Source organism: Pygocentrus nattereri, chromosome 4 (genome assembly GCF_015220715.1).
Source record: "Pygocentrus nattereri isolate fPygNat1 chromosome 4, fPygNat1.pri, whole genome shotgun sequence".
NCBI lineage: Eukaryota > Metazoa > Chordata > Actinopteri > Characiformes > Serrasalmidae > Pygocentrus > Pygocentrus nattereri.
The window spans coordinates 30,768,909-30,840,569 of NC_051214.1; the positions used below are offsets into that span (position 1 = coordinate 30,768,909).

The window sequence follows — 71,661 nt, forward strand, 5'->3', positions numbered from 1 at the left end:
GAGACGAGGTATCAGACCAAACGGCCTCAGAAAAAACTGTGAAAATGTTACATTGGCATTTATATCAAGATACACCAAGTTTTCTAAGTCATACAAACCAGTCTATGCTCGACCAGGCTTGTGTTTGGTCTGATACCTTTTCTCTGAGGCCGTTTGGTCTGATGTTCAGTTTTGCCAAATCTGAGTCATGGTGGTGTTTTTCCTGGACACTTGAAGTCTTTTATCTTGAGGAATGATGGCGATTCTGACGCGGACGGCTGAGGCTGTCCTAAAATGTACCCCGTAGCCCCGCCTAGTGCTAATTAACATATATTTGCATGTTGGTTAGTTAGAAAAAGAAAACTGGAAAAAACGGAAAAAAATAGGTACCTCCCAAGCCTACATACAAGCACACCATGCTACACCAGTAAGAGTCCTTGGGCATCTGTAACATAATTAAATTGTAAGTTTCTCTGGAGGAGAGTATATGTATATGTTACATTTGTATGTAATATACTATGAACATTTTCAGTTGCATGCTACTTACTCTACCTCTGAATTTGAGTTATGGTGGGGGCCCTATGGTGGGCCCCCTGTCCCATTAGTTGCTTGAGTTCTTTTTCCCTGAAAGATGTGGGTTTGGTTTCTGCGCTCATCCATGGTGAGAGAGAAGCATTATCTACATCAGTTTAGCTACCTAGATGTTCTATATCTCCTTTGCTTTTGGACTTAAAGTCATAAATGCCATGTTTATTTTTTTTCCCCAACACTACAATATTTCACAAGACACCGTACACCCCTAACAGCTGGGAGTTATGGGAGTAAGGGGAGTTATGGCTACTGCATGTGTTAGGCAGGAGAACGGAGAGCTTTTTGCATTGTTATCGTGCTAAAGAGATGGGATCATGCATCAAGTCTTTAACACAAGAAAAAGAGGTTACACTCACAAGAGATGCATTTTTTTTATTAAAAAGCCTAAAAGATACAGAAAAATCACATTATGATTTAGTATATGGCTAAAATACATTTGCATAAACAAATGTGTAAAACCTAAAATAATGTATCATTGGTACCAAATCACATGAGTCTGAGGACAGACACAAAGGCCAGGATGAAAATGAGGGCAAGGTGTGGACCCACAGCACTGGCACCTAAAACACATTCATATGTGAGTGTATATAGGTACAGGTAAGGTTTGTGTATAGTTGACAGAGACGGTTGACTAATGGACAACAACTCTGTCCAACAAGTAATTCCACCCATCATATTCTGAAGCAGCTGTCTCACCTGTGCCAGATCGGATGGTGTAGGTGGTCTCCATGCCAGCTTCGATGTGATCAGATACATGACAGTGGAGCAGCCATGTGCCCTCAGTTTCTGGCACTATCTGTAGCGTCTGAAACACGCCCGGAAACAGGTCAAGCACATCAGCCCGGTGGGACAGGTCAGTCTGCTCCAAGAAGAAAAAAAAAAAAACTAGAGGAAAGGCAACACTCATTGTTCCAGTTCTACTCCCTAATTAAAAAGGAATTCCTTGGGATTATGCACCAGATTTACTGAAAGAGGTGCTAATTACTGACAGTCTATTAAGCCAGTGCCAGTTTAGCAGGTTGTCTACTAAGAAGATCCATGAAAATGAACATATTATTGCTAATACGTAATTAACATGGCCAGTGCAGTATTGATCTCTGTTTGGCTCATGTGCAAGCCTGTTTCCACGAGGTAGGCAAAGACAACTAAAAAATTGGTAAACAATGACAAAGTGAAAAAAGTTGATACTCTTCAAGGAAGAATTATTTCAGCATAAGTAATTGTTTTGATATTGTTTTGCTTAGAAATTGTTTGAAAATATGACATTTAATTATTAGGCATTGTAAGCGATCTGGGCATCTTGACCACCAAACTATATATATATATATATATATATATATATATATATATATTGGGGGGTTTTGCCCTTCCAACTATAGGTTATTAAATGGTATTTTAAAAGAATCAGAGATATAATCATTACAGAAATTACAGTGTGTTCTTGTGTGCCTAGAGTTTATCTGTGATGGTCAAGGTCGTTGGGCTCGAGGGAGCTATCAGAATCAGGCTCTACTCCAACTCACACACACACACACATCCACACAGACATACACACACACAGGAACTCATTGTCTTGGGAGATGGGATAAAGAGTGAACCCGAGTCCACACTCAGGTTTACTGGGGTGATGGGTGCCCTAAAGGCTCTCAAGCCTATTTTTTCCATTTTATTTCATTTTTCTTAAATTTTTCATATTTAGCATGATTTTTCTGTCTTGATTTCTATTTTTTATATTTCCTTCATTATCATAAAAACTGTTTTGTCCAGCGGTTTCATCCAATAAACTGGCAAAATTCCTTTTGGACTGGTTGGGTTTTTTTTTACACCACAAGACAATTTTTCAATTTTCACAATCTTACAGCTTTAATTGGAGACATGAAAGACTATCATTTCTGCTACAGTGTAAATCAGTAATGAGTAGCTTAATACAGGGATTTCACATCTGCAAGAGTTCCAATATGTGCTTTCAACTAACGTTAACTGCCAAATCATTTAGACCAAACTTGCTCTCTGAGTGTAAAATATACATAATGAATACTCCTATTTATTAGGTATATACTCCTATGAATGCATATGCAATGAGTCAAAGGTGCTAAAGAGCAGCAACCCTCTTATTGTGGGCACTAAAGGACCATTTGCTTTGTGGCAAAATAGGGTTTGCGACAGCACAAAACGTTAGTAAATCTGCCCCATGTGTTTTATGAACATCCATCCATCCATCCATTTTCTAAGCCGCTTCTCCATCAGGGTCGCAGGGGGGGTGCTGGAGCCTATCCCAGCAGTCCTCGGGCAGAAGGCATGATACACCCTGGACAGGTCGCCAGTCCATCGCAGGGCAGACAGACAGACACAGACAGTCACTCACACACTCACACCCAGGGGTAATTTAGCACGTCCAATTGGCCTGACTGCATGTCTTTGGACTGTGGGAGGAAACCGGAGAACCCGGAGGAAACCCACGCAGACACGGGGAGAACATGCAAACTCCACACAGAGAGGACCCCGGTGTTTTATGAACATGTGAAAGAATATAATATGTTACAATACATGCTGTGCTGTCACCTTATAGATGAAGGTCTGGCTGTGAAGGTGGACAGTGTGCATATCCACTTCACTTCCCATCCCCAGCACATACCAGTTTACCTTCAACCCTTTCATCAACTCCAGTCCATGAAGGTTGCCATACAGCTTGCCATTGATAGCTGCCAGAAGAACATGAAGGATTTCTGATAAGTCACATATCAAAGACCTACAGTACAGTCTTATTCTACTTCTGATCCTGCCCAGCTCTGGCTATGCTCCCTAATGAAAGATGGACTGATAAGATCTGATTCAGAGATGCATTACTGATCTTTTAGACTTGAAGAGTATGTTTAACCTTGTAAAATCTCACCATGCATTTTGTTGCTCTCCTGGAAGTCGTCGTTTCTTAGCAGAGGGACTGAGCTGTTGTAATAGGTTTGAATATTTTCCTCCAGGTACCATGACTTATTTTCATCGAAGATAAAGAAGAGAAGAGCAAATTCCTGATTCACATCCAGCCTCTGTCTGTTTTGGCTCAGCATCCCTTTCCTGCAGACCACCAGTGGTCCAATTAGCCCGCTGACAGTGTCCTATAAGAGTACATCATCCAGCAACAACCTCCTGTCACTTGTGGCCCGCAATGGTATAAACAAGCTTAACTTTACTTGTCTGAGTGTAAAAAATATATCAGTAGTAGTTATGCATCAGTGTGGTATAGTAAGGCGAGGCATGTCGTCTTCCTGTTCTATATATTGTTCAGCTTAATCAGCTTAATAATATCTCCCACACCTATATTGTTCCATTGACAACCACAGACAATATGATTGATATATTTCCCCATACTTTGAAAAGAACAAAAAATCTATCAACTCGGAAAAATGTTTCATTCCATTTGGGCAGTCACTGAATTCTGATGGCTATCATTTTGAAGTTTAGGCACAAATAAGTGCACAACCTCTACAGAGAACATTTTACTACACCCTTACTGTTTATTTGCTGAATTTAACATATTGGGAAGAAATAAAGCATAAAATGTGCCACTTTATATGTTTTGCTTTGTTCCCCAGTATGTTTAAATTCAGCTAATGAATAGAAATCATGCACTAAAATTTGCCGAAAATTAAGACTGTCACCAAGAGGATGTGTGTACCACTCACCCAACCCACGGGCAGGGTGGGAAGGCAGTGCCCTAGCCTTGCATGCTGATGAAGGCCATGAGTGATGGGACAAGGACGTCAACTATGAGGGCAGGACAATGATGATAGACACAAGAAGCATGAAGACGGCAAACAAGTCCCGAACTCCATCTCAGGGCTTTGCTTCCTGTTTCTCAGTGAGGCTGCTAAACTGTGCCTCACATTCTATCCCTGCAGCCAAGCTGTGGAGCTGGGATGGTGACAGGGAGGTGGAGCTATGAGCTTTTTTCCCCTGTTTGCTAAGGAGCATGAGTGCCTTTAAAAAGAATTTCCAATGGTTTCTACTGTGTGTTTGTGTCAGCAGGTTTTCTATTCCTCTCCAAGTAGTGGGAAACGTGTCAAAATCATTGTCCATTTTAACTGACCATACGCTACAGGTGCAGCAGATAGATTTAAAATGAAGAAACAATGGTGTTTTCCTTTAAAGGCAATGCAATGAGTATGTCTGACACTTTATGAGAGATCACCTTTATGAAGTCAACAGCAGAGTAGTAGGCAAATGTGATGCAGTTTGGATCAGAGGTGCCTGGGCCAGATCTCTCAGGAACACTCCACAAGTAACTACTCACGTTTCCTACAGACAAAGGGTACATGTTATTTTTAACAAACATAACTAAACCTAAACCGCTAAAATATTTTCATTTAAAATTCTTTACCCACTCTTAGTTGCTTATATATTTAAAGGCACAATATTAACCTGATCTGTTTTGGCAGCATACGAAGACAAACACTGCCATCAACGAATATCATTTCCATAAAAGGGTGGTCTTCAACAATGTTTAGGTGGCACTTGTCAAACTTATATCCATATGACTGCCCAGAACCTGGGTTACCCAGCAGAACATTGCTCGAAGCTTCACACGTCCTCCACCGGCTCCATATAGGATATTCTTTGTTGTATTACTGGGCCTTTTGCAGTGAACACCCTGTTGTTGGTCCATAATCTGTCCCTCCTCTGGCTACTGTTGGTAGATACTCCCAGTTGTCTGCTCCCATCCAGTTGTCTGACCATAAAGATTTTGACCCTTGTCAAAGTCACTTGCGTACCCATTTTTGCCCATTTCTCCTGCATCCAACTACGAGAACTGACTGTTTGCTTATTAGTTAATATATCCCAAATCTTAACATGCACTTTTGTTAACAGATAATTGAAATTTTTTCACTTCATCTGCTCATAATGTTTTGGTTCATCGGTGAAAATATTCAACAGTATATTCAACAGTATCAGGCTATTTTTAAGGCCTGCCATAGGCAAACAGATTTTCACTTTTGTTACAGTGACTGTAAAGGACTGGTGGTGATGCTCCTCACCAGGCAACACTGGAAGTATTGTAGAGGTCTTCAGTCCATGAGGCTGTATGGAGTATGGTCGACTGGCATTATTCCAGAATGTGATTTGAAGAACCTCTCCAACCTCTGCTCTGATTATTGGGCCTAACAAAACACATACATTCAGTAGCTGATTAGTTTTAAAATGATATTCATATTGTATCGATAACTAAAACTTAAACCCCTACCCAGTATTTCCAAATGTTTCTCTGCAGTCTGTCGTTGTTTCCTGATCTTAAAGGTGGCATCAGTGTACTCCCTGTAAACTACTTTTTTGTACTTGGAGCCGAGCCTGTTCTCACCTGTCCCCACGAATATACTGCCTGGACTGAGAAGAAGAGTATCACTTAAAACTTCAGAGAGAGAGTTCAACAATAACAAAAACATCAACATAAAGTCATTGACTCAACTGTTAAATTCCAAATCTACACTTACATTTAATATGTATTTTGACATTGCAGTGTTCTGTGTAGACCACAACTGATAAATCGATACCGATGACTCGCAGTTTTATCACAGATAATATGCTGACAGTGAGGCCTTCTTGTTTTTTGGCCATGACATGACCTTCAGACAATATGAAAAGCATTTGTTGTGTATCCAATGTAAGTCACCCTGTGTTTAACTATATCACAACAGTAAAGGCAGAACTGATGAGTCTGAACACAAAATAATGTCGTGATTAACCACTTTTTAAAGTAGCCATAAAATAAAATTTCTGTTATAGTGGAGGTTTTTCTGTTGAACTGTACTTTTGTTGAGATATTTTGATAGAATGTGTATGATTTACAAAACCAGAGGTGAATCGGATTTTCTTTTTCACAGGTGAACAAACATTTATAAAACCTTTATAAAAGTGTTAATATTCTGGTTAAATGTTTTTTTATTGAGGCACACATTTCTGATATAAAGAAAGCTGCAGTTTGTTGCTGTCCATTTTGTCTCGGCACAGCCATCTTTGTACAGAGATATGACTTGTTTGCACAACAGGTGGTTCTCACACCTTTCCTTTCATCTTGCATTGCTCACTAGCAGCTCCACAGTCACAATAACTCGCACACAGACAGCCAACAGAGTCTTAATTAATCTGATTAATTCATTAATACTTAGGGAAAATATTTTATCTAAACCTAAACTTATATGTAAACTATATGAGGAGAACTAAAAACAAATAAGAGGTCATTTATGGGAAACAACTTACGAGTGCCCCATCCCTAGTGCCTTATTTAAGTGCGTTCTTGCTGTTTATTTGAGACTAAAATGTAACAGTTGAGAATTGACCATCATATCAGTCAATAAAGCAGCATAACACCTATAAATATATATATATATATATATATATATATATATATATATTTATAGGTGTTATGCTGCTTTATTGACTGATATGATGGTCAATTCTCAACTGTTTACATTTTTATATATACCCTCCCCAAAGCAACTAGTCTTTCAAAATTTACTCCAAGCTTTAAGATTCATTCATGGGAAATCACTACAGGCTACTGCAACACTTCTGTAGGAGTCAAACAGACGTAGTTATGGCTAAGTTTCTTTATTTTGGCCAAAGTCTTGCTTTATATACTGTTTGCTCTGTAATGTGCTCTATCTGCCTATTTGAGCTTTGCTCTGCGTGTATATTTACCTTTCATCCTCTGTGGTGTTGAAGTTCTGAAGCTCCCAGGTGCGTGTGGGTGAGTAATCCCACTCCACCTCCTCTGCTGAGATGAAGTAGTACACTGTGGGCACAGCAGGAGTAGCAGTCGAGCTCTCATTGCACTTCCTCACTCTATACTGTAGCTTCATCCCTCCCATGTAATGTTCACTCACTCGGCAACTCACCTCAAACAGGCCTGCACACATGCAACACATTGACCATGGCCTTGAGTTCTCATGGCAGTGATTTAATAGATGGGTGATTCGATAATTGGGGTGCCATTTTTGTCCAACTGATATTACATTTAAAGTATATATATATATATATGTAAGTACACACAGGCAATAAGTAGAGGTAGAAAGAGAAGTATGCATGTTTCAGATAAATAATGTAAAACCTTAATAAAGCCTATCTACAACACTTCAACAGTCTTTTGTCTTTCTCAGCCAACTACAGTTATAGTCTAAATTGAAAAAATAATCATTAAAACATTAAAATCCTTTTTTTTTTTATATTTGTGCATTAATGCGTTGATTGCTTTAACCTCTCATGCCTCAAACATCCTTGTTCATGAGTCAGTCAGCTCAGATTATGGAAATACATTTTAGTTTAGTGTCCCACAGCGTTTCCTCAACTCACTTTTCACCCCCATGAAATATCTGGGATATATTAACGATACTGTGATTTTGACTAGCAAGATTGTTTTGACAGTACAGCTATGTTGCTCAAATTATAACATGAAAGTAAATAATTCATATTAAAAACTAATTTTGTGTAAATCATGAGTGTCCATAACATCCTCATGTTATTTGCTAATTCTATTATAAAAACTTAACCCTGTAACTTTTAAGCCTGCACACATTTAAGCCATTGTCTGTAAAGAAACCTTGAAATCCATAAAATTACTTTTTTAATGGACAAATGCCTTTTTTAGATTAAATGTTGAAAAATAATGAAGAAATGAAAAAAAAAATTACTAGATCTAAATACTACATCACGGAGATCATGAGCATCGATTAGACTATGTATCCATTGTTCAAGTAGTCAGTCTCAGTGTCACGATTGGCTCCTCCCTCTCCTCCATGTGCTTTTTGTTTACTTTTTATTGTCCACTTGCTTCTTTGTTTTGGTTTTCACAGTCCTGCCCCCTTGTTTTCTTAACTCCGCCCCTGATTTGTTCCATCTGTTTTCCGCCTGTCCCTCGTTATTCTTGTTTTGTATTTAAGCCCTGTGTTTGCTGGACTTTGTTGTATGTGCTGATTGTTTGTATGTCTGCTTATTTGACGTATTGTCTCTGTTGTATGTTCTTGGAGTTATGGCTGCCCATCGATCGCTACGTGTTGGCTATATGAACCTGGACTGTTCCGGCTACGACCCTGGATTTGCACAAAATAAATCTCGCTTTACTCAGCACGTGTCCGCCTCCTCGCTCCACGTTACACTCAAGTTTAGTAAATCCATGACAAGTAAATATGAACAAAGAATAAATGAGATCATTAATTTAAATACTTTTAAAGAAAAATATCAAAAAATTACAGAGTAATTTATTTATTGTCAATTCAGTGTAGACAAAAGTATTGTCTTTTCAATAGTTTTGGAGTATTGCAGGATTTTAGACCATGTGCCATAAACTACGTGAAGATCCACACATGCAGTTTTGAGTCACATTCCAACTCGCGTTTTAGATTTCCACAGGAAAGCTTTATTTCTTCAAAAATTAAAGACAAGAAATCTGAACAAAACGATTAAAAATGCTTATAAACTGAAAACTAGGTATTTATATTCATGTTTCTATTTCCTAAATCCTAAAACTGCGGTCAGAAAAGGTGAGGCTCCGTCACCTCGAACTGCATGTCTTGTCTCCTGAACGTGCCTATTGACATAATCCTCAAACAAAACAGTAATTAACCAAATCTCAATCGCTACTGCCACCTACAGGCGCCTAGAGGTAACACACATTTCAAATACCATTAAAATTGGCACTTACATATCCGGCCCCTAATTGTCTTGTAAATAAACAAACAATTACCATAAACACTAAACTATATAATTCCTAAAGACATGATAGCAGTAAACAACCTCTTAAACAGCTCAAAACAACCAAATATTGTACAATTGTCCGATATGTTTTCATAAACTGAAACATGGAGTCAGAGGTTCAAGCACATGACTCACCGCTGGAGATCAGTCTTTACCACTGTCTCATACAGCAAGCAATATGCTACATATCCGCTTCAAGTAAGAGACACAACTTAGTGACCGGTCTCAGGAGAAGATTCGTGCTGGTCTTCAGTCGGACCTGGCGAACTCTCCCCTTACTATCCTGGATGGTCTCAATGACTCGACCCATGATCCAGGAGCTTCTGGGAGCAGAATCATCAATCAGCAGCACAATGTCACCAACTGCAACATTACGCCTCGGGTGCAGCCACTTTTGCCTTAGCTGCAGGTCTGGCAAATACTCCTTAGTCCAGCGTTTCCAAAATAACTGCCATGTACTGAACCTGGCGCCATCTGCGTCTTGAGTAGATATCCTTGGCATTGAAAATACCTGGAGGTATTACAGGTTTAGCCTTCATCAAGAGAAGATGGTTCGGGGTAATTGCCTCCAAGTCGTTAGGATCATCCGACACTTTCGTGAGAGGGCGACTATTGATGACGGCCTCAACCTCGCACACAAGTGTTTGCAGACCCTCCTCATCCAAAGTCTGCTGCTTCATGACAGAATTCAGAATCTTCCGCACTGATCTTATCTGGCGTTCCCACACCCCGCCATGGTGGGATGCTGTTGGGGGGTTAAAGATCCACTTAATGTTCCTTTGTGCCATTTCAGCTTCAATCTGTTCCTTATTTAACTCCTGTACTGCCTGTCGCAGCTCACGTTCTGCACCGATGAAGTTTGTGCCGTTGTCCGATCTGATCACTTTGACTTGACCCCTTCTAGCAACAAATCTTCGTAGGGCATGAATACAGGAGTCCGTATCAAGCGAACTTGCAACCTCGAGATGAACTGCTCTTACTGCAAGACACGTAAAAAGCACTCCATATCTCTTCAAAATGGTACGGCCTCTCTTGATTTCAAATGGGCCAAAATAATCGACACCGACATTAGTAAACGGCGGCTCATCGGGTAAGACTCCGTCTTTTGGAAGGTCAGCCATAATCTGACTGCTTGCAGTTCCGTGCTGGCGTCTACAGATGACGCACTGAGACAGCATGTTCCTAATGACAGCATGAGGCCTAGGTAACCAATACCTTTCCCTCAGTTTCGACAGCACGTAATTGTGACCACTGTGTCCAACGTCTTTATGGACTGCTCTTAGGATAAGCGATGTAATGTGCATACCCCTTGACAAGATAGCCGGGTACTTTGACTCTTCAGGCATACTGGCTCTATTCAGTCTGCCACCCACTCTCACAATGTTGTCCTGCAGGACAGGTGACAACCTGTAGAGGGGGCTGCTTTTTGAGACCATTTTCCTTTTTTTCAATGTAGCTATCTCTTTAGAGAATGCACGTCGTTGGCTAATTCGTACAATCTCTGACTCAGCATCTACGATGTCATCCAAGGACGGACAACCAACACACAAAGAAGCCGTCAATTCAGCCATCCTTCTTTGCACATTCTTCTTATCCTTTCCCAGACCATCACTTGATGCAAATTCCTTTCGTTTTTGACTTAGAAGCTTCATGGTATTCTTAAGCTTGATCATCCACGCAACCGCTCGCTTCAGACGATGCCAATCTGAATAATGCTCAATGAACTTTAGGACTACATCCTCTGCATTCTCAGTGACCACAGTGAATAACGCAGCTTCCTTCACTTCAGGATCTTTCACCAGAGACTGATTGAAACTGTCTGGAGAGATAGGCCATGCATCCTCAGGCCGCAGCAGGAATTCCGGCCCCGATAACCAGATATTGGCCTTCAGGAATGCTTCCACTGTGCAACCCCTGGAAGCGTGGTCCGCTGGATTGTTGAAGGATTCCACATATCTCCATTGGCTTACCTTGGACTGTTCTCTGATTGATGTAATCCGGTTGGCAACAAACGTACGAAACCTTGCTGATTCATTCTGGATGTACCTAAGAACTGTGGTACTATCAGTCCAGAATACCGATTCCTCCAAGTCAATATCTAGCTCGGCCCGTATCATGTTGTCCATCTTTGCAGCTACTGTCGCTGCAGTGAGCTCCAGCCTAGGTATCGTGACTGGTTTTAGAGGCGCAACTCTTGCCTTTCCCATTATGAAAGAACACTGTTCTTCATACTTCTCATTTTTCAAGACCAGGTAAGTACAAGTGCCATAACCTCGCTCACTAGCATCGGTGAAATGATGCAGTCTTGCTTCTGTGACTGCTCCAAAGTCATGCGTCTTAACGCATCGCCTCACTTCCAGTTCTGACAACTTGTGCAGGTGAGTTATCCATTGTTCCCACTGCTTCACTAGGGGTTCTGGCATATCATCATCCCATCCATGTTTTCTCATACTCAATTCCTGCAGTATACCTTTCACTGGGAGGATTATGGGAGAGAGAATCCCCAGAGGGTCGTAGATGGAACTAACCATGGACAACAAACCTCGTCTTGTGAGCACTTTCCGCTTAATGGTAACTTTGAACTTCAAGGCATCTGATTCAATGCAACATTGGACTCCTAGAGCCCTTTCTAGAGGAAGTAAGTCTTTGTCCAAATCCAAATTTCGGACCCCTGAGGCCCTCTCCTCTTCTGGAACTGATGCCAGGACTTTGCGACTATTAGAGGTCCACTTGGTCACTCTAAATCCGCCCAAAGCACACAGAGCTCTTACTTCCTGTATCAGTGCCACTGCTTCATCCTCGGATCCAACTGACCGGAGGCAGTCATCGACATAGAAGTGTCGCATCACTGTTTTGGATGCCTCTGCACTGAACTGATCTTGGAAGTGCTCAGCGCACTGCTTGAGTGCATAGTTAGCACAACTTGGGGATGAGGTAGCCCCAAATAAATGCACAACCATCCTATGTTCCTCTAATTCTTGTCTGTGGTCCCCCTGTGGCCACCACAGAAATCTCAAAAGGTTCACATCTTTGGCAGGGACCCCTACCTGATGGAACATGCCTTCTATATCTGACATGAAGGCTACTGGTTCTTGCCTGAACCTCAATAAGACACCAATCAAGGAGTTGGTTAGGTCTGGCCCTTGAAGTAGCTGTGAGTTCAGGGAAATTCCTTGGAACTTGGCTGCACAGTCGAAGACTACCCTGATCTTATGCTTGGTAGGGTGGTAGACCCCGTGATGTGGGATGTACCACGTCCTTGTTTCATCTTCGTCGTTGTGGACCTCATCTTCGGGAATTTTCTCTGCATAGCCCTTCTCAAGCATGTCACTCATGAACTTGACATAATCCTGACAGAACTGCTCATTTCTCATGAATTTCCTTCGCAGGTGTTCTGCCCTTTGCACAGCTATCACACGGTTGTTCGGAAACTTGGCATCCACTGCTTTCAGGGGAAGACCAATGCTAAAGTGTCCATCGATCAACTGTACTGACTTAGACACAGAATCCATGAATCGTTTGTCTTCTACAGACATTTCCATTTTCTCTGCTTGCTGAGCTTCAGGAAAGTCAAGCTTCATTTGATGATGTATGAGATCATCAAGACACGCCACGGAAATTCTGTTCACTGATACTTCTGGCCATTCCTCGTCCTTCTTCTGCAGAGGACCATTCACAACCCACCCAAGGACAGTTCTGATAGCATAAGGCCCATTACCTGCACTATTCACAACTTTCCATGGCTCCAAAGCCTTCGGCACATTGGTTCCTATTAATAATCCTATGCCAGCCTCAATCTTCCTGACATGAATTTCCTTCAGGTGTGGCCATTTATCCACATCTTCTTGTCTAGGAATGCAGTCGTCCTTGACAGGAATCTCCTTTTGTGAATACACCTGAGGAAGTGGCACATAGGAATCACCTTCCAACCCACAAATCTCCAGTCCTGTGACAGCATGCGTGCTAACAGGTCTTTCTTGTCCCATAGTGCGAAGTAAGATGTTGGTCTTTCTTCCAGTCACATTGAGATCACGCATCAGGTCTTCAGAACAGAAACAAGCTGAACTACCTGAATCTAAAAATGCGTAGGTCTGCACAACATGTGTTCCTTTCTCAGACTTAACTTTCACTGGGACCACAGCAAGGGCGCATTTTGCATCTCCGGCCCCGGTGCAACCACATGTTTCCTTATCCAATGATGGTGGACTGCTGTCAGTCACTGTCTTGTTATTCTCGGCTTGGCCAGTAAGCTTGCTGGCTATGTGCAGAATAGTAGGATGTTTCAATGAGCACTTCTTACATGTTATTTTCTGCTCACAAGCTTTGCTCATATGCCCAGGTAACAGGCAACCAAAGCATAAGCCTTTGGACTTCAGAAATTGCAGCCTCTCTTTGTGAGGTTTCTGCACAATGGACTTACAAGATGCCAACTTGTGTTCTTTTTGACAGAAATGACATTTATCACTGGAGGAACTCAAGTCCTTTGCCTTGCTTATTGACTGTTTAGTGTCAGTCACGAGTTCAGCAATTGTGGCAAATGTGCTTTTCTTTTCTTTGAACCTTTGTGGGTGGCCAGGTTTAGCTATACCTTTGTCTTTTGAACTCACAGGCTCTTGGATGTTGCCAAATAATGGATCAGTAGCTATTCTTGCCTGTCTCTCCACAAAGTACACCAAATTTTCAAACCTGGCTCTGACACCAGTCCTTTCCTGCATGTCACACGCGAATCCCCTCCATCTTTCTCTCAGCCTGAAAGGGAGTTTTGCTATTATTGCACGTATGTTAGTTGGACTGTCCATTTCTTCTTTAAACTCCATTCCTTCCACTGTATTCAGGCAGCTTGTAAGAAAAACAGCCAATTCAGTCAAAGATGCTCCGTCTTCTGATTTTAAGACAGGCCACTTTAATGCCTTCTCCACATATGCCACAGCAATGGTGTATTCGTTACCATAATGCTGGTGCAATAGCTTTTAAGCCTCTTTGTACCCTAAGTCAGGATGTATGTGCTGACAACTTCGTACCAGCACTTTGGGTTGACCGCTTGTGTACTGCTCCAGAAAGAATAAACGATCTTTACTACTGGAGGTTCTGTCTTCAATTCCATGCTCAAAAGCTTTAGTAAAAAATCTGTATTCAGTTGGGTCTCCACTAAAAACAGGAATGTCCACTGATGGTAAGGATGACAACCTTTGCTGTTTCACAAGCAGTTCAGTGATATCATTCTGATGTTTCATAACACCAAGCAGGTCCCTAATCTGTATATCACGTAGTCTTCCACCAACATGAGAACCACTGTCAGCATGTGAGCGTGGGGGAGATACAACATTACTGTGTGCGTTTTGCCTTCTAGTCACACCGCAATGTGACCTTGGCTGAGGAGAATGCCTTGTTGGTCGCTGTAGAAGAAAAGCCACATCATCTTCCTCACCCTTCTCATAATCATCAGAGAATGCCGCTTCAGCATGCAAATTCCTCACCACACGAGGCCTCCCCTGTTCTTGCTCTTGCACATCAGACTCATGTAAACCAAGCACCTCAATTTTAGCATTTGCTGCATCAATAGCTGTTTGCAATTCTAGCTCCTCTTTCTTTGCTTGCAACTGGGCCACTTCTCTGTCAATTTCTTGTTTTCGTTTCAATGCAGTAGCCTGTGCAATCAAAGCTGCTCTTTCAGCCTCGTACTTAAGCTTTGTGGATGAGGCAATTGAAGACACAACTGAAGCTGCTCTGCTTTGAGGAGATTTACCCAACTTGTGTGATAAACTGACCATTGAAGCACTATCTGCAGGGCTTACTTCAGAATCATACTGTCTTGCTTCTTTAGCTTGCTCAGCAGCTCTTTTTAACCATCTCTCAACATCCTTCACAAACCCATTAAGATGTTTGGTCATAGATTCATACCAGGTTTTCTGGTCTTTAATCATATCCTCTTCAGACATATATTCTTTTACCGTTTCATTCAGACTGCAAAATTCCATGTTCACTTCTGTAAACTCTGTTGACAATTTCCGGGAAACTGTTTGAGCATTATTTTCATCTTCCATTAGGACATCAATATCCTTCATTATTCGACAGAGGTGTGCAAACTTGGATTTTCTATTTGCCAATGTCATGCTAAGCTTTTGTTCAATGCCTTTAGCAGTTAGCTTTAACGTCCTCTTAGGACGAACAACAGCATCACTTTGTTCATACATATTAAATCCTCAGATATTCCTCTTTTCCACAAACACAATCCCAATAATCGTCATATGTAGTCATTTTCCATAAGGGAAGTTTCCATATTCCTCAGAACTAGCATTAGCAGACAGCAGTATTGACAATTTAGCTGAGTCATTGGCTAACTCCATTAGCAAAGCCAGACACATTTCTTACTTGTTCCTTCGACAAAAATCCAAACTTGTGGTCAATACTTGCACATAGATGACTGAATCCACTCTTCAGGACATCCACGGGGTTTCTTCATCCATTAGGAGCTCTTTTCTGACTTTTTGAAGATCCACACATGCAGTTTTGAGTCACATTCCAACTCGCGTTTTAGATTTCCACAGGAAAGCTTTATTTCTTCAAAAATTAAAGACAAGAAATCTGAACAAAACGATTAAAAATGCTTATAAACTGAAAACTAGGTATTTATATTCATGTTTCTAATTCCTAAATCCTAAAACTGCGGTCAGAAAAGGTGAGGCTCCGTCACCTCGAACTGCATGTCTTGTCTCCTGAACGTGCCTATTGACATAATCCTCAAACAAAACAGTAATTAACCAAATCTCAATCGCTACTGCCACCTACAGGCGCCTAGAGGTAACACACATTTCAAATACCATTAAAATTGGCACTTACACTACGGACATGGTTTAAAATCACCATCACATTTTTCAGTCAGGTAAAGTAACTAACTTAATAAGATGTTTGTTCTTCTAGCTAATGACTGTAGTTAGCTTAGCTACTTTCCTTGATAACTAGCTGTCACTTCTACCATGATATTGATGTCTTAGGGAACAGTACAGCTAGCTTAGTTCATGTTAAAGTTGTTTAAACAGTGACTTTTCATGGTTGGCCTGCCCATAATTATGACCAAAGGCAAAAGCTCATTGGCTGTGTTAAGAAACAATGTGACTGACCGACTGTATCTGGCTGCATGAGAACGCTCAGACTGGTGTGCGGGAAGAGTGTGACCGTGTCACGGGTGGTGCCTTCTTTGAGAAAAGTGTTTCCTTGGAAGTGAACGCCATGCACATCCACCTCCGTGCCAAGCCCCAGAAGATGCCATCTGACCCGGGAGCTCTCACACACATCCAGACCTGGCAGGTTTCCATACATGTAGCCGTTCACAGCTACAGGTGCGCACACATGCACAAACATACATTGGTGTTGCATGGTGTATTACATGATTTTTATGCAGCAGACAAAGCATTTTATTGTAGTTACTTAAAAAGTATAGTAAACCTAATAAGAACAAGGGAACATCTTACCATGCATCTTATTGCTCTCCACAAAGGCATCATCCTGTGGGTTTGATTCATTTGTCCCATATATCTGGATATTCTTATCCAGATACCAGCTCAAGTTTTCATCCAAAATAGAGAAGAGTAGGAAGAACTCGTTGTCTACATCAATCTAAGAAAATAAAACAATAATTAAGAATTAAAGGTTAAAATCCATCAGCTAGCTATTTGAGGTAAATAACTTCTCATGAAGCAAAAAAATCATGCTATGTAAGTGTACAAAATGCACACAGCAGTTTACAGCAGTTATTATTATGTACACAAATACACACCAGTTAGAAATAATACCTCTGTGTTATTGGAGCTCAGCGCACCTCTCTTACACACCAGCAGAGGGCCGATGAGGCCTGAGTTAGTGTCTCTGACGGGGTCGCTGGAGGAAAAGTACAGATAGGAGATGCAAGGCGGGTCACTGTCAGAAGGCCCCTCTCTCACCTGCCACCTGTAGGTGAAAGTGTCTCTTGGCTGCACATGAGATCCATTTTTCACTGTGCCTGAGACCCAAAATAATTAATAAGATATTTAACTCAATGAAGGAAAGGCAACTATGGGTAGGTGGGTAGGAAGTTTTACACAATGTGTCATGGTTTTTCATGACAAGTGAAAACAGACAAATTGGAGACACATCTTAAAAATACTGTCAAAAACTATCAATCCAAATACTTGCAGTCAACATTTCACAGACTGTGCTGCAGTAAATCGAATTAAATAGGACTATTTATGTTCTCTTTTTAAACAAATATGCAGTTGGGAAGTGATTCTTTTCAAGTACAGATGATATCTACAATATTGTGACATATTCTTGCGTAATTTATCATGATGATAAATATTGTCATATTGCCCAACTCTAGTGAATACAGTGGTTAAGCTTTATACATGAATTTAGATCAGATTCTTTCTATAGTAAGTGTGTGCACTTCTGTTCTATTAGCCTGGCTAGTTTACAGTTACACTATTTTTTCATTATTTCAGTATTCACACGCATATGAACTTGAGTGACATCCCATTCTTAATCCATAGGATTTAATATGATGTCAGCCCACCCTTTGCAATTACAACAGCTTGAACTCTTCTGTGAAGGCTTTCCACAAGGTTTAGGAGTGTGTTTTTGACCATTCTTCCAGAAGCACATTTGTGAGGTCAGAAACTGACAGTGGACGAGAAGGCCTGGCTTGCAGTCTCCACTCTAATTCATACCAAAGGTGATCTATCGGGTTGAGGTCAGGACTCTGTGCAGGCCAGTCAAGTTCTTCCACACCAAACTCACACATCCATGTCTTTATGGACCTTGCTTTGTGCAGTGGTGCATAGTCATGCTGAAACTGGAGGGGGCCGTACCCAAACTGTTCCCACAAAGTTGGGAGCATGAAATTGTCCAGAATCCCTTGGTCTGCTTAGTTACTTTCACTGGAACTAAGGGGCCAATCCCAACTCCTGAGAAACAACCCCATACCATAATCCCCTCTCCACCAAACTTTACACTTGGCACAATGCAGTCAGATAAGTACCGTTCTCCTGGCAACCACCAAACCCAGACTCGTCCATCGGATTGCCAGGTGCAGACGCATGATTTGTCACTCCAGAGAACACGTCTCCACTACTCTAGAGTCCAGTGGCAGCACTTTACACCACTGTATTCGACACTTTCCATTGCACTTGGTGACATAAGGCTTGGACGCAGCTGCTCGGCTATGAAAACCCATTCCATGAAGCTCTCTATGCTGTTCTTGAGCTAATCTGAGGAAATTTCACAACTGGACTTGTTGCACATGTGACAGTGTATCATGAGCGACCCATTCTTTCACAAATGTTTGTAAAAGCAGTCTGCAAACCTAGGGGCTTGGTGTTATACACCTGTGGCCATGGAAGTGATTGGAACACCTGAATTCAATGATTTGGATGAGTGAGTGAATACTGTTGGCATTGAAGTGTATATAAGTCAGCGCTTCCTAACCCTGAGTGTCTCTGTCCTGTGCATTTTAGGGTTTGTCTATCGGGGTGGGCAAAGTACAATACTTCTGGATTTCAGTAAGTAGAGGCCTTCTTGTTAAAATATCCTATCTACATTTCTACTTGAAAAAGTACAGGTATCTATATTCTACTTTTAGTGAAAGTGCTTGCTTGTGAATGTACTTAAGTATCAAAAGTAAAATTATTGAGAGTTATTATAGATGTTCAACAATATTATTTTTATAACATTACTTACTAATATAGTTGTCTGAACCAAGGCATCCTTAATCATCAAAATAATATAAAATAGGATCTACAATAACTTAAAGTACCTTTACTTTTTTACACTTTTTCCATTTAACAAAAGTGATTCTACTTCTACAGATTTATAGATGGCTGGTTAAATAGCTGATTCTCTGAATCATATGCATGCAGGGCAGGAGTACTCCAGGACCAGAGCTGGGAAACACTGATATAAGCAAGTTAATAATCGAATTACCACCCTGAAATGTAACTGGGTGGTGGAATTAGCCGTTCCTGTCTATGTTGGTTTTGAATCATTGCCCTCTCACCATCTTCATACTGGGCTCCCTCAGATGTTTTCATGTATTGGAGGCCGTGGGGCTGGATACTGTAATTTCTGTCAGCCTTGTTCAGAAACGTGACCTGCAAAACATCCCCAACCTCTGCACGTAGAACAGGACCTAAAGGAGAACAAAACCAAACAGGTGCGTCTTACTTGTGTTTTTTTAATCTACAGGACACTTTGTAAAAAGTATGTTAAGACATACAGCATTCTTCAAAAGTCAGAGACAACCATTCATTTACTTAATTTCCAATCACAAGAAGTATTAAGGACAGTGAAAAAAAGTTAGTTTTTTTTAACTCTAGTTTTAGAAACTCCTTTTTTGAGTTTTTTACACTTATTTTCTTTTGACTTTACCTTTCCTTAAGCAAGAGGATTGTCTTATATCTAATCCTTAGAAAAGAAACATCCTAAAAAATTGTACTAATGGCTGACTCGACTGTAAATTAAATGAGAGGTGGTCTCTATCTTTTGCACAGTACTGTATGTATTGGTAAAACATTTTAGGTTTTACTTAGAAATGCACATCACTGTTCTTAATAGCAATAACAAAAAATATTTATGAATAACTAGTTAACAGTTTATCAGTATCTCTGGTTACTGATAAACTCTGAACTGAACCCCAGATGCCATCAGCCTATAGCAGCAATGAGTTTATGAATTTCTTTAGTGATAAAATCGAAAAAATTAGACAGAAAATTCTGAACACACAGTTAAACTCCACAAACCTGCTGGCTTATAATTCCAGTCTAGACCCTGAGAATATTAGAGTCACTCCAGATAGGCTGGAATCGTTTACATTACTCCAAGAAAATGAACTAGTCAAAATAGTCTCTTCTGCAAAACCATCGACCTGTATTCTGGACCCAATTCCTACAGGTCTACTCAAGGAAATCTTACCAGAAATAACTAAGCCTATTCTGTCAATAATAAACCCCTCTCTTAGCCTTGGATATATCCCAAAAACTTTTAAACTTGCAGTAATTAGACCGCTGATTAAGAAAGCTAACCTCGATCCCTGTGAACTATCAAATTATAGACCTATCTCAAATCTCCCCTTTATATCTAAGATCCTGGAAAAAGTGGTAGCAAAACAATTAAGCCCTTATTTACATAGGAATAATCTACATGAAAAATTTCAGTCTGGTTTTAGGCCACATCATAGTACAGAAACAGCATTAGTAAAAATTATAAATGATCTTCTATTATTCACGGACCAAGGAAATGTGTCGTTGTTAGTCCTCCTTGACCTTAGTGCAGCATTTGACACAATAGACCACTCTATCCTACTAGATAGACTAGAAAACCTTGTAGGGGTAACAGGAACAGCTCTTTCCTGGTTCAGGTCCTACCTCACCGATCGATATCAGTTTGTTAATGTAAAGGGTGAATCATCTGTTCATGCAAAAGTAATGTATGGTGTTCCACAAGGCTCTGTTTTAGGACCTATATTATTTACAATATATATGCTACCACTAGGCACCATTATCAGTAAACACGGCATAAATTTCCACTGTTATGCCGATGACACCCAGTTATATATATCAAGCAAACCGGATGATAAAATTAAACTTGGCAAGATTGAGGACTGTATAAAAGACATAAAAGATTGGATGTCAAATAATTTTCTACTACTTAACTCAGATAAAACAGAGGTCCTGCTTCTTGGTTCAAAATTAGCCAGAAACAGACTGTCTAACTCAACACTAACACTTAACAATCTCTCAGTTTCATCAAGCTTATCTGTTAAAAATCTTGGTGTCATGATAGACGCTGATCTGTCCTTCGACACACATATAACTAATATCACTAGAACAGCCTTCCTGAATCTCCACAATATTGCTAAATTAAGAAATGCATTATCTCTACAGGATGCAGAAAAGCTAGTTCATGCATTTATCACTTCAAGGCTAGATTATTGTAATGCCCTGCTGTCTGGATGTCCCAGCAAAAGCCTTAACAAGCTTCAGCTAGTCCAGAATGCTGCAGCCAGAGTCCTCACAAGAACTAGGAAGTTTGGCCATATTAGTCCAGTTTTATCAACCCTGCACTGGTTACCAGTTAAATTTCGCATTGATTATAAAACTATATTACTGACATATAAAGCTCTAAACGGGCTCACCCCTCAGTACCTGAGTGAGCTCCTCTCCCACTATGAACCATCACGCCTACTTAGATCACAAGGTGCTGGCTTACTACTGGTACCTAGAATTAATAAAGTTACATCATACAAAGCCCCCCGGCTCTGGAATAATCTTCCTGCTAATGTTCGGGAATCAGACACAGCCTCAATCTTTAAGTCTAGGCTAAAAACTTATTTGTACAGTCAAGCATTTGGTGACTAGTCTTCCCTGTCAGGTCTAGACCTGCTGGAGTCTACACTGCTCTGTTTTACTGTAATCTGTGGTCAGCCACTCTTTACAGTACTAACTCTGTTTTTTTCTTTCCTTTCTCTGCCGAGCTGATCAGCTGCCCATCCTGTGCGTCTGATGCTGTTGCCTCTACTGCCTTGATTGGTGCCGCTGCTCACCAGCCTTCTGGACCGGTTTGACCACCACTGAGCTTCTTGCTGTACAGCGCTGTGCAGTCCTCACTTTACTATAATACTTCATACTAATAATGTTTGCTATCCGGTGTCGACCATAGGAGGATGGGTTCCCCTTCTGAGTCTTGGTTCCTCTCAAGGTTTCTTCCTCTTTTAGGGAGTTTTTCCTTGCCACCGTCGCCGCTGGCTTGCTCATGGGGGCTCGGACCCGGATTTTCTTTCTTCTTTTCTCTTCTCTCTGTAATACTGATTGTTCTGTAAAGCTGCTTTGTGACAACACCTGTTGTAAAAAGCGCGATATAAATAAATTTTGCTTGCTTGCTTGCTTGCTTTCCCCTCATATGAACATTGTTGTTCAGAGGTGGAAAATTCAAGTCCAGAAAGTAAAAATCCTTCCCAGGATTTTGTACCAACTGCCTGAACAGCTCTGCTAGTGGTTTGATCTCCTGTTACTAACATACGTATTGAATAAATTCAGTAATCAAATTAAGAAAGTGAAGAAATTGGTATCTACCTAGAATGCCGAGGTGGGTGTCTGTGCTGGTTTGCTCCGTCTTGTTAGTAAAAGTGTGATCAGTGTAAGCTCTGAATATCACCTTCACATATTCCTCACCAAGACGACCACCATCCTTCCCAAAATACACCTCTGAGGGGCTAAAGATTAGAGTGCAGAGTACAAGACATTTTAAAGACAAAACTATTTTTAAAGCCCTTGTCAAAATGGTTTTAAATGCTTTATTTTTTAATGGTAAAGATAAGCTGTGGAAAATACATTTATTAGGGCTTTGTTCAAGAAATACATGTAAATTAACAAAATAGCAGATAAAGGCTTAAAAAATTTCAAGCTGCTGCCAGTTCATAACTGTGTGGGTGTGTCAGAATGCAAAATGATTGACAGTTGTTCTTTACAGGCAACACAAACAATCGGCTCCAGTAGACCAGGGCTGGTTTAAAGAGAGCCCAGCCACTTCCTGTTTTTCCATTTCATCAAAAACATGACTGTAAAATGCCAGAGCTGATTAGAGGATTGGCAGAATGAAGCAGTTCGTGCTTACTGACGTCATGAACGTACATGAGGCGTGTTTAAAAAGTTAAAAAGCTCTCAAAAATAAGTGTTAAAAAGCATGCTCCGGAAATAAAGGCATTCTTCAATATATAAAATGTTTAAGCATTTACAAACAATGATTTTGCTCAACTGCTCCATATTAACTGTCAGGACCGGACCAAAAAGAGAAGCAAACGTGAAAATAATATGCTCAAGGAACGCTGAGTAATGCTAATGGGCTATTCTAAACTTGGCAAAGAATTAAACATCAGGGTGAGAAAATATAGGCAAAGACACAGGTGAAAACACTCAATAATCAGCAGGTTCAGAGTGGGGTAAGTGACTCTGGTCTGGAGTCATGATAGAGATTGTAGCATTATGAGAAATTAAGTCTTCTTCAGCTTGGGAGCCGGAGGGAAGCGCGACATTAACCCATTCATTCTGGACTTACTTGATAGCGCCCTCTAGTGTTTGATAAACCTGAAAAATACTACTGAGTGGCAATTATCCTCACTACATGTTCTCCACACAACTGCTCTCTAAATGCTGAAATGGACAACATGATGTCTAATGGCCATTTTAGAGATCTCATTTAACAGAAAATGTTGGAGAATCCAAGCTTTTATCTTATTTTTATATGTTAGGTGAAAAGCCAACTGAATAGCATTTTATTTCTACATGTAACTGTCTATTGCAATTTCATAAATAAAGTTAATTGCTTATAGTAGAATCCTGCAACAAGTGGCTAACACAAGCAGGCCACTTGCTATGCTACAAATAACCATGTAATTAACCTTCCATAATATCAGCATTAACAAATTCAGAAAGACTTGATTAATCTACTTGCTGGGAGTTTGGCCTGTGACTCAAAGCAGTGTGGGAGGAATGTGAGTAGGTGACGTATACATATTGCTGACTCTGATTAGTACTTTGGCAGATTTATCATCTGCACCCAACTTAAATCGAACAGAAGAAAATAGCAGAATAACTATTTTCAAAAATCTCTCAGAGGAGAAGACCAACAGCATCTTTTTCTGACAGTTCATAGTAAAAACACCACAAAAACTGTAGTTAATAGTTAGAAGAAAATCATGAAAGTGAGTAGACAGGGACTATCTGCAATGACAAAAAGATTATCACAATAGCATAATAATGTAGCATAATCATGAGCCTCAGTACCTTTGGCTTTCAGTCAGTGAAACATTTGTCAGAGTGTCTTTTCCTGACGGGGCATAATTCCACTGAACCAGTTCAGCAGCAATGAAGTACTTCCTCTCTGTCCCACTCAGGGAAGCCAAGGTGTCTTCCTGCATTCCACAGGTTGAAACGTGGAACAGTGCCTGCATACCATCTGCATACCATTATTATGAAAGTAGAACAAATCAAAATCATTTAGGGGAAATGCATGCTCTTCCTGTCTGATCAGATTCTTTAATTTCTCAGATTATATCAAACAATGTTTAAACACGTTTTTCTGCTATCAAATGTTCTGAAATCTACCTTGTATGTGAGCGTTGACCTGGCAGTTGAGCAGCCATATTCCTGTGGTCAAGGGAGTCATTTCTGCAGTGAGGAAGGTTGCCGGAAATAGGCTTACGGCATCTACACGGTGTCCACGCATCAGTAGTGTGTGCCCGTGGAAATACGCGGAATGGATGTCCACCTCATTGCCCATGCCGAAGAGATGCCAAGACACTGTTCGGTTTTGGCACAACTCAATCCCAGGGAGGTTGCCATACATATACCCATTAATAGCTTTAAGACAACATGAAGGAAAATATTAGATATTAGGGCATTCCAATCAGACTTTATCTGTGGTGGGTGTTTACATTACTCTGACTAACAACAAGAATTTTTTTGCGTTCTTGAGAGATTGAAAATGTCCACTGAAGATGTTTAGAAAAACATCTCGGATGCAGGGGAACACCTACTGTTCTTCTTGTTAGAAAGCTGGAAGTCTGGATCGTTGATGTCCACACCGGCAGGATCAGAACAGAAGGTCTGGATATTCTCCTGTAGGTACCAGCTGAGGTTCTCATCCACCACACTAAACATAAGGAGGATGTCCTGGTCCACATCTGTCCTCTGCACCTGTGTGTAGTTGCTCCCTGGTCCAGTTACATTCCGCAGAGTTCCTATGGGAAACAGATTATGGGATTCAGAGTGGAGGGCCAGACAACACAGAGGATGCTACAGTTATTGATGTTAGTGATTTACACAATTTTTCTATTACTCCAGATATATTTGATCAGCTAAGGTATGTGTGGTGTTCATTATCTCCATTTTTGTCGTTTTTGAAAGTGCCTGTTTCCCTTTACATTGTGGGTAAATTTCATGATGGGCCTAAATTACTTGGAAAAAAGTCTGGTTTTATTGGCCTACATTAACTGTAAAATATGTTTTTCCTTCTCCTGGAACGTTAGCATTTTGGTGATACGAGTTTTTTACGAGTATTCTTGAAGTGTTTTTAAAGTAATAATTCTTCTAAAAATCTTACTCTTTCACCTTACCTGATATACAGTCGTTCACCCAAGACATGCTTGTTGACCAAAGCTTTTTATTGTCACCCTGGAGCCATAGGGGCAAATACAGCTAACAAATAACAGAAGCTTATACCACTTTAGTGTGTAATTGCACATCTAAATTGTCACCCACTTTTATCTATTATCTATAAAAATGGACAAAGGTACAAGGTACATTTAGTCTTGAAGATGGCTGCTATAACAGTATAACAGTATGCTATAAAGAACATGAAGTACATCAGTACTGCAAGTCACTGTCTATTGTTGGCTGTCTGTCATACCTTTCTTGCAAGTCAGCAGAGCTCCTATGAGTCCAGCAGAGATGTCTCTGGAGGCAACCACATGTGAGTGGTAAGCCCAAGTTAAGCAGTTGGCATCCCCCTGAGTGGGTGCGTATTCTGGCTTCACCATCCAATTAAAGGTATGTGTTTCACCTGGTGGAATACCATCATCCTGCTTCTGCTCTCCAGAGGTTCCATCTGGATATAACGCCCCTAATACACGGAACAGAAGATCAAACCCAGCGCATGTTCACAATACATATGAATGCAGTCAATAATATTAAACAGGTCAACACTGATTGACTGAGTCTTTATTACTGTTACAACGTTTAGTGGGGTGATCAAAAAGGCTTGTTTACCAGTCTATACAGGGTATGTGTGAAAACTAGGCAGCAATGTTAAATGGTTGAAACATGGTGATGAAAAATTCTGAAAAATTAAATCAATCTGGTATTGTATTTATTAACAAATTTAACACCTACAGATGTTGTCATTGTAGTTTAATTGTTATTCATACATACTCTTGCTGTTGTAAAAGACCTTGTATCTCTATTTTTGTTATTTTTTTATTTTAATTTACATTGTGTTAAAATTTCATGATTTTTTTAAAATTTTGCTCTTCAGAAATATTTTTAAAATTACCTTGAAAAAAATTACATTGTTCTATAAACTTGCATTCAAAGTTTCTTCTAAGATACAAGGTTTTGTTTTGCAGTGACGTCACAGTATCATTTTAATGCAAACAGTATTTTAAAATGATAATACTAATCCTGCAGCCTGTAAAACACTGCTACTGTGTTTTGTTGGTTGGTTTTGGCATTCACTAAATGACACCTAAAGCACTCTAATGTGAGCCTGTTGGGTTTCTTACAGTAAGTGTCCAGTGCTGATTGTAATGCCAGCCTTCATCTGCCTCTGATACTTAGTCTAACACCACTAATCAACTTAACAAAGCTGGAATTCTTTTAATTCACACTAACGCATGCTAATAGTTTTAGTTGCTGTGGTTTCAGAGATCTGCTTGGTCCCAAAGTTATTATTTGCACATTCAGATATCCCAGAATTCAGAAATCACAGAATGTCCTTGGCTTTCATGCTCTAAACAACAAACAACAGTCTTAGAGAAACCACCACAGTGCCTACATATGATAAAATACAAAGTAATTTTATGTTCTTCTTGTTTTTAATTAAACTGCTTTACAAAACCCCAAGACAAGAGTAGCCAGTTTGGAACGTGGACATTTTATCAGTCTGGCATCACTGCAGTGTCCCACTGTCAAAATGACTAACAGACACTAACAGGACCCTGCTGTACAGAAAGAGATCATACTCTATTTAAGGGTCAAACAACATTGTTGACTAGGAGAGTAAAAGGCTAACCAAGAGTCTAAACAAACTGAGGTATCATGTTGTTGAAGAATCAGGCCTCATGACAAAAGCTTGTCTTTCATTTTCCTTTGAACATTTGTACACATAAATACCTGTACACTGCTACCCACTAATTCCTCATCTATGGACATTATACCAGATAAATTCTGTTTATTCTCATGATCTTAGACACAGGTATGTCAAAAACTACTGAGTGGATGTTTAGTAATACTCATGAATTAAAAGGTCACACACCAATATAAACAATACCTTTTCTGTATTTTGAGCTGAGAGAATTCAATGTAAGGTTTACCCTCTGAGTTTTTGTCATAGAAGACTCCATGTGGGTGCATTGAATATCTTCTAGATGCAAAGTTTTTCAGGTGGATCACTATGACATCTCCAACCTCAGCCCTTATCAGAGGCCCAAGGTAGGCTAGCCAGGCAGGTTTTGGGATCTCCTGGGTGTAAGACTTGTCAGTGTACTGCCTGTACATGGCTTTCTTATACACATGGCCAATCCGATGGGGGCCTTGTTGCAGGAAGACAGATGCATGCCTAGAATATCAAAACAACACGCATTTCTAATGCTACTTATTACGATGGCGAGTGTTGGTGAAAAACATAATACAACTCACTTTTTATTACACAATGGTTTGGATTAAATCATTTGGACTATATATACTTATTTATGACATGAAATAAAATTTTTTTATATAATTCTTTGGATTAAATTAACATAGGAACTCTAATTAACACATCTATATGATCCATCTGTGATAGGTTCTCTTCTTATATGTTGATGATATTATTCTTCTTATATTAGGTGAAGTCAAGTGTCTTGGAATAAGAGCACTATTCTTATACTGAGCTGCCCTATCCATAAAACTGTTGGTTGTGGGGCAAAATATGATTCTAAAGAGACCTGATCTTGGACCTTATCTCATACTTTTAGATGTCACACTGTGCTCGGAACTACTGTAACTTATCCACTGAAAATATCTGGACAATGTACTGCTAGCTGATATTCATGCTTCATTGCACACAAACTGGGAGGCAGGTTTGGCCAGTCCAAACAAAATCTGTTCTTTAGTTGTCCTGACTGCATACGTTGAAAGTGTTTGTGCTGATGAACAAACTTCAGATACTGTCTGTGTGCCAAAGGTGCAAAATTACTTCTAACCTGTTCCACAGTACTTGAGTACGCAGGCTTGGATTGTCTGAAAGGTTATTTCCTATATGTCTGAAATTTTTGACGTCATTGACATATGCTTACAATCAGGGGTGCAACTACATACTTTCTGAGGTGGATGCAAACATATTATCGGCGCCCCCCAACCCCCCCCCCCCTGTCAAAACCACGCTTCTTAACTTAAAGTGACAGAAAAAACAATGAAATTAAAACCAAATATTTAAGCAGGCAAGCTAAAATAAGGAACTTTATAAACAGAATACAAATTAAATGGTAAGAGCAAAAAACAAGCAATGAGGATTTAATTAAGAAGAAATAAAATAATTCAGAATAAACTGATAAGTGGACAGGCTAAAATGTAACGCAATAAAATAGAGATTAATAATTAGAATAATAAAATATAAGCACAAAGAAAGAGGGTTAAAACACCAAGTTTATATAAAAAAGTAAATTATGGAAATAAAATAAACAGTAAAACAGAAGACAGAATAAATAAAAGGAAGAAATAAATGAAATAAAAAGGTAAAAGGCGAAAAGTATGGAATAAAATAAATAAAAAGGTAAAACAGAAAATTAAATAAATAAAAGGACAAAATAAATAAAAATGTAAAGGAAAACTCAACTAAAACTGTTACAGGCTGAATGTGTTTAAGATGATTTAGTGACACCAGCGAGCTGAGCTTTAGACCAGGCTACCACGGTTAGGATATTAACTAGAATGTTGACTAGCTAGGTTAGCTAGCTAAACAGGCTACTATAAAGAGCTATGGCTTGACTAATGTCACTCGTTTTGAAGTTAAACCGAGAAAATAACCAGTTCAGGGTTAATCAGGTCGTAGCTGGAGAACCAAGTTTAGCTTTACCGTTAGCTTGCTGCCTCACTGCTATCATTCATCTGGCTGGCTGGGTAATATTAATATGGCTAGCCTTAGCTAGCACAGTGACATACATCTTAAACTGAAAAGGCGATCTCTTCTGATTGTGTGAATCTATTCACGGTGAAGTACGGGATCTTTGGGGAAACTATGGAAGGTTTGACCTCTATTAGATTCCTTTATTTTTGAATAAGTGCATTTGGGAACACAGCAGTGAGGCAACTTTGCTAGAACCCAGTGGTCCAACGCTACTTTCGTACCCTACAGTCTCGTTTTGGTAGACAGAGGTGACGTAGGTGAATAAAGCGTATAAACTGACCAACCTGCTGTCTTTCAACCACTTTGAGAAGCTTTTCTTCATCCCTACAACATCTTTTTCTCTCTCCCTCTTCCGTTTTCTGTTTTGTGCCCCTGAGAGCTTTTTTTTCTGCCCCTCCATCCTGAACACCCTGCAGGAGCTTGCGCCTTGACGCGCCTTGACGCGTTCCCTATGGGGCGCGTTCTCAAGCGCCTGTGTTTGGGAGCAAATGACAGGAGGGTAGGGGACGGAGTGGATGGGCGCCTGATTAGTGCTGTGCTGTTTTTTGATGTGTATTATCATACTTGAACAAACAGCTCTTACAGAAAATGCAGACTAGAAATAATTTTCCGGCATCGTTTTGGCGCCCCTCTAGTGCAGCGCCCATATGCGCCGCATACGCTGCATACCCCCTTTTTGCGCCACTGCTTACAATCATCTTCTGTCCATGAATGCTCATAGATCCACCACTCTAGCTTTTAAATTTTCTGTATGAAAGCTTTTCTGCTGTTGACAAGAACCTTCGTTTATGATTAAACGATTTACAAATGATTTATGTAGTAAGTCTGTTGAGTGATATTTAAGTAAGTCTGTTGAATATGGCTGATTGGTCCTGCACGTTGGAGGTGATCAGTGACATCAGTGAGAGCGATTTAAGTGTTTTTCTTCACCTCTGTTTATTGTTCTACCTTCTGCTGTGGTTATTTCCTTCAGTAAGCTTGCTTTTTGCAATTGTTAAGTACACAAGAGTCATTTTGCTTTTCGCTATCCAAGTTGTTCATTCTGAAATGACCAGCTTGCTGCTAAAGATCTGATGTTAATGATTTGCACTCAAGCCTTCACACAGTCTGGGAAGGCTTTATACTAGGTGTTGGACTGCATTCAGTCACAAGAGCATCGATGAGGTCAGGTGCTGATGTTGGATGTTTAGTTTTGGATCACTCTACTCTTTTTGTCGGTGTGCCATCACTCCAAACAGCCTAATGCTGGGGGACTTTATACCCTTCTAGCCGACACTTGGGGGCTACAGTGGGCTTAGGCTCATGTATGCCGAATAAACCAGTTTAATTCACTAATTAGAAGGGGTGTCAACACTCCTTTGGATATATAGTGTAAATAAGCAATGGAGACAAGCTTTTCTTACATTCTAAGTGTGCCATTCTTCTTCCTCTTCTTCTTCTTCTTATTATTATTATTATTATTATTATTGTTGTTGTTGTTGTTGTTGTTGTTGTTTTAGTAGTAGTCAGTAATCAGTAACAGTTTAACAGTTTAAGTAGTCAGTTTTAAAAATTAGATTACATTAAATTCCAAATATTCTGTACAATTGGTTTTTTTTTGCTTAATTGTTTTGTTCAGAGAATCTACTCTGATATAATCACTCTCATGACCTCCTATCGGATAAAGTGTTATATAATCTGTCCCTGCATTCCAGCTGTGTTTTAACCGTTCTTCACAAACAGCCTTTTGTTAAAAGATCTGTATTAGTGTCATTCCTGCTCTGAGATTTCTACTACGATAAAACTAACCTGCTTAAAAAATTTGAGCTGTTAGGATTATTGGATTATTTACTATTAGAAACCACTAGAGATCCTGTAGGACACCATTAGATCCCATTAGGAAACCATCAAATTTATCTGGAATTAGTCACAGAGCACCTGTTAAACCATTAGAATCCTTTACACTGTGACATCAGCACATCATAAAAACACAAAATACTATTAGTGACTACCGGACAGCATCAGAAATCTACAGACGTCCAGAGAGGCCATGAGGTGGTCATACTTTTCTAGATTGATCTCTTGGTATCACAATTGAACAACTTTGTAATCTCAATATCACATAATAGTACGAAGCCCTGATGACATACCGTGCAAATAATAATAATTACTGGCCATGACTTAGCACAGGAACGAGATAATTAAGTTATGGCCGTGACTTAGTAAAGCATGAGAATGAGATCCCAGTGCATGGCCTCGACTTAGTAAGGCATGGGAAAGAGATAATTAAGCCTTGGTCAAATGTTCCCACTTACTAAGTCATGGCCACGACTAAATTATCTCATCCTCACACCGTACTAAGTTGTGGGATCTTGTTTCCATGTGTTAATATGGGGTGGCCACGCATTATTTTTATTCATACAGAATGTTAAAATAGTTACCTTCAGATCATGACTGAATTATCTTCTTATCTTGAGATCACAACTTCACTGTGTTGTAATCACAAGATACAAACTTCTGTTATCACAACCCAGTTAAGTCGTGATCTCAATAGAACAATCTAGAAAATCTGAGCCGCCGCTCACGGCCTCTCCGGAGTTCTGTCGAAACTCAGAGAAACTTTGATTGCTTTCTGTGGTTTTGTCAGCAGGGCGGTTTAACTCACTCATCCTCTACAGCAGTTTTGCCGTTGACACGGTTCAAACCTCCCGGACAGTAATCCCAGATCTCCTCTCGGATGCCGATGTAGAAAGTTCTGTTGACGCCCGTATTTTGTCCAGTAGCACAGCAAAAGCTCAGCAGACACAAAAGCCACCAGCCGTTCACACGAACCTCCATCGTGGAAGCTGCAGTGCCTCCCTAAGCCAAACAGAGCAGCGCTGAAAAGGGCTGAAAGCTATAAAACATACACACCCTACAGTTTATACCGTTTTTACAGCTGATGTTAAAGCTGCTAGTATTATAATTATAAATGTGCTTTATAACCGAAGCGCTCAGTCTGGCTCTGCTCTGACAGCGTCAGCACGAGTTGGACCTTTTCTCAGGTAGTTACCACTAAAGCTGCTGCTACTGTATGCGACTGAAAAGCGACCAATAGGATCGCAGCACGGCTGGCATTTCTCCGCCAGCTGAAAGAAGACGTGTCAGTGGTGAAGGTAAAAGTGAAACGACGTGTGATAATGGATCTTGTGGAATGTCTGGGGAATTAAGCTTTCGGTTCAGCTTGGTCTAGAGATGTCTAGAGATGTCTAGAGTCATTATCACTTGTCTATCTGTCACTTCATGGTCATGTTATTGGCCTGCTTACCTTAAGCTCTCATTAGAAAGTGCTCCATTTGGTATTGCTATCCTTTACCAGCCAAGAAAAGCTCCAAATGATCCTTTTGTCTTTTTTAAAATCTTAGCTTGGCGTGCGAAACAGATCAATGCACCAAGTTCATGATCACAATATAATTGTTGAGACTCAACTGTTTGAAATCATGTCAATCTCAGTTACAGCCCAGAATAAAAATATAAATAAATAACATAAAATATAGGAACTGAAGCAAACAGAGCTACTGGAGACAAGCCCTATTCCAGTTGGTCCACTTTTGGTCTTGTTGTCCTCGACTGCATATTCACGTGAGACTGTAGTGCAGTGGTCACCATCCTGGAGATCTACTGTCCTGCAGAGTTCAGTTCTAACCTGCATCTAACCTGCATCCCTCTCTAACGCTAATACTCTAATGCTCCAGCCAGAGACCTCTGAAGAAGTTTATTAGCTGAAGCAGGTGTGTGGCATCATGGTTGGAACTAGACGCTGCAGGACCAGGGTGATGACCCCTGCTGTAGGGGGTCTTATTAGTCCTGAGCGTCCCCAACAGCCTTGTTTCGTTTTTAAAGAAATATACTTCTTGAAGATGGATTTTATTTTCTCTGAATAAATTTACTTAAATGAAAGATTTTTACTCTTTTGTCAGTGTGACGTTAAGCTAATTCACCAAAAGGTAAATTTCTTATAACCCGTTTTACTCATCTTTACCAGAGGCACCAATAGTTGTGGAGAGGTTTGTAAATAATGACGTCAGCAAAGAAGAAACCGCAGGAAACATAACACTTTATGCAAATGCTCTTTTATTGAAGCTGTTACAGCTGGTAAGCAGGCAAGTCACCAACCCCTGTTTTCTTACCTCGATGGGTTTGGCAGTCGCCACAGTGTGTCGGTCAGAACACAAAAGAGCACATCTTATGGTTGTTTACCCTATGCTTAGTTAAAAATATAGTACAAAGACAACATATCAAATGTTGAAACTGAAAGTGCAACAATTCAAGAATAATGTTTCTCAATATAAAACAGCAAATCATTTGTTTCTCATCGTCTATGGTACATAATAACATTAAAAGTTTAATAAAAGGAGAAATCTCTGTATGCAAGGGACAAAGCCAAAAACCAGTATTTGCTAGCCATGACCTTTTGGGCCTCAGGCAGCTCTGCATTGAAAACGGACATGATTGTGTAGTGGAAATCATTGCATGGGCTCAGAAACACTTCTGAAAACCATTGTCTGGGAACCAGTTCATTGCTGCTTTCACAAGTGCAAGGTAAAACTGCAAAATGCAGAGAAGAAACTGTACATGAACAAGATTGAGAAATGCTGCCGCCTTCTTTCAGCCCAAGCTCAATTAAAATGGACTGGTAAGTGGAAAAGTGTCCTGTGGTCTGACAAATCAACGTTGGAAATCATGGACATGGTGTCCTCCTGGTTAAATCATCATCATCAGGCATCAGCACACAGTTCAAAAGCCAGTATTCATGATGGTAAAGGGTGACATGTCATGAGTGACATGCACATCTGTGAAGGCATCATTAATGTTGAACGATAAATACATGTTTTGGCAACATACGCTGCCATTTATACAATATCTTCTCCAGCAAAGGCCCTTATTTCAGCAAGACAATGCCAAAACACATTCTACATATATTACAACAGCATTGCTCCTTAGTAAAAGAGTCCGGGCACTAAACTGACCTGCCTGCAGTCCAGACCTGACACCACTGATAACATGTGATGCATTATTAAATGAAAAATACAACAAAGGAGATGCTGAACTGTTGAGCAGCTGAAATCTTACATCAAGTAAGAGTGGTAAAACATTTTACTTTCAAAACTACAGAGGTCGATCTCCTCAGTTCCCGCTTGTTTACAATGTTGTTAGAAGAAGAGGTGATGAAACACGGTAGTAAACATGGCCCTGTCCCAACTTTTTTGAAACGGGTTGCTGGCATCAAATTCAAAATGAGCATATATTAAAAAAAAACAATAAAATTTTAAAAGTTATGTTGTCTTTGTAGTATTTTCCTTTAAAAATATGCAAATCATTATTGCATGTCATTGCATTCTATTTTTATTTACATTCTGCACAGTATCCCAAATTTTTTTGAAAATGGGGTTGTACCACATGTATGTGTAAATGCAACAATCTACTTCAAATTGTTTGCCGGCAGTTACATGAATGCCATAAATTCAGAAACTCAGGAAAGCTTCACTGCCATCTATGGGCCTCTTATTGTCAGGTCAAGTTTCACTCCTTATCATAGTCAAGTACACGAAGTAAACAGGACCTGTCCCACATCTGTCTGTCATCACTTCCAGGATAACTGTTGAATGAAAGACCATCTATAATTTCGCCCCTGCAGCCCATGCAACGAGGCCCCCATGTTTAAGTGAATGAACATTTGAAACAACACCTCTGCTGCTCAGAGTGGATGGATGAAATCAGTTTGATTGTAGTCTAGATGGTCATCTGAAACCTACTGTATTTTTCACCGTTTTTCTGTGGCTGGTTAGAGAGTAAAGTAATTTCACTCAGAATGACACAAGCTGAACAGATCAAGAACTCACATACTTTATTTTGCCCTATGTGGTTCCATGGGCTACATCAAACACATTCACTGTCCATTACCCTACATCAAACAGATTCACTGTCCTTTACACTATATCAAATACATTCACTGTCCATAACCCTACATCAAACACATTCACCTGTGTTGAGAGATTTAACAAATAATCATAACAACCTTTTTCTAAACCTAAAACATCTGGTTATTCATTTTACATATATATATATATATATATAACCTCTCATCAGAGCAGTTTCTGAATCCAGAAATTAAAGGATTTGTTATGAGTAAAGTATATGTATGCCACATCTTGCTGCAGGGTTATGGAAGGTTAAATCAATCTAAGACCCCATTCTGGTTCATTTTAAATCTACATCTTTATCTGCTACCTTTTGTATCTTATACACCTGTCTTCTTCAGGAAGGACACGGAGCATCAAGGATGTGAAGCACCCTCCTATGAAACATGAAAAGCTGATTACGTGTTAATAGTGCCACCTTGTGGAAAATCAGTTTGCCATGGTTCATATACTCTATTTTTCCAAAAGTATTCGCTCATCTGCCTTCACATGCATATGAAATTGAGTGACATCCCATTATTAATCCATAGGGTTTAATACGATGTCGACTCACCCTTTGCAGCTACAACAGCTTCAACTTTTCTGGGAAGGCTTTCCACAAGGCTTAAGAGTGTGTTTATGGGAATTTTGACCATTCTTCCAGAAGCGCATTTGTGAAGTCAGACATTGATTTTGAATGAGAAGGTCTGGTTCGCAGTCTCCGCTCTAATGTCTCCACTCACAAAGGTGTCATATTAGATTGAGGTCAGGACTCTGTTCAGGCCAGTCAAGTTCTTCCACACCAAACTTGCTCATCCATGTCTTTATGGACCTTGCTTTGTGCACTGGTGCGCAGTCATGTTGGAACAGGATGGGGCCGTCCCCAAACTGTTCCCACAAAGTTGGGAGCATGAAATTGTCCAAAATGTCTTGGTATGCTGAAGCATTAAGAGTTCCTTTCACTGGAACTAAGGGGCTAAACCCAACTCCTGAAAAACAACCGCACACCACTCCCCCTCCACCAAACTTTACACTTGACACAATGCAGTCGGACAAGTACCGTTCTCCTAGGAACCGCCAAATCCAGACTGGTCCATCGGATTGCCAGACGGAGAATTCATTCTTTCACAAATGTTTGTAGAAGCAGTTTGCATGGCTAGGTACGTGGCTTTATACACCTGTGGCCATGGAAGTGATTGGAACACCTGAATTATTTGGATGTGTGAGTAAATACTTTTGGAATATAGTGTATTTTCTAAGGAGTGGAATTCTATGATTCTCCATGCCACACATATATCATAGTGCTGGGAGATATATTATCTATACTGATATACTATGATATCGACATACCATGTGATCCTGATTATAAGTTGACCAAGTTAGTCACAACTGCATATCACACGGTCAAAATAAAAAGACCTTTCACTGACAACCCACATGAGATGGACCTTCAAATTAAAAATGGACTGGAAATGGTAGCCAGTATTGTACCGACATGGCTTGCAGAAGGCAAGGTAATATTTGCTAAATTTATGATAAGATTATTGGTAACATTAATATGAATGTATTTATAATATAATAGAAATACAAATCAGGGGTAGGAATTTCAGCAGTACAGTTTTGTGACAAGGGCAGCACACAGCAGGAAGGGCCTGGGTTTGATTCTCTGGCCGGGCGAACAGGGTCCTTTCTGTATGGAGTTTGCATGTTCTCCTCGTGTCTGTGTGGGTTTCCTTGGTGGTATCTGATGGCCCCCACACTTAGAACGAGTTCTGGGTGCCCTGTTAAAAGACAGTGGTTGTCATCCAAATGCAAAATACTATTGAAACATGGAAAAGCTTGCAGCGGCATTAATATTAATTGCTTAAAACCAATAATACTACAGCTACAATTAATTTATTAACAGTAATGATTTGCTGTATTTAGATCTGCAAGCGCTATTATGATTGCCCAACCAAAACACACTAACAAAGTCCTGACTGACTACAAGCAACTCTTGTTTATTGTTTTTATTCAGGATGTTCTCTCCATTTTGAATGGTTTTGTGTTTTAATGAGTCAAAAATTATCCAAACTACAGATAGTGTTCAGAAATAAAACGATCTGTTTATTTGATTATAGTCTAAGCTTGAAGTTACAGGAGGAAGGTGTTACATTGCTCAAGGCGTTACAAGCTTTTGAGACTGCGCTCCTCATGATGACAAGTTTATTTACCAGCCCTGGGAGAACGTGGAGAAGTTCATTGAAAATACAAAGGAGGAAAGTTCCTTGACAGTTGAGCTCAGAAATCTGGGCCAGGTGTTCAGGGATTAGTTTCACGTGTGTGTGTGTGTGTGTGTGTGTGTGTGTGTGTGTGTGTGTGTGTGTGTGTGTGTGTGTGTGTGTGTGTGTGTGTGTGTGTGTTTGTTTGTTTGTCATGGATTTTCTTCTGATTAATTGTGTACCTTTTTTACAGTATGATCACTACCGGAAGTTGTGGTCAGCAGTCTCAAAAAAAGATTCAAGAATGTGGAAACCCATTATTTGAGCTCCATGAGGAGAATCAAGTTAGGCTAGAAAAGTAACTTGTCCCCTGAAATGCTTACTAAGTTAATGTTCATAAGCCTAGAGGGGCCTGCTGTTTAATAGTTTGATGCAGCCAAGGTTGTAGATACTAGGCTCACTATGGGACAGAGGTCAAGAAGGCTGTAAACTGTCTCACTCTCTGGACATAAAACTCTCCACTTTACACAAAAGCAACAGTTCATTAATTAATGTTACCAAATGTTCACTATAGTTAATTGATTAATGTTACCCAACATTTGATTTATAATGTAAAGTCATTTAAGGTGAATTTTGTGTCCTTTAAAAACCTTTGCTTATTACCAGCAAAAAGAATGAAAAATTAATTATTTTCAAAGAAAATGAAAAGTTCACCTATTTTAAAAACAAATAACCGTACCTAAATATATCAGTTTATGTTTGTTTATTTATAATAGATTTGTATGGGACAGCAGCAATTTGGCTCGTCACAGTAAACTTTGTTGGTTGGAAGAAAAGTCATCATTGAACCTTGCTAATCTTTTCTCATCTAACGAAAAAAAAATGTTACTTGAATTAATAAAATGGATTCTATACTACTGAATACTTAATGTCCTTACATTGTAAATAGGGTCCACATAGACACATTAAAAAACATTTGAAGTTGATCAAATGAGGAAAGTTTATATTGAAGAAATTACAAAAAGGTGTGTGGCTAATCAGGGAAAGGGAAGAGAATAGTTTCTAAGGGATGGAGGTCAGTTGACTTGTTAAACAGCCTCAAATATCTCCAGAGCTTCCCGGATGTGAAAGTCCACACAGTTCCACACTGCAGCAGCCAGACATTTAGGTGCTGCATAAACATCTTTTTCTCCAGCAAAGAGAACTTCCAGAAGGAGCAGTACCTGAATCTAAGAGTAAAAAGGGGGACTGAGAATGAAACCGTTAAAATCTAAGAAAATTCTAACTCTTCTCAGAAAGGTTAGAATAAATTTCTGGTGTGAGTTCTGTTCATGTGCATTTCACCTGGGGCAGGAAAAAGCAGTGCTCAGACCAGGAATTTCTGAACTTGGTGGGGGTGAAGGTGAAGAGCATGGCCATTAAGCAGCCAAGAAACCCTCCTGGATTCTGGAACAGCAAGTGAGAAAATACATCCTAATTAAAATGAAAGTGTAACTTTTCAGAGTAGGAGTGTTTCCAGGATCTGGCATTTGTGGAAATGGAAGGACAGAGAATCTAAGTAAATCTAAGTATGTGGAATTAGGGAGCTGATACTACATCAATACTCTGAGATACTTCATACTGTGTGAGTCTCTAACATACAACACAAATCTACACTTTATTTTAAAACAGAGTCTCTTACCGGAAAAATGGGAGGCCTTGCTCCTCCTCGAACGCCCAGCACAACCACCTCAAAAACAACATTGATGACGTTGAAGTAATTAATCGGGAAACATGAGAAACATTAGTGTCCTGGCTCATTTTGGTAAAAGGGTTGCCAAGCTATTGTGACCAAGATATTGTGAACTCCAATCTGCATCAGCTCAGCAGAAATGACTCAACGAAGTGACGAGTTCTCAGTGAATGCCAGAAGTTGGTCGTAGGCCTTCGGGAACAGGGTCTGATCCTAGAAGAGAAAGGACATATGTTCTTTACTAATTCACAACACAATTCAGACTGGAGCACTTAGTGATCATTCATATCTATAAAACATACTACATATATTTTACACCAGGGTTCTTCAAATTCCAGTACTGGAGGGCAGAAAAGTTTGGTGATTTCCCTGCTTAAGCATTCTTAATAAATGAAATTAATGAGTTGAACAGATAAGTTGAACCAGGTGAATGGACAACCTAACACTGGCCCTCCACAACTAGAACTGAAAACCATGTCAATATGTGTTAGCCCAGCATTCAAATGGTCCAGTTCACCAAGAATTCTTCTGCTTTACATTTACATTTATTTTTATGGCATTTGGCAGATGCTCTTATTCAGAGCGACTTTCAGTTTGATCATTTCAGCTTACCTCACTGATATAACTGCAGCACTGATAGTCACTGAGGATGATCTATAAAACAGAAAAAAGGGTGTCATCTACAAAGGGAAATACACTAGTGGCACTACTGTATGGAAAGAGAGTCGCTGAGAAATAAAAAAACAAATTTTAGCTTACAGCAAAAGCCTGCTGCAGGGCATTCAATTTAAGAGGAGTGCTACAAATCCTCTTGATGGTGCAGTAGTTACTGTGACAACAGAACAAATTTAACTTATGAGAACACATTGGATAAATGTCTTTAAATATCATATTTAAATACACTAGAAACATTCAAAGCAATAAATGTTAAAAAATACAGTACTTACTATAAGGCTGGCACCTGCCAAGCCTCAGGAGGTATAGTATATTCAGCTGCCTGTAAAAAATGTGAACTTCTTATTACTTCCATATAAACGCATTGCAGTTATAGCCAACCACCATAACAGATGTTTTCAGTTGTACCTCAGTAGTGCTGCGGCTAGTTGGAGTTGGGTTCGGCTGAGGCTCGGGCACTGAATAAAGCCTTGGAAGCTCAGGACGAGCCTGAAGAGGTGATATGGGTGATGGCCGAGGAGGAGGTATTAGTGGAGCCTGAGGAGTGAAAGACTGGGGGGGGGTGTTGGTGGAGCCTGAGGAGTGAAAGACTGGGGGGAGGTGTTGGTGGAGCCTGACAAAGATAAGTCTGAGGAGGAGGCACCAGTGGAGCCTGAGGAGAAAACTGTAGAAAAGCAGTTAGTGGAACCTGAGGAGAAGAAGCCTGCAAGAGAGGTGTTGGTGAAGTATGTGGAGGAGAAGGCTAAGGAGAAAGTGTTAGTGGAGTGTGAGGTGAAGGATGTAAAGGATGTGTGGGTGAATCCTCAGGAGAAGAAGGCTGTGGAGTGTGAGATGTAGGATGTAAAGGAGGTGCAGGTAAATCCTCAGGACAAAAAAGCTGTGGAGAAGGTGGTAGTGGAGTGTGAGATGAAAGATATGGAGAAGGTATGGGTGAATCCTCAGGAGAAAAAGACTGTGGAGGAGGTGGTAGCACAGTGTGAAATGTGGGATGTGGAGAAGGTGCAGGTGGATCCTCAGGAGAAGAAGGCTGTTGAGAAAATGTTAGTGGAGTGTGAGATGATGTACATGGAGGAGGTGCACGTGGATCCTCCGGAGAAGAAGGCTAATGGAGAAGGTATTAGTGGAGTGTGAGATAAAGGACGTGGAGCAGGTGCACGTGGATCCTCATGTGAAGAAGGCTGTGGAGAAGGTGTTAGTGGAGTGTGAGATGATGTACGTGGAGGAGGTGCACATGGATCCTCAGGAGAAGAAGGCTATGGAGAAGGTGTTAGTGGAGTGTGAGATGAAGGATGTGGAGGGGGTGTGGGTGCGGGTGAATCCTCAGGAGAAGAAGGCTGTGGAGAAGGTGTTAGTGGAGTCTGAGATGAAGGAGGGGGTGCGGGTGAATCCTCAGGAGAAGAAGGCTGTGAAGAAGGTGTTAGTGGAGTGTGAGGTAAAGGATATACAGGAGATGATGTACGTGGAGGGGGATGCAGGTGAATCCTCAGGAAAAGAAGGATATGGAGAAGGTGTTAGTGGAGTATGAGATGAAGGATGTGGAGGGGGTGCGGGTGAATCCTCAGGAGAAGAAGGCTGTGGAGAAGATGTTAGTGGAGTGTGAGGTAAAGGATATACAGGAGATGAAGGATTTGGGGGGGTGCAGGTGAATCCTCAGGAAAAGAAGGCAGTGGAGAAGGTGTTAGTGGAGTGTGAGATGAAGGATGTGGAGGGGGTGCGGGTGAATCCTCAGGAGATAAAGGCTGTGGAGACGGTGCTAGTGAAGCCTGAGGTCAACACTGTGGAACACTTACTATTTTCAAATTTTCTGCTAGAGTAACCTTGCTCTGTATACTTTAGTGATAAAATGCACCATGTTTGGTTCATTAAGAGCTTTAGAATTTCCTTATAAGTTGAAATTCTTTCTGAGTTGTTAAGAAAGTCTCCTGAGAATGGTAACAGTGACTGATTTTCATTGATCTGTTTCTCGTGATTACTCTGATAGTTGTCTAACAATGGTCATTAGTTATCAGTAGTTAATCTTAAAATACTTCTGCCCAATGACTGGCTGGTTTATTTTTTATTTTTCCCTATATTCAGTATTATAATAATTGTATAAGTATATTCTCTCTTTATATTGCTCTTGTCATTGTTTTGCTAACCAATGTCAACCAGAGAAGGATGAGTCTTGGTTCTTCTCATGGTTTCTTCCTCTTGTTCTTCACTTGTGGCCTGACTGTGCCACATTCATTATGATAAAGATCATGTATACAGAAATCTAAAATTGTACATGTCTATTCCAGTCAATAGGGCGAAAGTTTTTTTTTTTTTTTTAATATACTAAGTATACAACAAACATCAGACCAATACATTATCAGACATCATATAAGAATATGTGAACAGTACAGGAGGAATCATACATACATATACACATATACATACAGACACACACACACACACACACACACACATACACACACACACACACACACACACACACACACACACACACACACACATACACACACACACACACACACACACACACACACACACACACACACATCTCCCAGGGTAACAGCAGCAACATGTTTATTCTTAAAACAAGCTAACTGGAAAATGCATTTTTAGGCTAAACACTGTCAATCACAAAAATGGCCACAAGTTTGCTGTAATCCTAAAGAGGAAGATAATTTAGTGGCATGGGCAGAATTGTCTGCTGATGTAAGTGAGGGTTGGGCTTCCAGCTCGCCAAAAAGTATGAAGACGGCATAAGATTAGCTAAAACATCCAGTCTTTACATTTGTTCATTTTCAAATGGCTAGCAACACAGCTAACCCTTAACTTTTTAGCTAGGACACTCGATGTGAACCACAGCAGCGCTGCTGGAGTTTTTAAACACTGTGTCCACTCACTGTCCACTCTATTAGACATTCCTACCTTGTGAGTCCACCTTGTAGATGTAAAGTCAGAGACGATAGCTCATCTGCTGCACAGTTTGTGTTGGCCATCCTCTAGTCCTTCATCAGTGGTCACAGGACGCTGTTGGCTGGATATTTTTGGTTGGTGTACTATTCTCAGCGCAGCAGCACTGCTGTGTCTGATCCACTTATACCAGCGTAACACACACTAACACACCACCACTACATCAGTGTTACTGCAGTGCTGAGAATGATCCACCACCCAAATATACCTGCTCTGTGAGGGTCCATGGGGCCCCTGACCACTGAAGAACAGGGTGAAAGGGAAAGTATCAGAGAAACAGATGGACTACAGTCTGTAACTGTAGAACTACAAAGTGCACCTATATAGAAAGTGGAACTGATAAAATGGACAATGAACACAGAAATAAGGAGTTGTTCATAATGTTATGCCTGATCAGCGTAAATACTAATACATTTTATTACAAACAACGACTCAATTATTAAAACCCCTGACTAGATAAAAAAAAACAGGAAAAAATCTGCTGTTCTCATCAAAATGAATCTCAGACATAAATCAGTGTTTATATGAGATCAAAATGAATAATGAAAAACAAATCCATAAGCCTAAGCAAAAACACATAAACCTACTAATATTAGCTTGTCTAATATGATTAATTAATTCGTTAATAGTAGCCTAATTGCTTGGATCTTTAACCTTTAGCTTACTTTATATTACTACTATTTATTCATTTATATTACTTTCTGGAAAAGTGATCTCGCTTCATTACCTAGTGTCAGTCAAATCCATGCAAATCTGTATCAATTAGAAAGAGCAAAGGAAATCCAATACGTCTGTACTTTTATTTAGCACTTACTTGGCTATTCATTTGCGTTGTATAGTTATCAGAGTTCTATTTAAATAAATCAGTAACATTTCCTTTAATGTGTTCGTGGATGGATTTTTTGCAGGAAACGTGTCTTCCCTTAAGGGGGCGTTTATCTCCACCGAACCCCTGTGAGAGAGAAAAGACCGCCCACCGCACCATGGCGACTAGCCATTAGGAACCGACTGGAACCATTAAATACCATTAGTGTACCATTACAGAGCATCCGGAAAAGACAACTGCATTAGAAACCCCGTAGAGGTTTGTGAGCTGTGTGAGTGGGGGTGGGGAGGGTGTGTTTTGTGGTTTGGGGGGGCTGTGCTTGTTACGATTACCTCGAATAGACGCGCTACCAGGAGCGGGCGAGCTTGTACGGAGACAAACCAGGGACTTTTCCAACCTTTTTACTTGGTTCCCTTCCTTACAGGACACAACACTAAGGGCTGCCTGACAGCAAACTCAAGACCTGCCCTGAAGATGTCTCGTCGGAAGCAGACAAAGCCAAACCCTCTGGAAGCTCTGGAAGGTAAGAGGGACAGCGGGCGGGCTACGGCTCCGCTCGCGGTTCTGAACAAATTACGAGAGCAAACCGTGAGGATATCTGGCAACGCAGGCGAATACGCGGTGTCCGTCATCCGGCAACGTTACCTAAACGTCGGGAAAATGTACAAATCACGCTCGTCTGTTCGCTGAAACCGCTTCATACGCGCGAGGAGTTGTCATGGTGGAAAGTTTTAGCTAGTGGTCTTCCTTTGTTCAGCTAGCACACTGACCGCTGCTCCTGGGGGGATCAGTGAACTCAGAGAGGGTAAGCCAGTCTGACGGCACTTGGTTTCATACTTCCTGATATTAGGGGTGGGCAGAGGTCTCGTGATAAATTATGATAAATTATGTCACAGTATCCTTCTGGATATTCTGAATATCGTCCGTATTTAAAGAACACTGGTTTAACTGCCTGTTTCCCAGGGTTGGGATGAAAACAAGTAATTAAGAATACATAAACTTAGTATCTGTATTAATTCGAGTTACATTTTAAAGGCAGGATTCCGAACATTTTTAGGAGAATACTTTTAAAATACTTACCCACAACATTTAAAAAAAATGTCTTAAAAATTTGCACATGTATACTATTTTAAAATCAGCATGTGAAGACTTATTCTGAACAAAGAATGGCTTATTTACAAATGCTGTACTTCCTACTAAAGACGGAGTAGACTGATAAATCTCTGTCATGAGCTCTTTTGAGGCAGGCCTTAACTGAGTAGTGGACATGTTCTTGAGGCTTTGGTATTGTACTGGACTTGTGCATGCATAGCGTGGCAGGTTACGTGCATGTTATTAAATGAAAATCACACAGCCACTCATTTAATTCAGTTTGCAAGATTTTGTTATTGGGATGTGGTGAATTCTTGGCTTAGGTCATGAAAGGGCAGTGAGATTGAGAATGAGCCAAAATAGCATTCAGAATATTACATTCTTTTTTTTGTTGTTTTTTTAATTCTTCATGAACCATGACAATCTTTATATATTGTAATGGAATACATTACTCAGTACATTTGGGACAGTGCATTCAGTATTCAGCTGTCACTACTTTTTCCTGAGTATTTTGCCCAGCCCTGATGTTTCATTACAAAGTAAGCATATTTAGGCCTGTTTAACTGGATGTAGTGGAGCTCAGTTTGTAAAACAGCATTGTAATTGTAGGATTATTATTATTGTTGCTGTTGTTATTGTTTTCGTAACCAGTTTATTAAATCTGAATATGTCCAACATATTAAATGTCAGGAAAATACAATACTGTGGTGCATATTGTGTATTGTGAAAACATCTTGAAGTATTGTGATATGGTATATTTGCCATATCGCCCACCCCTACCTGAAATGTACAAGGAGTTTGTCATCATATTTGTTGAATTACGTGACATGCAACAGCTGATGTCAGTGTTTTGTAGCTTGGATATGAGTGGCTTGTTGATAACTTTAGTGTGATGGGTCATACTACTACATTCTAAAGAGGACAGCCATTCAGGTAGTTCTGTTGTCACAAGTCTGCATCATGCATCATGTTGTCATATGGTACATTTTACCAAAGCTTGCAGGTCTATTTTAAAGTCGTGTTGAGCAACAGATAAATGCCATGGCTACCTAAAGATGTTAATGTTATGTGTAGCATCATTGGACATTATAACCAGCACATTAGATGTACTGGATGTTTTATTTAGGATAATGTCACTTTGCATCTTTCCAGCAAATAGCTTGTCTGATTGTTGCTCTAAGATCATTATAATAAAATGACTAATGGATCACACATTAAAAAGCAGGAAGCCCTCTAATGGTTGCCATCTGCTCAGGAAGGCTGCCCTAATGGTCTCCATTAAGGTTTTTCCATCAGGATGTGGGCTAATGGATCCTACAGAGCTCCATTAAAGGCTTCAAGTTATGGTGCTTAATAGCATGGCTGATGGCTGGGTTTCCCCACTGTTGTTTTCCATTAGCTTAGTTTTCCATTAGAGTCTTCCCATTAGGATAGGCGGATGGCTCCTACAGGATGGCAGTGCTCTCAGCCTCTTAATTCTGTTAGATAGGGATTTCTGTATTAACCACAATACAATTCGTTGCTCTGTTTGTTTGAAAGGTTTCAATATGGACTTTGAGAAATCAAGAATTCTGTATCCTTACTTCGAAAGTGAGGAGAAAGAAACACCACTGCAGGGACACAGTGGATACTCAGTGGTAAGGCTTTTGAATTAACTTTATTACACAACACAGGGTAATAATCCTAACTACAGCATTTCATTGAAGTGAGAAATGCATGCTAGAAAACTATTAGTTGACCGGTGATCTTGTGACTGAACTTTTTTGTAGCACCATTTGTCATTTTGACAAATGAAATGTAATGGAGTTGCTGACCATGCAGTGTAGACGAGTTGCTCCGATAAGTTAAACTAAGAGTTTACTGTTCTTTTTTCAACTCTGACAGAAAGAAAAGAGCTCAACGGAATCACCAAAGACATCTTATCTGGAGATCATGAAGAAGCAAATTGCTGAAAAAAGACAGAGGGATTTCTCAGACAGTGAAGAAGAATCTGTTGTGCCCTACAAACTGTACCAGGAACTTCAGGATAGCTACGTAATGCTGAAAAAGCGTCTCAGAGAGAAGGATATGGTCATTGCAGGGAAGGACGCGGTCATTAGGAAGCAGAGGCAGAAATGTAAAAGGATGTCGGTGGAGCTGGAGAAAATAAGGAAACTGAATATATGCCTTCAAGAACAACTTCTTTTGAAAGAAACAGGTTATTTATTTTTGAATATGTCAAATAAATCAGGACAGTTCATTTAAATACATTCCATAATTTTCTATTAGGTTTTTGAGCACATTGAGTCATTTTGTTGGGGCATTTCTTATTTATCATGATAAAGACATAAAAGTATTATACAGATGTGTACCTCACTGTTGCCACAGGAACCCTTAGGACACAAACAGTTGCCACAGAGACCACAGAACCCTCATGGGACCCCACAGGAAATCTAATGTATTCTGAAGTGGAACCCAAAATAGAACCTCTAGCTGAGACTCTAGAAGAAAATAACTGTGGCCAGGTAATTGCCATCATCTTTTTGCTCCATAATATTGTCTGAAATCTTATAAATGATATAGTCTCAGTATCATGCAGGGTCATATATTTAATGGGGATCTGTGTGTTTCTCTTGGTAGATGTAGGTTATGGTTAGAGAACATGCATTATATTTTTTCTAATTCTCTGCTTATTTTTAAAGGTCAGCCTTGGATGTGGGGTTTTTTTGGACAAACAAAAGTGGAATGTTATTCAAAGAATGGATTCTCATTCTAAGTTCTGTAAGTCCTTGGCCGTGGCCATCTGGGGCATCGAGACGCTGAAGGAGAGGACTGTGACTGGCTCCAAATCCAATGCTGTCAAAGGGTCTGTGGCGAAACCACCATTATCTCCAGAGAAAGTTGGTGTGATCAGAGGTATTCACCTGCTAATAAGGAATACGAAGATATGTTCTAATTGTTTGGTGAGCACTGGTAGGCTCTTCTTTAGGATGCATAATTTATTGTGTTATCTCCTAAAACTCGCTGTTTTCCCAACTTTCAGCCAGGATAATTACTACCCACTTACAGTTACTACTGCTGTGACTGTTACTGGATCTATCAGTGGTATAGTTTGACACATTAGTTTGATGGTTCACCTGAAAATCATCACGTCTTCAGTAATGTTTATAATTATTTTTCAAATCAAGATTGCCTGAAGGAGCGTCTTCAGCGGCGCGGCTATCAGAAGGAAGCCGTTGACGGGCAGCTGCGTTTGGTGCGGCGTTTTCTCTCTGAGAAAATTTGTGATATCAAACGAAAAGCTGGTATAATTCCAGAGGTGAGATTTCTTTGATGTAGTGTTTGGTTTCTCATTTTACAAAAATCAGAGAAGTGTACTGTTGACCTGTTTTACTGTTGTAGGGAACCAGCTCCAGTTTCGCCACTGATTTACAGCAGTGAACGTTTTCCCTCCCTGAAGTCCTCCTTTGGTTCTACTATTAAGCATTACAAGCCCAACTATTCCAAAGAAGGTAAAATCAGTTACAAATGTTTGTAAACATAAAAACCAAAAAAGCTAGATAAAACAAGACCTACAGTTATCTGATCAAGGAACAACATAGGATTCTGTGTCCTTCAATGTCTGTCTGCCTGTCCATCCATCCATCCATCCATCCATCCATCCATCCATCTCTTTGTTTGAAAAGTAATCAGTATCTTCCACAATACCATGATGTATCAACCTGGCTGTGTGTTGTATGTTTAAGACAGGCCTTGTGTACTTCTTTCTCTAGACCAGGGATCCACATTGCCAGGTGGTCTTCTCCAGTGGGGAACCAGCTGAACAGTCGCATAAAATGTGTTTGTCCTGTGTTTATTTAACTATGAATTTGTAGCTATATATTTATATAAGAACATCTTGCTCAACCTTTCTTTCCCTTTTTTTAAAAGAGAGGCTAGCATTTGTCATCACTGGCAAGCTAGCACATATCCAGACTCCCTTTGTTCATGGTACTGTACATAGTTTGTGTTTTAGGCCTATAATTAGTCAACTGGAAAAACATTTTACGCTCATGTATTACGTCTATGAAAGAAAGCCAAGTTTCAATAAAAAGAACAAATTGATTTGAGGGCTGTATGTAAGAGTAAAGTTAAGGGCTGTATAAACCTACAAGCTCTGCCAGATGTGGGCTGGTTGTTTGAGACCCCTGCTGTAGATTCCTGGATTAGTGTAATGATCTTATGTGCAATTTTTATACACACTAGTACTGTGAGAGCAGTCAGTGGGTAGCAAGTAATCTCAGCTGACGTGGTTCCTCTACTCAGGATTACATACAGTAATAATTATTGACCTTTTTCATTTCAGAATCTATTGTTGCAAAACTAAGGACAGACATGACCAGCACACTGGACACTATATTAGTTGCAGAGAGGAGCAGTATTTCATGTACAAGTGAATTTTGTTGTATTTTGCCTTTCAGTTTTATGTAAATCTGTTGTTTTGTATTTTATTTATACAAATGATTAAGTACCACACAGTCAGTGGTATACAAACAAATGCGTCTGTACATATAACAAATAAAGCCAATATGCATTTGTGTGCTTTACTCCTTAATGTATAAAACTCATGATGTAATTTTTAAGGTATTACTCTCATTATTTTGATAATTATTTTTTGCTTTATGTTGTTTGTTTTCTGAACATTTTATGTGGAGAGCTCATCAACCATCTCTGTCATGTTATTTTGTGTGCAAGAGTATTTAATTCATTTTTATTAGGGTAAACGGGTAATACAATTAAATATTGCAATGCACCAATGCAATTAAACAGTATTTCAATATTTTAGAAATAGAAGCAGTAAACTGAATGTGCAATTTAAATAAATGAAGGGATGACAAACAAAATAAATTACAACATGCCTTGAAGTGGCATGTGGACCCCTCCTCCTTGTGGCTTGGGGCCTCTACTCGACTTCTAATACAACTTGTGTAGCAAGAAATGTCCCTGATTAGAAGTTTCAGAAGAATTGTGAGTGGGACTGTAAGATTAAGGCAGTTTTCCCTCACTAATGATGTCTTCACATACTTTGTTCCTGACTACAAGCAAAACACACACACACATATAAGCACACACAAAACATGAAACAGAATGCTAAATGCTTTTGCTGAAAAACCTTAATCTAGTAAAACCAGTTTGGTAGTACTCTCATTGATATAATCCCACATTGTTTTTCAAATATGACTACAGTGAGCTGAAGCAGTGAATCTGTACAAATAATGAAAATATTTCAACTATTCGGGGCTCCAAAATGTGCAGTGCTAATGTCTTTACTGGTACAAGTAAGATGAATACTGGATATGATAGTGGGATGTTTTGGAGTAAGTTTGTTTTACAAAGTGTAAATTCCATAAACAAATCGAATACTAGTGCCCTGAATGATTTTTTACCATTCTTTATAGAAGACCACTACAGGCAGTACTCCCATGTGGTCAGTAGAGGGTGTTAAATGCACTGAAAAAAGACAACATCATAGTAAACAAGGTGCTGGGAGATATGGAAATTCAGATGTATATATGTAATCTGCCATTAACTGCAGAAAGTACACAACAATACCATAATAATAATAATGCAAACCTGCAACATACCACACAGTTAATTTTCTTCAAATCTTATTTAAACCACAAAATAATACATGAATTTAGGGCTGTATATCTTTTCACGGAATACCTGCATAACATCTTCTCTTTCTCTCTCCCTCTCTCTTTCTCTCTTTCATTTTAAGGTGACGTTTTTCCATCTTCAAAGCATTAGACAAGTGAGATGAAGCACAGTCAGTGATCCGAACAGTCCTTATGCAGCTCATCGTAAATCAGAATGGAAATTGTGTGAATAAACTGACCTATATTTGAATACAACATATGCTGCAATTCATTTTGCATGAGAATTCCATGACTACAGTATGTTAAACATTTGGGAGATGATCTCTTTTGGTGGGGGGAGGGAAAAAGCGAGAGAGATGAGGGGCTTCCTAAGACCACGACCGGTGGGAGTCTGCCTTTGTTTGTGCATTAATTATTTAAAAACAGAGACTAAAATATATGGACAGCTCTGTAGAAAAAAACAGTCCTCACCATGAAGAACAATGGATTTTGGATTCAGTCATAGAGCTAGTTCAGCATGCAAACCTCATTTTTGGCTGAAAAGAAACCAAGTGATTCTTGTGTGAGTGGTCACAAATATAATTCATTTATAATGCAAGAAATAGACAGGAAATGTTGAAACGTTTGTTTATAAGTATGTATCAGCTGTTATCCATGTTTTGCATTTTCAGAAATATGAATCAAGCAGACAGTTAAAGGTATATTCACACACTCCCAAAAATCTTTACTGCTTTTTTAAATTTTAAGATGTTTGCTTAATGTGAGCCTAAGTACTTGGTTTGATTTCATTGTTTACAAATGATGAAAAGGTTAGGATGGAACAACAGCAATGATTTGCAAATCCTTTTTGACCTGAATTCAGTTGCAAATGGTACAGCGAGGAGATATTTGAAGTTTCAACTAATTAACTTTGTTGTTTTTTGAATATATATTTGTATTCCAAATTTGATTCTGTGTCATGTTCCAAAAACATTGGGACAGGGGCGTGTTTATCCTGTGTTACACTACCTTTCCTTTTACCAGTGTCCAGTAATCGTTTGAAAACTGAAGACACATTGTTGTAGTTGTAAAAATGACATTTTCCACATTCTTACTTGATATAACACATTAGCTGCTCAGTAGTCCTGGGTGTTCATTGTCATATATTGCACTTCATAATGCACCACGTGTTTCAATGGGAGACAGGTCTGAACATCAGACAGTCCAGTCTAGCACCTGCACTCTCTTACTTCGGAGCCAGGCTCTTGTGCAGAATGTGGTTTGGCATTGTTTTGCTGAAACAATCAGGAACGTCCCTGTAAAAGAAGTTGTTATGACGCTTATGTTGTTAAAAAAAAGGGGTACATGCACGTACCCCTCAGCATTAATGGTGCCTTCTGAGATGTACACGTTACCCAGACCATTGGCACTAACACCCTCATACCATGAAAATGCCATATTGGCTTTTAAACTTCATGTTCAACTTTTTTTTCTGAAAAGCAGTTCGAAAGGTGAGCTCGTCAGACCACATTTCCACTGTCAGCACTCACTCATCTCTGATGAACTTCAGCCCAGAGAAGTAAGCAGTATTTCTGGATGCTGTTGGTAAATGGCTTCTGCTTTGCGTAGAAGAGTCTTAACTTGCATTTGTAAATGTAGTGATGACATGTGTTTACTGACAAGGGGTTTCTGAAGAATTCCTGGGCTCATATGGTTATATTCATTACAGGATCATGTCAGTTTATAATGCATTGTCACCTGAGATATCGAAGGACATGGGCATTTGATACTGGTTTTTCAGTCTTACCCTGAAAGATTTGGATTCTCTGAGTCTTTTAATAAAATTATGGAGTGTTGATGGTGAAATCACAATCATAATATCACCTGTTACTTACTCACATGTTTACCTTTTTGATCAGTCCTCAAGCTTCCCAGACTTACATTACTCCTGTCCCAATTTTTTTGGAATGTATCATATGCATCAAGTTTGGAATCAGTGTATATTTACAAAAATCAGCAAAGTTGATAGGTAAAATATTAAATATATCTCCTTTTGGCTGTTTTTACATTAAATACATGTAAAAGACAATCTACAAATCCCTGCTTTCTGTTTTATTTGCACTTTACCTGCTGTGCAAACCTTTTTGCATTTAAGTTTGTACTGTTTTCTTTTTAATATAGATTACAAAGGTATGTGGACATCTGAACTTCACAGTGATTTGTGCTTCTTGAATACTTCTAGGCTTTTCATTACATTGTAATGAAATTGTGGATCATGGCTGCAAAGATTCACTTCTATTCAGCCACAGCAGCATGAATGAGGTTAGGACTGATGTTGGGTGATTAAGTCTGGCTCACAGTTGGTATTATAGTTCATCCCAAAGGTGTTGGAAGGGGTTGAGGTCAGGTCTCTGCGTAAGCCAATCGAGCACTTCTACACCAGACTTGGCAAATGTATTAATTTCTTTATGGATCTTGTTTTGTTCCTGGGGTGCACTGTTGTGCTCGAACAGAAAGGGGTCTCCCCCAAACTGTTACCACCAAATTGGAAGCAGACAATTCTTTAATGTAATTACACTCTATATAGTACTACTGCTTCCCTTCATGGGAATTATGAGGCCCAAACCATGAACAACAGCCCCAGACCATTATTCCTCCTCCACCAAAATGTACAGTTGGCACCATGCATTCAGGCAGGCAGAATTCTTCTGGCATTCAGGTACAGGTTTCCACTGCTGCAGAATCCAGTGGTGGTATGTTTACCACTTCAGCAGTTTACAGTTGATTCCAGAAGCAATTTGGACCTCAGTACTGAAAGATTTTTACACACATTTGGCAGTCCCATTCTGTGAGCTTGTGTGTGGCCAACTGCTCCACGACTGAGCTGTTATTGTTCTTTGACCTTTGCACTTCACAATAATATAATTTACAGCTGACCTGGCCAGCTCTAGGAGGACAGAAAGCTCACTTTTGGAAAGGTGGGCACCCTATGACAGTGCCATACTGAAAGTCACTTCAGTATGACCTATTGAGATTGCATGGCTATGTGCTTGATTTTATGTTAATGTTAGTAATAGAGGTCGCTGAAATATCTGAACACAATAATTCATTTAGCCATGTAATGTATGTGAGGGGAACCTTTGAATATTTTAATATACTCATGTTAGAACAATGTATTAATATGCAAGATGTGAAAACGTTCTTCCTCATAAGTGATTTCTGAGAAAGATGAAAGTGAAACAAAATTGAGCAAAAATACACTGTCAGATATTTTCTGACACATATGACAAAATACATTTTCTGAAAAGCATTAGTTTTGCAGAGCCAGCTTGCTTGCAGTAACACATTGTGGCAAATAACCACCGACTGGCATTGCAATGCTTAAATTGTAAAACAGAACTAATGAGCTCCCCACAAATCTACGAGGTAGCCTGAAATGATTCATTTCCAATGGTCAGTTCTTGGTCCAGTTCTGTCTCTGGAACGTGTGATAATCTTGTCTCTTCTTATCATTCTTACACTGATGACACCCAGCTGTACTTCTCATTGCCACCAACCACTCCAGACAATTCACAGAAGATACCTAACTGTCTTTCTGTAATCTCTTCATTAATGAAGACCTTCCAAAAAATTGAAATTAAATATGAACAATACACCACTTGTTTTTCTACCTGCAAAGCACTCCACCTACACAGGACCTCACTCTCACTTGATTCTTTCACCATCTATCCATCATGCAATAGTGGATCATCTCAGTTTGTCAGATTACATAATATCTGCCACTATATCCTGCACATTCTTACTTAACAGCTTCAGTGTAATCAAACCCTTCCTGCAAAGTTCATGTTCAAGCTCCAGTCACTTCTAGACTTTTGCAATTTCCTCTATATGATTCTTCCTTCAGAGACCCTTTCTCCTCTACATTCAGAAAGCTACACTGTTAGAAATAAAGGCTCTGTGCAGGTACATTTTACGTTCATCAAAGAACAAACAACGTAAATGTTCCCTCAAAGGTACAACGGTGGTCTTACTGCCGTAGTGACAGTTTCGCACCGTTTTTTCTGAGAGTGTACATCTGGTCCATAACCTCCTGAGGTTCTTCAGTCTAATAAGAATGAGATAGAAAGCTCTGGTTCTTACATTTCAGGCTACAAAGGCCTCAGCTCTTTAATACCTCTGCACTTTGGTTCAGAGCTACACACCACCCACCGTTGGCCTTAGACTTCTCAGATCTCGACATGTTGAGCTTTAGTGTCTATGCCTTTGGGTGGGGAAACAAACATCTCTTTGAACTTCACACAGGCACCCAGTTCCTTCCGTTGAGGTCTGAAGATTCTGAAAGCTCTTCAGGCACCACCTAGGTTGACCTCTTGCTGCACTTACTTGCAAGTGATTTCTCAATCACTGCATCAATTGTTCTTAATGCTCTGCATTTCTGTGTTTTATGTTTCAGTTTATACTAAAATGCACTTTATTCCTTCTCCTCAATGTCTATACGTGTGTTTATGTAGCTAGTCATGCTATGCTATGGTCTTACATCATAGTTTCCTGCAGTATCTCTAGGATAAGATCATTTCGCTGTTGTCAGAAGAAAACCTTGCATCTCCAAAATGGTAACTTTACAGGAAAAGGAAAAAAAACTACTTTACTTTTAATGTAAGTCAATGGAAACAGACTTTTTTCCAAGTAATTTATAATAAAAGTCCATTTATCATGAAATTTACCCACAATTTAAATGGTAACAGGTCTTTTCAAATTATGTCAAAAACTGAAAAACGTCAAAAATGGAGATACAAGGTTTTGATCTGACAACAGCGATTTGCTAAATGACATAATGTAGAGGGAATGATCTACTATGAGCCATTGTAGGTTGATGTAAAAATAATGATTTTGATTTCTTTACAAATTAAAATGTTAAACCATTTAGAGACTTTAAATGTGCACTTGCCATTTTAATGTATTGCATTACTGCAATCATTAATACAGTGAGGGGAAACAAATATTCAGACTCTTGTTATTGAATATACTCCCTGTGCATATATCCACTTCAAATTTACAAACTTAATCTCTTTTGCATTTGTACTCAAATAAAGTATGTATTAATATGCATAAAAATGTATGTTTAAAAAGAAAATTAATATGGAAAGAACGTATTCAGACACCTTTCAAAATATGCACTTGCAAAGTTTAAAATAAAAATATTCTCATGCAAATTGCATCATATTATTATCAAAGATGTTGCCATTAGTTGGAAAGCTTCATGCAATCATGGTGAAGCTGAAGGAGCCTCCTAAAGTTCTCAGGGACAGCATTGTTAAACAAACACTCAGATGGAAAAAGCTACAGAGCCAAAGTTAAGACTCTAAATATCTGTGTCAGTACAATTGGTTCGATAATATGCAAGAGAAAAGTTCACTGAATTGCAACTACTCTCCCAGAACAGGTATGCCATGTGGGTTTTCTCTCAGACTAATGATAAAAAGGTAAGAGAGAAGCCAGCAGTCACTCAAAAAGAGCTGTAAGATGAACTGGCAACAACAGTTACACAGACAACATTAAGCAATGAAAACAACAGTCTCGGTCAGATAAAACAAAAATAAAACTCTTCTTCTCATCATTTTCAAAGCAAGAAGGGTTGTGCATATGACACCATATGCACAGTGAAGTACGGAGGTGGGAGTATCATGATATGGAGCTACTCCTCTACAAACAGTACTGGGGTGTTTCATGCCACTGAAGGAAACATGAAAACAGTGCTGTATCGTGACATTGAGGACAATTTAATCTCTTCAGCCAAGATAAAGGAGAAGATGCTTGTTTGGACAAGACAGCAGTCCCAAACAGACATGCAAAATCCAAAAGCAGGGACAAAATAACTAATTCATGGGGGATTTTGAAACTGCAAGTCCATCAGAGGGACCCTTGGGGTTTGATTTGCAAAGAGGAGTGGGCCAAAATTAAACCTCAATGCTACAAAAAAGCTAAGTACTTCCTTCACTGATGTCTCAAATCTGTAACTGCCAAAATAACTGTTCTTATGCCTAAGAATACATACATACTAAGACTAAGTACAAAGTCTTAAGGATTCAAGTGGATATATGCACTGGATGTGTCTGAATACTTGTTCACCCTCTCTGAAGCAATGCTGGATATAGTAGTGGTATACAAAAAATGCACTACATAGTATGTTACATAGTATATTACTTTGTATTACATAGTATATTGCTCAGTCATATTTGCTATAGTGCTATATTAATAGCCCTGTTATTCATGCAGTAGTATGCTAACTATAGTTTAGGGTTTGACAAGGTAAATGGACAAATATCTTCACATACAAGCTCAGACAGACACAAACCCATTATTTCATTTGTTCATATTAGAATTTGGGCTGTTAATATATTGTTCCTGTAATCGGACTGAATTCAGTCAGTACGGATTGTTTTAAATCTTCCTTTTAAATTTTCTAAGAAAGATTTTTGCATTCTTTGCCAGGTATCCTTCACAAAAAGAGTGTACAGGCATCCATAGTCCCCCACTGTCTACTCCACAATCCACCATCCCACCTCCCCAGCCCTACTGTCCTGCCTGGAGACAGGGTTGGTGAAGTCAGGTGTATAATGCGCTAACGACCACCAACTGAGCTAAGGCTCTGGTCAACTGTCAGGCGTCAGACAGGGCTGCCATTAGAACGTCCAGACAGTATCCGTCTGCCTGCACCTCTGCGACAGGGGTGGGCTCATGCAGGGAGAATTTCCTATTGGCTGTAGACAGTTGCTGCTCTCTTAATGATTGGTTGCAGGGCAGAACTTTGCTCCACGATGAATTATTCAGGAGGTTTACAGTAGAAGAGCAGGGCAGACACAGCAGATGACTATGCGTCAATCCAGTCTGTAAAGTTCTGCTTGAGATGTTTCTGAGTGTGTCAACAGCAGTTCACGTCACGTGGTGTTGACTATGTTCTTATTCCATCTCCACTTCCTTAATTTCCTATCTTATAAAAGATTTTTTTTTTCTTCATTTCTTTTTTTATTCACAGACAAAATACATTTTAAGCCTGATTGCTGATTAAGATCAAACTTTTTTAAAATAGTCTTTTCAGTGAGTGAACATATGCCTTGAATGTGTGAAAGGCTTGGAAGGAAGTTAAGAATGAAACCGGTTGTTTGCGGTTAAGGTGTAAATGCTTGCATTTACTCTGAGAAATAAAAACAACTTTCTCATACACATGTGACACCTGCAGATGAGTTCAATGTGTAACATTATGTATGCACAAACAGGACAAAAATAATCTTTATCATTATAAAGTAATAATATGATACGCTGGACATTTTTCCCAAATCTTTGCAAATTATGTGTGAATTCAAAAGTGAAACTGATAATTTCTCTACCCTTCAATCCAATCACAGTTATTTTAACTGACTGCAATTGACTTACCTGGTTGTTCACATTTCACAATCATATGTTTGCATCAAACTGAACGTGAATTGGGTTTTGAGCTGCTGGGTTGAGGCAAAGATGTAAATAAAACAAAGAAACAAACAAAAATTCTAACTTCTGACTGGTGACCTTTAGGGGGCAACAGTGTGTACTGTTTATTTAAGCATCTGTTGGCAGTTGGGAGCAACTAAGTGTTTACAGTGAGGCAACAACATGACTTATGAAGTGGTTTGACTTCATAAGACTGGTCAACTTACATGTTTTGTCAAATTTCTAAGTGAAAATAAGTAAACATCCTCTACAGGGAACAAACTTATGACATTTTTAATGAATTTTCTCCCTTTTTTCATAATAAACAGTGATTGGGCATTCAAATGTACAGAGGTGCGTTCTCTGTAGAAGATGTGTTCATTTATTTTCACTTAGAAAATCATCAAAACGTGTTTTGACCAGGGTGGCCCAAACTTCTGCATTAGACTTGCTTGTGCCGTTGTTGCGTACAATAAAGAAAAAAGCCAATTAAATGCAATTATTTAAATGCCAGTTGTCAACTAAACTTTCTTGATTGTGAAAAGCCTTCTTAGATGGGGGTTTAGAACAATAAAGTGACAGTCCTGCTATGACATTCACAAATCTAAAGTATTTGGCCTGCTAAAATTCACTTATACAGGGTTGAATACATGAACTAACAGTAAATGTTGTTATTGCTTTGTTTTGGCTCAAAGCAGGATAAACTGGTTTCATTTGGGTAATAAAACACTTTTTAATATTTGGGACTGTAACCTATGTTTAATGTAAACAAATATTCCTGATGGTAGCTTTAAGCATAAGTTAGCTCCGTACATTATCCACACTGAATGTAAAGTGGTCAGACGTGACACACACCAGTTAAAATAAAACTGAAAAGTGTTTTTTTTTTTTTTGTCTTCATTGATTCATAGTGTTTTATTCAGGATCTGTGGTCTTATCACCAAAGCACATGTCAGAACAAGCACAAAAATTCTCATTTTGTATGCATGACAGGTCACACTGCGCCAGTGGTTGACAGCAGGGAGGTGTTTTTATGTATTCTAATACCCATTACTTTGTGTTCTCCTGGAATACAAAGAGAAACTCAGAGAAAGTTCTCAGATAGCATAGATTAAATTCAGACACTTCATATTTCATTTGTTATGTTTGTTGGTTTATACCTAAGAGTCAAAAATCAAAGAGTAGCAGCTCACATTTCACCACCCTTGAAAGCTTTATCTCCTGCCATCAGCTCTGAAATGATTAGCATTTTTCTATTAATCCAGTCAGACTCCACAGGAGCTTCAACCCAACATGGTCTGATGTTTCTTCTTTAGGGTGTAACTCCCTCAGCCTGCTTCAGCATATTACCCACACATGCAAACCCCACATCAGTCTTTTTCAGCTCAGTGAGTCTTAGTGGTTGGAACTGGTTACATGCTAGACTGCACATGTGGGAATGCAGGTTTTTTTTTGGAAAACCACAGAACTGTATAAAGAAATCTATGACCACAATAACAACCTACTATGTTCAGATGAAAGCTATTCTGTTTAATGGAAATAAAGACTCTGACTTCATTTTGCTACTAAATGCATTTTATGTATAAAACCAGTTATACAAAACATATAAATGCATAAAAATGAAATACATTACACCCAGAAATGGAGAAATCAGTCCCAAAGCTGTTGTTAAGCGTAGGCTTAACTTATCAAACAAATACAATACATCTTTAAGAATATTCAGGCATTTTTGAGAACACCAACAAAAACAGCACTAAAAATTGAGATGTTGGTATTGAGAGCATGCAGTTCAACACCAACTGTTTTTGATAATTATTACAAAACACCCTGAAAACTTCCTCTGAAATAAATGTGCACAACAACTGCACATTATCATATAGTCACAGTCTAGTACAAATTTTTGAACCATAACAAACTGTAAGGAGTGTATGTAACTATGTATGCTAGCAATCAGCAACGGACTCAAGTATAGCAGTGCATATTGTGATACTAGAAGAAATTTTCACATATCATGAACACTTATTTTTGATAAGCTGGAACAGACAATGCTCCAGCCAAACAACAGTGACATATTGAAATGAAATGTAATTAAAAACATGAACTTGCATTCTCTGGAGAGTCAATCCTACACCCCTTGGGTCTAAAGCCCTTTTTACTGAAACATGCAGTTGGTCAGTGGCGATATAAAACGACATGTTCAAAAAAGCTTATTGTAACTAAATGTCTTGCGATACCTTCATATTGCTTAACGCTGAGGAAATGTGTTTTGTGTCACTCTGTTCATATGTTGCTAATGAGCAAACTCAAATACCTCAAAAAAAAAACATAGCTGTAATTGTCCGTGTATTGTCCATATATTGCAGTAATACTGTTCACTCATCCTCTGATTCACTTCCAGGCAGACTTTTTGGTATTTTTCCATTTACGTCATCTTTCCTGTCAGCTCTAACATAGACATGTTTTGACGTGCCATGAAATACTGTCATTAACGCTTGCAAAACTAGCATGGAGTAGGTGTCCTGGTCTTGTCCTGGTCTTGTGTAGGAAGCATGTCTGAAGAGTTTTTGGAGTTCTGCATCTTGTGCTGGCTGCTCTCTGTGGAGCGCTGACGGAGTGCAGTGCGGGTCCAAAACCCAGCCACACAGCTCCTGATCTCCTTATGGATGTTGTCGCTAGATAGCACATACAGGATAGGGTTAATGGCACTGTTGATGGTGGACAGGCCCAGTGAGATGGTGTAGGGCGTGTAGACACATCGCTCAAAGTGGCAGTCCTCCTGCAGGTGGGGGAAGTGGTAGGTAACTGCACGCATTAGCAAGATGATGTGGTACGGACCAAAGCAGATCAGGAACAGCAACACAACGGCTACAGCCAGGAGGCGCACCTTATCCTTCTGGCAGGGTCGTAGACCAGTGCTGGCCCGCACATTGGCAAGGATGGCCCGGTTAGTGAAGATCAGCACAGCAAGTGGGGCAAAGAAGCCCAGGCAGAAGCGGGCATAGTTGAAACCTGTGATGGTGGCTGTGCTTTGGCTTGGCTCAAAGCAGCGACGCTCTCCTATGGCAGCATTGCCCTCACGCATGCTAAAAACTGGAGCATGGCCCAGGCCTACCACCACACAGATTGACAAAGTAACCAAAGTGGCGAGTCTCTGGCGTCGGAGCCCCCGTGACTCCACGGCATAGACAACTGCCACATAGCGGTCGATGGAGACACAGCAGAGCAGGAAGATGCTGATGTACATGTTGGTAAAGAATACATAGCCCGTCATTTGACATGCCAGTGAGCTCCAGGGCCAGCGGTGCCCCCCGTTGACATAAATGGTCCATGTGGGAAGTGTCAGTAGGTATGTGAAGTCACAGATGGATAGGCTAAGCAAGTAGATGCCTAGCACGTTCTTACGCCGCACCTGGAGATAGGTGAGATACATGGTGGCCAGGTTGGCAGGCAGGCCCACAATCAGCACCACACTATACAGCACCACCAGAGGAATACGGTCCTCATCGTACGGGGTGGTACAGGTCAGATTCACATTTCCATTCATCACTGTCACAGATGTCTGAGTCATGGTCCGCTCATGCATGGTCCCTACAGCCAGGCACATAAACAAAAAAAAAAATGAAAAGAGGATTTTAAAAACAGTTAAAGAGAGAAGAAGACCTTTCTGCTCATGTAAGTGATTTATTACCACGACCATATTACTTATTGCTGTAAATGTTTACTGTTATATTAACCTTTTTTTCTTTCTTCAGGATTATTATTTCTTTCTTTTTTTCCCACACCCCCCCCCCCCCCCCCCACCCACCCCCCCCATTTAATTCATATGTGGATTTCACTTGGCTGTGGACTTTGTTTTACTAGAAGGGAGTTGTACCTTTGTCTCCTACACTACTGTTTAATAACAATTGTATCCTGAACACTATATAAAACCAATGTCCCATATGCGTATACCGTGCTGTGCACCTGAAAACTGTAGGCACCTGAGTGTAACACTCGGATAGGGTAGTGAGATGCAAATGCAGATAATCTTTACTGAACAAAAATCCACAGAGCAAAAATCAGTGTAGACAGGCAAAGAGTCAAAAAAACTGAAAATACCAAAATACAAGAGAACGGCTCAATAAAGTCACAGTGAGTGGCAATACCTCGCAAGGAGGTAGAGTGAGAGTCCTGGTTATAGGCAGGTGTGTGGGAGGAGTCAGCTCTCAATATTCCGGAGAAGCTAATCTCCAAATGAAGGAATGGCCAGTAGGTGTGACACTGAGAACGTTTTTTTTACTACACTATTATTTTAAACACTAACATTAGACTTAACATTAATACAAAACATTAATCTACAAAGTATTTATTTTTTTCTATGTCACTGTCATGTGTGTGTGTTCAAGTTTGTGTGTCTATATGTATAGCTTAAATTTTAAGAAGCATGCATTTCTTTCAGTACATTTTTTCAACACACTCTCACTATAACTTTAAAAACAGGAACAGAACGAAATGTCTAGTTCCTTTTTTTGTGAATTTAGGCTCTTGTCTGTAAAACAGTATAATGCAACAGAGGGGTTCACCCTTAACCAGCCAGTGATAGACAATGAGATTAAGGACGCCTGTCCTGTATAACCACAACATCCTTGTGCACCAGCCCACTTTCAGCGATGCAGCACAAAACAACCCCCCACTCGAGCCAGAGGAGGTTCCTCTTGTCCATGCCTTCACCCCCAGCTTAATGAGCCAGCTGCTGAAATATTCATCTACTCTCTGCGGAGATGGGGAGAGCAGCAGGAAAAAGAAAGAAAACAGGCGGCCCAATTTACCCGTAGGCCTGAGATGGGTGAGTGACATGTGCCACGATGGAGTTAGAGCTCCACTGGTGGAAACTGCAATTGGAGCATGTCTGAATCGATCACACTGTTTGTCAGGTTGTGAGCTGCTTTGCACTACAAATGAATAAATTAGTGCAGCAAATGAGCTCAGCAGGAGAAACACTGGGTAGACCTAATTACAAGCAATGCCAGTACATCTCCTAAGTGGAAGTGATACTGAATGAACTAAATGAAATAAAACAAACTGAACCAACCTAATAGAATTGACAAATCACTTGAGTGACTGAGAGGTTCACTCATGAAGAGTCAACAGCCAACATACAAAAAAGAGGCCATATACGACTCCCCAGCACTGAATCAGTTGAATTGAATTCTCTGGATTTATGGAGTTTGATCTAGTACAACTGGGATGAGCTGGATTGGTGTTTTTGATCCAGAACTAATCATCCAACATCATCACCTCGCTAATCCTCACGTGGTTGAATGCAATCAAATACTGAAAGCAATGTTCCATCTAGTGCAAAGCTTTCCCAGAAGTGTAGAATCTCGTACTCCAGCAACGGGAGACAAACACCCTGTTAATACTCTTGATTTCAGAAGTAACGCTGGATGAGCAGATGCCTGCACACATTTGGACAGAGCAATAGTGAGAAGAAGCAGGAGCTTAGGCCCACCCAGACTGATCAGGCCTACATCAATTCAATTGAGAAACAATGTAATTAAGCTGCAGTTATAAAGATAGCGAAATGCGATTTGTTTTCTGTGGATGCTGTCACTGTATAATGGTCAGTCAAATCATGATGCTCTCCACCAAGCTCCATGCTCTTTTGTCAACTCCCCATTCACTGCTTAACAACAGCTGCTATCCTCCATTGCTTCAAGCCTTCGGTTCGTTATGAGTGTGCCAGTGATTAAATTTAAAGCTCCAGCTGCAGTTCAAATAAAAGAACTGGGGATGTCTAAAAGTGAGAATCTGTCCCATACATTGTGTAATTTTCTAACAATCCAAAGCAAAAAAAAATCTAACAAAAAAACCCATAATTTTATGTGAATTTGGTACTTACAATACTCGTATGCTTGCCTAATGTTACTTCAATGCATTATCAAAGGAAAAACAAAGGCCTACCCAAACATTTATTTGCCCATGCAACTAGGATGTTCCAGTATGCTTTCTCAGAAATAAAAGTGCGGTTTTCTGACAAACATGCCACACGTAACGTACATCATGAGTACAGCTTTGCTCACATCATTCAGTGCTTCTTCTATATAAAGCATTAGGGCAGGGTTGACACTATAACCTTAGCACATCTGAAGCTCTGAGTAATAGCTGGCGATGACTGCGTCACACTGTCGCCCTAAAACCCCTCTCTGCCGTCATTGTTTTTCATGCCCTCAGTCCATTTATTCCTACACTTCAGCAGTGTTAAGAGCGACACGATACATTTCGGCCCAAGAAAAGGGCTTTTATTCACCTGTCTGCTCTCATTAGGGTGAGAAGAGTGACAGGACGCGCTCAAGTGCACGAGGGCTTTTCAGAGTCCCGCGACTCAGCCTGAGGTAAAAACTAATAAGTAAAGAAATAAAACCTCTGAGCACTGGGGGTCCTCCGAAACGCAGGAACGGTGTTTTTCAGTTATATTATTATTTTATATTTAAGGGAAATGTAAGCGAGAGGAATGTTACACAACGGAATGTTCTTCATTAACTATTAAAGCATCTTTTGTTTACCTCAAATATCATAACCCATTTTAGTCTCTGGACAACAAAGCTTCACATAAATGGTAACAACAGCGCCTGCTTCTCCTTAGTTTGAGCCAAAAGAGATCTTTATTTAGGATGTTATCGCTTAAAACAGGGTGTTTAGCGTCCTACAAAGGTTGAGGAACATTTTACAGCATAGAGAAGCACAACCGTCAACTGTTAATTCAACGTGATGCTAGCATTAGAGGAAGTACGCTGTTATCCGATTTCCCGCATTGTGAAGCGTTACCGACAAATTACGCTGAGTTCAAACGTTAACGCGGATAAAGTCGTCTGAAATTTCCGGCCAGGGGTCTCAGAATCACTCAGCCAAACAATCCTCAGTACCAACTTCAGTAAGTGACGTCTGACGGGAGTGAAAACTGTACTCACAAACACATTAAATCCTGTACCAGTACATCACTGCTGAATGAACTAATAAGAACCTTAATGTTACCTGGAAGTGTTGATGAAAGCGCTGCTGGCCAACCTGCTCCTCAAAGCAGCGAGTCTTCATTACTGACCGCGCGAATCAATGCAGTAACGTTCCCCTCCGGCGGGCTGAGGAGACTCTGTGGCATTGGCTTTCACATAGGCTGAGTTAGTCTGGTCACGTGGTCACGGCTACACTCATCACAATACAAGATAGGTGGTTGTAAAAACCAGGTTTCTGGAGAAAGCAGAGTGATGACTGATGAGCCAAGTATTCTTTGTTTTGCTGTGTGGTACACTGTGGACAGATCTCCCAGACATGGATTAAGCCTACACTCTTAATAAAAATTGTTCAAATGGTTGAACTACATTTCAAAGGCAAATATCTGACTTTTTACTCCACTACATTTTGAGAAATCAGTCGTTCCTTTTGGTTTCTGTGTGTATAAAAACTTAACATGTCAAAACAAAAGAAGTGCAAAGCAAGAACACCAATCAGGGCACAGCGGTCACTTTGTTCTGAGCTTGTTTTGACCTGTTGGTCATACCGACCCAGTGCAAGCACACGGTTCAACATCAGCACAGCAGCGTAAAAATTTGGGAGCACATACGTCACCTAAATGATGAACTGACCTAACTTTGTGTAAATAGACCACAGTATAGAAATATGTACACATGCAGCGTGACTGGCATGTTTCTTTTTTTCTGAGTTCATACAAACACTTTCATTTTATAGTAAATTAGTTTGGGTTAGTTTATGTTTATGAACAGAGACCTACAGATCAATATAGTAAAGGAAACTTATTTGTGATCCTGAGTTTAAAGCCAGTTTTTACTCAACTTGTAACTAATTTACAAAGTAATCTTAAACTGAAACTTTGCTCGTTTGTAAAAGTGATGTCAGAGCCACTCGGTTCCCCCTGATGGAAACTGTTTACCTTCAGTGTTTTGTGCTTATGATCATTTTAATAGACGTCAGCGTCACTAATTAATGACATTCTATTAAAAGACTGGTTTACCAAGAGAGACACTGGAGGATTTTCACCTAAAATGAGTTCATGAAGCGAGTCTTGTTACAAAAATGAAAACAGGACATCAGAGCCATAATTAATCTTTTAGTAATTTTACTTTCGATACTTAAGTATTTGAAAGCAAATACTTTTGTACCTTTACTCAAGTTTAGGTCTAGAGTACGGACTTCTTTTACTGGAGTAATATTTTACCTTGGGTATCTCTACTTCAACTCGAGTACATGATTTGTTTACTTTGTCCACCTCCGTTCTTTAGTAAAGGCAATGGTTATACACAAGGGTTAAAAAGTTTGCAATCATTTGTTATATTAATAACAGCTGTGATTTTCTTTCCACTTAGAGACCATAAGCTAGACACTAGAAAGTATTCTAATATATACAGTATTTTAACTGGCAATGTTAAACATCTTTTTCAGTCAATTAAGGCTTCATCTATGGCTCTGTTGACACAACCAGCATCATAATACAATTTCAAACATTTATGTGCAACTTTTTTTTCCTCTTCATTGAAAATGGTCCTGTGTGCTTGAAACAATATTGTGTAAAGTTGTCTAAAGAACCTTTTTAAAAAAAAGTTTTAAAAACCAAAAAAAAAAAAAAAATCCACCATTATTATATTTATTATTATAATAAATGTCCCTGACGGTGGCTTAGAAAACGTGTGTGTGTGTATTTTTAAGTCATATAATCTTTTTGGTATTGTATAAAACCCCTGTTTGGTTAAGACATCTTGGACTAAACTGCAGTGTCAGTGTTCACCTTAGGTTATACCTGGGTTAAGGAAACTGGCCTTGTATATTAAAAAATTTGTAGACACTTGCTTTTCAACATGTCTTCTGAAATCAAGAGTATTATACAAGATGTATGCCAAATTGAATGCCTGTGTCAGCAATGGGTGCACATTAAAGGCACTGAATTCAATTAGAAAGTTCTGGATACTTTAGGAATCATGTACAAAGCTTTCCAGTACCAACATGAATTAAGAGCTGCAAATTGGTTTACGGTAGAACTCAACCAGAAATTATTCAAGCTGTAATCTTTTCGTCCTCTTTCACAGCTAAGCATAAACCACCTGGACTGTGCATGATCAGGGATTTGTCAGTTTAAATATGTTTTCATTAAATTATTTTATTTTCACCTTTTTGATACAAAAAGCCTTTGATCAGGAATGTTCAATACAGAGACACATGGCATTGTAAGTGGGGACTATATACAGTTTTATCCGTGCAGTGCTGAGCAGCTCCTGGAATTGCACTTTTTCCTGAAAACGCATGTTAGTGTTCAGCTGTCGTTGGCAAAAGGACACTTGGCAGCTCTACAGTCATAAGAAGCTTATAAATGAAAAGACGAAGAAGGAAATATTACAAGGACAAAGATAATGGCCGAAGTTTTAAATGTTTCTTTATCCATGACCCAGTTGTCGTTTTTTCAATGCTTCACTGTCATGGCAAAGTTACCACGGCTGGTTTCAGATGGTGACACTGACATAGTGAAAGCCTTTCTTTTGAAGTCCTTTTAGGGAGGGAGTGCGGCCATGTGTCAGCTGAAGTCTCAGAGTATGCTCATTTCAATACGTCTGGTTCAATACGTCGTCCTCAAGTTTGCAGCGCATACAAGATTCAATTCTTCCATCTGATTTGCTGTAGGAGAGAAAAGCGTGTCAGCAGATTGTACTGAAATTCAGAAATATGTGTTTGTTTTTTTTGTTTTTTATCAGGGCCAGTTCAGTAGTTGTAAAGTTATTTAAACTCATAGGGATGCAAAGTGAATGACAGCCTATAAGGTCAAAAGTTTGTAGATGTACGCTCATCCAAAATTTCTTCTGAAATCAAGGGTATTAATAGAGAGTTTGTCTTTCTTTGCTGCAGTAGCAGCCTCTACTCTTCTGGAAAGGCTTTAAACTACTAAAAGTTGGAACATTGCTGTGAGGATTTGGTTGCATTCAACCACATAAGCAAGATCAGATACCAATGTTGGATGATTAGTTCTGGATCACAAACACCACTCCAACTCATCCCAACGGTATTCAGTGAAGCTCCCTCACTACAAAAAATACATTTGCACTGCTCCACAGCCCAACGCTGGGTGGCTTTATACCCCTCTAACCAACGTTTGGCAATGGGCATGATGATCTTAGGCTGGTTTGTGGCTTCTTTAGTGTCTAATTCTACTGACAAAGGAATATTGACCCTTTTCTATGGAGATAACAAAAGCTGTGTATGCACAATTAAATGCCTGTGCCAGCAAAATGTGCAACTTAAAGTAGCTGAATTCACTAATAAGAAAGGGTGTGTCTATACTTTTGGGCATATAGTGTAAACTCTTACTATTGATAGTAGTGACTATATTTCAGAAACCCTAAATATAAGCAACGACAGGAATGACAGCATGATGAGCAAGCATTTATTAAAACTTTGCTGCCATTGTGGAATATTGTGGGGGAGGATTGAAAGGTGTCACTCTGAGGTCAGTTTAATTGTGCATCTGGATGCACATTTCCTAAATGTGACTGGAAGTTACTTTGAAATGTGTTAGTCATGGGGCCAGAGTTCCTCTTACCATGTTACAGAGGAGCTCCTCAATCTTCTTGTCTTCTTTTGAGCCACGCTCAACTTTCCCACGGTACACAATCAGTTGCTGCCGGTCTTTCAGGTCTCTGTATGTCTGGTAAAAACAGCTCCATTATAAACGTTAATTGTGAAATGTTTATAAACAAGAAAGCTAATGATGATATAAAAAGTAATAATGTAGATCAACTCACATCAATGACAATGTCATGACATTTATATTTCTGAGCCAGGCTGAGCTTCAGCTCTGGGTCATCAATCAGATTCATGTATTCTTGCAACACCTGATACAGAGACAGAGAGGAGTTATAGCACTGACACTCAAATATTTACTATAACAAAAAAAATAACAAATGAAAAAATAAAACTGATTAAAATGAAAGACCCTTATTTTATCAGAACCACATTTATATTCTAAATTTTATCTAATACAGCTTATCAACTGTCAATCTGTCATTCAGTGTTCAAGTCTCAAGTTGAAAATAATTGCATTTAAATCACAAACGGTGGTCAGAAATATTTTGACTCGACCCCATTATTTTCTCAAAATCATTCAGCTGTACTTTAAACACACGGTTCTTTAAACAATCATTTTTGTGAATGAGTTGTGTGTAAACAATATTTTTAATGATTACAGAACCTCCACATGATATAAAGGTTCGTCACCAAAGGTTTTTGGGATCCTTTTTAAGAGCGTTTTTTGTAGAAACGCAACTGAGAATTAAAAAAAAAAAATCTAATGAACATCTCTGTGTCATGCGATAAAACATCCCTGGTCTGGTATAGAGGAGCATTTTTGTGAGCAGTAATTGCATCTACGTCTATGCATGTTGCAATCACATAATTTATAATATATTCCACATCATATATTCACACAATACACAAACATCTCAAAACACAAACATCTCACTTAAATAGAAAAGAGGAACTGACTCGCCTAGTGAAAGAAGCTCAGTACTGAAATAGACGGACCTGTACAGGGGCGTTGTTTTTCTGCAGGATATCCACCACTCTGTGAAAGCCGATGGGGGATCTCTTCTTGGTGTAGCCCAGCCAGTTCTTGGTGTTGAATAAACTATCCACATCAAACCAGGATTTCAACTTTGCCCTTGCTCCAAGAGCTGTGAGGATGTACTGCTTTTCTGAAATCTGCCAACGGAAACATTGTGTTCTTTGTGTCAATAGTTTCCCAGGAAAAGCAAAACAGTTCACTGAAAGTGAATGCAAGAAGAAGGACTTGAGCAATAAGCCTTACCCTGAATGTTTTCCTGATGTTAGCTGGACTGCTGAAAGTGCCCTGCATGTAAACACATATGACCAACTTGATTTAGTGTTGTGTATTTTGTGTTCGGTAGGGTATGGCTGAGGATACATAAACAAATACATGGTAGGTCCAATAGTATCCAGACACCCCTTTAAATCTGTGAATGCAGCTTCTTTAAGGTGCACCCCTTGGTGAAACAGGCATTTGATTGTGCAACCACTAGAATAAGAGGCTCTGGAGAAACTGTACATGACTCTAAGGTCACTATGCCCAATGCCACACAGCACTGGGCAGTAGAAAAGTGGAACTGCATTCCTTGAAGTGATGGAGCACCAGTGAATACCTTTCAGCTTCTGTGATCCAAAACTAGTCATCCAAATCTGTTACTGACCTCACTAATGCTCTTGTGGCTGAACGCAATCAAATTCTTACAGCAATTTTCCAACATGTAGTCTGGAACACTGGAAATCTTTTTAGAAGTTCGGAGGCTGTTATTGCAGCAAAGGGGGTACTCCCTATTACCGTTGAGTTCAGAATAGAAGTTGGATAAACAGGTGTCCAGAAACTTTTAGACATTCACCACACTTCATACATAATTATATCCATATAAAGTCCACTTCCAACACTCCGACTGATCTTAATGAATTCAAGGTGAAATGCAGTGAGAGTGCTTACATCAGACTCTCCGTAGTGGTAGAAGCAAGAGTAGTACAGAGTGGTGATGATTGGCATGTTTAAGATGGAAGCTTTTCTTGGGAACTTCTTAAAAATCTCTGCGTCTCCCCTCTTGTCATTAGCCTAGAAAACAAAACAAAACAAAAAAACACAAAATGAGATATCAGCTCATTTTTATATAAGATGGAAATGAGAAATCAAAATTTCTCTCCACGTGAAACTTCCGACGTGACAATCAGCGGCTATGTAAATATCCTGTGAAGACAGAATGCATACTTAGTGTATAAATATCCACTTCACCTTTAAAAGGTTTTTTAACTTTTTATATGAACACAAATCGGGTGAATGAGTTCATTTCAGCTGTTACTGAAAAAAAAAGAGGAAAAAATGAAGTACTGCAATTTAGGTTGTAACCACGCGCCACATTTCTTGAGAAAAGTGTCATTCCCTTCTCATTTCCCTCTTCACTCCCCTGGACAGTTCTACAGCAATTTCCAGTAGCAGAGCAAAATGCAACCACCCACACCTCCTCTACATGTGAAATAAGTAAAGGGAAATCAGAAAGAATGAGAAAATGGTGACCGTGTCACATCATATCAGTTTTAGAGGGTGAACAACCATGGTGCTCTCTTGAAGTATTCTGAGTATGAGTATTGGTCTTGTTTGGTTTCCGCCTACATTTTTCTAATAAAAATATCAGCTCTCACCTCTATGATGATCTGCCTCTCCAGAAGCGTGTAGTGATCTTGCACATGAATAGCATCATCTTGTGAGAAAGGGAGACTGACAGAAAGATACAGAGCAACGGTAAACCACTTACACCAATGTAATCTACGTTATATGGATTTATACTGGACTATATTTTTATACCTTAGACAGTTTTTAAGGAAGTCTCGTCTTTGGCCTTCATCCTTAATATTCAAATGCTCCTTGTACTGCATTAACTACACAAAAAAAACATCAGTATTATGCTCCCGTGACAATGTAAACTGACATTAGTGGGCCACACAAATATGTTTCAATGCCACATTCCTTGTTTGCTCATAACTAACCAAACGTTTATGTCAGAAATTTTCAATGGAATATATTTCCCTTCCCTTTATCTGCTGAGCTAAAAAAAAAATACAAAATACATTACAACATGTGTATATCTTGTTTGATTATGATGGTAGGTGTTAAATGAGAGCTGCACAGTACTCATCACTCACCGCCATATCATCTGTTCTGCCAAGGGCCCTACGATAAAGTCATTTGATAAGAGCTGATTACAGTAGTATAATGGAAAGAATGGCAGTTATTCAAATTCAACCAAACACAGGCACAGACAAATAAGGTTAAAAAACGGTGAGAGGTCTTACAATGAATGTATTTTAATCAACAAGGAAACAAAGAGAACCAAAGTACTGACTTACTTCATTAGTTCCACCAAAAGCTTCTGCTCTCCCA

The 71,661-nt window shown here is 39.6% G+C and overlaps 4 protein-coding genes and 1 long non-coding RNA gene across 8 annotated transcripts in view; 1 reads left to right on the forward strand and 4 right to left on the reverse strand.

Annotated features, from left to right (window-relative positions):
- Window positions 1-1,044: 1,044 nt before the first annotated feature.
- Window positions 1,045-32,037, reverse strand: LOC108414603 (ferroxidase HEPHL1-like). The gene is made up of 19 exons (XM_017687492.1): window positions 31,865-32,037; window positions 27,428-27,672; window positions 25,747-25,959; window positions 24,875-25,078; window positions 24,444-24,698; window positions 24,123-24,294; window positions 22,413-22,552; window positions 19,340-19,471; window positions 17,106-17,311; window positions 16,785-16,929; window positions 16,434-16,646; window positions 7,261-7,468; window positions 5,807-5,946; window positions 5,601-5,723; window positions 4,757-4,863; window positions 3,464-3,683; window positions 3,133-3,272; window positions 1,267-1,429; window positions 1,045-1,130 (listed from the first exon to the last, which is right to left on the reverse strand). Exons 1-19 carry the CDS (start codon window positions 32,035-32,037, stop codon window positions 1,057-1,059), a joined length of 3,273 nt encoding a protein of 1,090 aa, XP_017542981.1. The 3' UTR covers window positions 1,045-1,056.
- A 4,284-nt stretch (window positions 32,038-36,321) lies between these two features.
- Window positions 36,322-43,958, reverse strand: LOC108416332. The gene is made up of 8 exons (XR_001857180.2): window positions 43,866-43,958; window positions 40,155-40,410; window positions 40,019-40,068; window positions 39,831-39,900; window positions 39,684-39,725; window positions 39,021-39,284; window positions 38,684-38,785; window positions 36,322-36,919 (listed from the first exon to the last, which is right to left on the reverse strand). It is a non-coding gene; the product is annotated as an uncharacterized LOC108416332 (long non-coding RNA).
- On the forward strand, window positions 43,670-51,003 carry LOC108416298 (BEN domain-containing protein 5-like). Of its 4 annotated transcripts, none has more exons than XR_001857175.2 (9): window positions 43,670-43,791; window positions 43,958-44,056; window positions 46,165-46,262; window positions 46,510-46,822; window positions 46,993-47,129; window positions 47,307-47,520; window positions 47,793-47,923; window positions 48,007-48,116; window positions 50,366-51,003. XR_001857175.2 is itself a non-coding variant. In XM_017689313.2 (8 exons), exons 2-8 carry the CDS (start codon window positions 44,008-44,010, stop codon window positions 48,043-48,045), a joined length of 981 nt encoding a protein of 326 aa, XP_017544802.1. In that variant the 5' UTR covers window positions 43,670-43,791; window positions 43,958-44,007; the 3' UTR covers window positions 48,046-49,223. The 4 variants fall into 4 exon arrangements, 1 of the variants encoding a protein (XP_017544802.1); XR_001857173.2 differs by lacking the exon at window positions 50,366-51,003 and adding an exon at window positions 48,378-49,223; XR_001857176.2 differs by lacking the exon at window positions 50,366-51,003 and adding an exon at window positions 48,950-49,223.
- Window positions 51,004-59,246: 8,243 nt separating this feature from the next.
- Window positions 59,247-64,843, reverse strand: gpr132b (G protein-coupled receptor 132b). The gene is made up of 2 exons (XM_017687802.2): window positions 64,704-64,843; window positions 59,247-61,277 (listed from the first exon to the last, which is right to left on the reverse strand). Exon 2 carries the CDS (start codon window positions 61,270-61,272, stop codon window positions 60,190-60,192), a length of 1,083 nt encoding a protein of 360 aa, XP_017543291.2. The 5' UTR covers window positions 61,273-61,277; window positions 64,704-64,843; the 3' UTR covers window positions 59,247-60,189.
- Window positions 64,844-66,817: 1,974 nt separating this feature from the next.
- The window catches only part of vipas39 (VPS33B interacting protein, apical-basolateral polarity regulator, spe-39 homolog), an 8,850-nt gene continuing 4,006 nt past the window's right edge, over window positions 66,818-71,661 (reverse strand). Inside the window, exons 10-19 of the mRNA XM_017689330.2 lie at window positions 71,628-71,661; window positions 71,424-71,451; window positions 71,086-71,159; window positions 70,923-70,998; window positions 70,216-70,338; window positions 69,532-69,573; window positions 69,249-69,425; window positions 68,471-68,560; window positions 68,269-68,373; window positions 66,818-67,349 (exon numbers count right to left, since the gene is read on the reverse strand). The exon at window positions 71,628-71,661 is cut by the window's right edge and continues 69 nt beyond it. Coding sequence (XP_017544819.1) covers window positions 67,329-67,349; window positions 68,269-68,373; window positions 68,471-68,560; window positions 69,249-69,425; window positions 69,532-69,573; window positions 70,216-70,338; window positions 70,923-70,998; window positions 71,086-71,159; window positions 71,424-71,451; window positions 71,628-71,661 — 770 coding nt within the window. The 3' untranslated portion in view covers window positions 66,818-67,328. The remainder of the gene's footprint in view (window positions 67,350-68,268; window positions 68,374-68,470; window positions 68,561-69,248; window positions 69,426-69,531; window positions 69,574-70,215; window positions 70,339-70,922; window positions 70,999-71,085; window positions 71,160-71,423; window positions 71,452-71,627) is intronic.

Bases quoted from the DNA above. Each gene is read 5' to 3' on its own strand.
- LOC108414603 (XM_017687492.1), bottom strand. From the start codon at position 32,037: ATGGAGGTTCGTGTGAACGGCTGGTGGCTTTTGTGTCTGCTGAGCTTT. The intron at 24,295-24,443 runs GTAGATTTCAGA...AATGGTATGCAG, and splicing joins GGTCAACGCTCACATACAAG to ATGGTATGCAGGCACTGTTC. The intron at 4,864-5,600 runs GTGAGGAGCATC...CTTTGTCTGTAG, and splicing joins AATACTTCCAGTGTTGCCTG to GAAACGTGAGTAGTTACTTG.
- LOC108416298 (XM_017689313.2), top strand. From the start codon at position 44,008: ATGTCTCGTCGGAAGCAGACAAAGCCAAACCCTCTGGAAGCTCTGGAA. The intron at 44,057-46,164 runs GTAAGAGGGACA...TTTGTTTGAAAG, and splicing joins CCCTCTGGAAGCTCTGGAAG to GTTTCAATATGGACTTTGAG. The intron at 47,130-47,306 runs GTAATTGCCATC...TTATTTTTAAAG, and splicing joins AAGAAAATAACTGTGGCCAG to GTCAGCCTTGGATGTGGGGT.
- gpr132b (XM_017687802.2), bottom strand. From the start codon at position 61,272: ATGCATGAGCGGACCATGACTCAGACATCTGTGACAGTGATGAATGGA.